Source organism: Beta vulgaris, chromosome 8 (genome assembly GCF_026745355.1).
Source record: "Beta vulgaris subsp. vulgaris cultivar EL10 chromosome 8, EL10.2, whole genome shotgun sequence".
Classification (NCBI taxonomy): domain Eukaryota; kingdom Viridiplantae; phylum Streptophyta; class Magnoliopsida; order Caryophyllales; family Amaranthaceae; genus Beta; species Beta vulgaris.
This window is the reverse complement of record NC_079209.1, coordinates 7,350,254-7,421,666: the sequence shown is the minus strand read 5'-3', so window position 1 is coordinate 7,421,666 and position 71,413 is coordinate 7,350,254. Positions and strand designations below refer to the sequence as shown.

The following is a 71,413-nucleotide window of genomic DNA, read 5'->3' as shown; positions in this document are numbered from 1 at the left end:
AAGCCTTCTTGTCTCTATCTTTGCTGCTGCAATACAAGAGAGTATAGCGTACACCATTGCTACAATGATTCCAATCCGTGGTATGTAACGACCACTTATAGAAAACATCATAAGAAAGACAGCAGTAAAGCTTCTCTTGAAGTGGTCATAGAACCACAAGAAGAGTATAAGAGGGGCTTTCGCCGAACCAACACGAGGGTCTAGGCTATTTGCTTGCTCAAGAAAGTAGGTAGCACCTAAGGATGATATAAAACCAGAGACAATGAAGGTCATCCATATAGGAATTGTGCGTATAAATATCTTAGTTTCTTCAATTTCAGTTACTTTGCAAAGCCTCCATCTCTTCATCTCCTGTTGCTCTAATGCTGGCTCTGCTTTGATAATTGCAGCCTTGTCTAGACACCTGAAATGTGTAACAATCAAAGTTCAAAAAGATTGTCCTGCTTTTAATTTGTAAACCATACTGAAATTAATGTGATTCTTTTTCCTCATTTTCCAATCATATCTTTTCAATTTTCATCTATGGTGAAGGCTCTGTTTGGTAGGGCATAAAACGTTTTCCTGGAAAACCGTTTTCCTTTATTTTCAGTTTTACATTGTTTGGTTGGCAAAGGAGTGTAAAACCATTTTCCCTTGGAGTAAAATTACACTCTCAATGATGGAAAACCAATTTCCCTTCAAAATGAAGGGAAAACTATTTTCCTTATCTCTCTTACACACTCCTCTCACTACCTCTTAACTTTCCCTTTCATATTTTTTCCATTTTCATTATTTTTCTTACATGGAACCAAACAACGAAAAACTAATTTTGAAATTGTGTTTTCTATTGTAAATTATTTTCCATGAAAACCATTTTACACTGAAAATGTTTTACGTCCTACCAAACGGAGCCGGAGTGTCAAATGTGAAGTATATATTATTTTCATTAGTTATAGTATTGTTATTGCCATGAAAAAATGTTTGCGGATATGCTTGAAATATATATATATATTTTTAACCTGAGGCTCTTTGTATGAGGCAATTCTTCTTGGTTAGGATCAAGCTTCTCATAGAGGTCATTGGTGTCATGTGGCTGCGGAACGAAGCTCTTGGAGGAAGCAGCAAAAAGAACACGAAAGATTGTAGTAAGGGGGCTCCCTTGTGGCCTCGTTACAGGGTTCTTTGAACATGATATCACACTCAAGATCAAGCAAACAAGGAAAGACACCAAACTAAGTATGGCGCAAATTCCAAATAGTGTAGCCCATGGCTTGACGAAGGCGGCTATTAAGAGCGCAGCAAGAGCCACTAAGTTGGAGCGACAGCCAACCTTCTTGCTAGTACCGGTCTGTTCTACTTGCTCCCGTGCCAAGGGCGCATAGCAAGCTGAGTGAGCAGCAATTCCCAGTGCAGTAAGGGCAAGGCCCGTGTAAAAGAGTTGTTGCTGCTTCTCGCCAATGCACTCAGGTCTGTATTGGGTGCAGTTTCCATTTGACTTGCCTAGCACGGGTGGTGTTGACATCCATATTAATCCAAGTCCCTACAATCATCAACAATCGATGTATATGATTGATTAGTTAGATGTAATCCTTGGCTGCGCCGTAAGAAGAAATAAACTACTTCATGTGTTTCGTTTTAAGGCTCCGTTTGGTAGGGCGTAAAACGTTTTCCTGGAAAACAGTTTTCCTCTATTTTCAGTTTTACATTGTTTGGTTGGCAAAAGAGTGTAAAACCATTTTCCTTTGGGGTAAAATTACTCTCCCAATGATGGAAAACCATTTTCCTTTCAAAATGAAGGGAAAACTATTTTCCTTATCTCCTCTCACTACCTCTTTACTTTCCCTTTCATTTTCCTTTCATTTCATCATTTTTCTTACATCGAACCAAACAACGGAAAACTAATTTTGGAATTGTGTTTTCCATTGTAAATTGTTTTCCATGAAAATCATTTTACACTGAAAATATTTTATGCCCTATCAAACGGAGCCTGAATGCAACAAAAGAATATTATTTGTGAGATATAAAATATTCTTTTGTTGTATTTAAAACGAACCGGATGATATGTATTCTCTTTTATTGGTGTAACATTTTGTCAATTGTCAAATGAATAGTCGTCAGGCTTTTAAACTTAGTATATTAATTCAAATTGAAACATCTCGTGTGTTTTTTCATGGGATGATCACAAAATATGAGGGAGAAACAAAATTATTCATGGCCTCATGGGCGGCTTGGTACATAAGTATTGTAGAAACAATAAGCTGAGTTGGATATGAGAATCACGACCAAGTTGACAAGTAGTTGAATTATTAAGTTGAACAACGTTATAAAGATAATTATTCATCAATTTTCATTTTTATTTTATGATTCAAATTCAGGTATGTGCCACCGTTTTATAAATAATGAACGGTGACCTAATTATTAAACTGAACAATGTTTGAACGAAATAGGTTCTATCTACATTTATATTATTTTTAATATTTTATGTTTTAATTGTATTAGTTGTATGATCCAAAATCAAGTATATGCCATTGTTATATAATTAATAAACGATTACCTAATTAAGTAGTTGAATTATTCGATTGAACACCATTTGAAAGAGAAAGTTTCTATCTACCTTTATTTAATTATTAAGTATTGTTCAATTTTATTGTATGATCCAAAATTAGGTATATGCCACTATTGCTACAACTAATAACTACCCCAACAATTATATTTGCCTGAATAATCCCATCATAGGAAGACATTATTAGTTACATGGAGTTTGTCGTCTACGAATAATCCCATCATAGGAACTAGGAAGACACCCATTTAACGCTTTACATGCAAAAGATAAGGACAAATTAGTCCACTCATAATGAATCTTTAGTCATAAAATTGTATCTTTGGTATAAATATAGTGGAATTTGATTGCAACTTTATTTGAGTAAAAAGGGTAGTGTAGTGTAGTTGTGGAAGAGTAGAAATAATGACTTACAATCATCGAGGAAAGACTGCTAAATAGGACGACCAAGAAGTTACCCAAATAAGCGTCAGCAAGATGCGCGAAGACAATAGGTAATATTTTGATTAACCCCATCCAAATATTGATAATTCCAGCGGCATGAACTAGTTCAAGCCCCCATACATCGGTTAAGTACACCATCATCAGCCATAGTATATAGCTTGCAAACATATTCACCCAACTCTGCATTTGTACTGCAGTATAGAAAGGAATCAATTAAAGTTAATGAACAAAGATGTTATGGAGGAGGAATTGAAAGTCTCACTAACATTCTTAGAATTTTCTTTAGTTACTAAATTATCCAATTAGGTGGTAAACAGCCAAGTCTAAGTACTACTACTTGGGTCTAAGGGTGTGCACGAACCGGTCCGAACTTCAGTCCGGTCCACATTTCAAATCTCAATGAATAAATATTGTTGGAGTTTATTAGAGGTTTTTTTTTAGAAACTCAAATCAAAAGAATGTGAAGAGTCTCTTCTCCAACATTGAAAAAAAAATAAAAGGGAGTGTAAAGGTTTATAACCATTACATACTCTTCTTCTACCCTTTGAGTTTTGTAGCAATGGGACTTTTAGTGGGTATGTGATAAGTGACATTACCATGCGTGCCCTGCCAGGGCCTTGGGCTTTGGGGAATAAACTCAACTTATCTTTTCACGTCACAATTATCAGATACATTAGATTCAATTATTACCAGGTTTTGTTCTTACATTATTACCGTTCAGTACTAGATTGGACAGTATAACCCTTGACACAAGACACCTGATTAGATGCAAAATTTAGATGCGGTAATACGTACCAGTTACCACCTCTCTAAAGAAATAAAAAATGCCGTCATAGCAACAACTCTAATAGAGTATATAAACCTATATTATGGATGGCTAACAAATGACCAAAGTTACATACTCAATTGTTTGATATACTCCATCGTTCTGATCTTGTGTAGTTGTTCCAAAGTGGTTTGAGCTGAAGATGATGAGCTAGCCCTGATCTGCCCTTCTCCGCCTACAAATATATAAACATGTAACTATTAATTACATTATCTAAAGAAAAGAAAAATCAATAAATTTGTATATTTTTTTGATATAATAAAAGTGTCTTTAATGAACTTTTAGAATGTTCCACACATTACATAGTATGAACAAATTTCTAGGAAGAAGATAAAATGATCACCTAGAAATTAGAATGGAAAAAAAAAAAGTAGGACGAAATTAAATACGGCAAACTAATTACCTGTATTAGTGGTTGGATTCTGTACACAAAATGTAGCAAAGGAGGATATTATATACTCCTTAATTTAGTTGGACATTATTTCTTCCAGTCTTTCAAAAATGAAATCTAATACGTTCATGTGCATAAAGACCAAAAAAAAAAAAAACATGCAATACTGAGCTGGCACTCCTATGCTGGCACTTAGAAGGTAGTATCTACTTGCACAAATGACGATACAAAACTATATTGACTATTCAGAAACATGTATATTAAGGTCATTTTATACAAAACTAATTGCAAGGGGGCATGTTTTTTATAGGAACTCAAGGCCACAGGGTAGGGGACATTGTTAAATGATACTGTTTTATGACCTGTTTGGCAAACGACAACATATGTAGGGCCATGACTATTGAACTTGTATCTAATAATGAGCCATAATCATTTGCTCCGATAAATTCAGCCTACCACAAGTTCTTAAAAGGTTGACAGGGTTCCATTCTAAAATTAATTGCTAATAGTATCGGAGGAGTAGCTCATCAAACTTATATGATCCTAGATAAATTTTCCAGTGAATAAAGTCATTAATATAGACTTTTTTGGAGAGCAAGAAGAGCTGGAGTACAACACTATATAGAATTTGCATTCAACATTACGCTAGATAAATTGAAAAGAAACAACCTTTAATTAAACTTATTTATTTATTATTTTCTCACTTTGCGGACAACCAATAAAATTGGGTCCTTATATATGGCGATCCTGTGCAGGGGTACCCCTGTTAATGGACGGAGACGAGATGATGTGTCCCCGTTTATGATAGAAATAGTTTGAAAGAAACTCTTAACGGATATGGAATTAAAACCATCTTGCCGTCCTAAGTCTAATTTTTTTTTTCACTTTTTCTAGTGCTTTATACATCATGTACTAGAATCGTGAGTCGTGACATAACCAAATTTATGGTTGTTATGATTAATAATGAACTCTTTTATATATGGATTAGTTCCTTCGGCTGATAATTTAGTTAATTCTGTCAAAATATCCCTATTTTTTTGATCTAAAGGATAGATTCTTTTTCTTTGTTTTTTCACAAAAACTGTGTAAGGTGGACTCTGATGTCTGTAACGGTAAGTAGGTCTTAATTGTAGATGCCCAGGAGTAACTTGCTGAAATGATGGCAGGTTTTTCTTGGCTCACTTATAATTTAACAATATTGAAGATTAACATATAAAGTTGCTGTGGTGTAGTGGTTATCACGTCAGTCTTACACACTGCAGGTCCCCAGTTCGATCCTGGGCAGCAACATTTTTTTTTGACATAATTTGAAGTTTGAACTCTTATTGCAATTCGCCAATTTCCCGTTTTGATATATTAACTCGTATCTGGGCCCGAGCGTTGTTTCGGGTTGGGATTGGTTTCCCAAAATTTATATGCATTTTTTCCATTTCCATTAAAATATATTAAGGAAAACGCAGTATTTAAAAGATACAAATAATATAATAATTTAGACACTTAAAGCATGATTAAAAGTTGGTTGAGATGATAATCGTGTCGTGTATAATATCAAAAGGTCATGGGCTTAAATTTTGTTACAAGCTACTTTTACTTTTGTTAATTGACATGACTTATGTACACATTGGACATTCTAATGTAGTAACAGAGTTGCCACATGGCGTGTATACATTGTCATACACGCCTTTTAATATATTTGTATAGATGCATTAATCAAATTCAAGGCAGACCACCCGGCGAGTTAGTCCATGAATTAATTTACCCTTGGATAGGGATGGGCAAGGGTCGGGTCCAGTCGGACCCCCTTTTTTTTTGCAGACCCAGACCCGGACCCTAAGGGTTTGAAAAAATTGGACCCTGAGGGTTTAAAGGTTATGGAGGGTCCAGGCCTAAATTCTTCATTTTGCCAAATTTTCAGCATTATTAATGTCAATAATCATCTGAAATTTGCATGAAATAAACAAAAAAAATCGCATGAAGTAAACAAAAAAATCCGCATGAAACAAACACAAGAATTCGCATGAAACAAACACAAACATATAAATTGAAAAAAGAAAGAAACAAACATAAACTTACAAAATAAAAAAAAAAAACCGAAACAAACACAATTCACAAACATATAAACTGAAAATAAACGAAACAAACTGAAAAAAAGAAACAAACACAACTTACAAAAGAGTCCAGAATGGGTGTTTTAGTTTAGGTTTTAGTCTTTTTGAAAATCAGTTTGTTTTTTTTTTTAAAAGTTAAAATGTATATATTAAATAAGTTTAGGGTCTAAGGGTCGGGTCTGGGTCCAAAATTTTAAGACCCGAACCCTAAACAAACCACTTGGATCCAGACCCGGACCTCGGACCCTTAAGGTCTTAAAAAGTTGGACCCAGACTCTTAAATTAGGATCGGGTCCAACAGAGTCTGGGTAGGGTCCTGGACTCATGCCCATCCCTACCCTTGGATGCGTATATAAGATCCAAATCTCTTTTTTTAGTAGTATGATGTTATGACTTTCTTTTTGGTGAATATAGTATCAATGCGTGATGAGCAGCAGGTGATCTGATAGCGTAGTGGTGTTGGTATTATCTTCGAACCAATATATTTTGGGACCGAATCTCACCCTTTGCAAGGAGGGATCCCCGATCCCCCCACACCTTGCAAGTGACTTCATCTTAGCTTAAAAAAAAATAATATAAAATGCGTGGTGTATATAACAATATTATGTCATATGCATCATCATATCCTATTAGATGGCTACCCTCAAATCTTGGCCCAAACCAAAAATATTAAGCAAAAATAGTATAAGAGATGTTTAGAAAAAGTTCATAAAAACAAGAAAAAGTTTAAAAAGAAGAAGAAATGTTCAGATAAACACGAAATATTAAGAAGGAAAATCAAGATTAAGAAAAGTTCAGATTATATAAGAAAAGTTCAAAGAAAATAAGAAAAAAATTTAAAAAATTCCGAAAAAATAGAAAATAGAGTTGAAAAGAATAGGATAAGATAACTTTAATAAAAAAAAAGGTGAACAGAACAAACTGTTAATGGTTAAACATTTATACAGTTAAATATCACAAAATAAAAGTGGAACCAATAATATAATTAAGGATACTAGTAATTTTTCTATTAGCATTGACTTGAATTTTACAAATATTGTTTCGTATTTTTCAGGCCCTCCAAGACAGGTGGTGAAGATCTGTCAATAGTCTTATAGATGATCTTTCAGTCCGAGAAAGGTGGTGAACACCACCGTAAAGTGTGTGAAGCTGAAGAATTGTTCAACGCTGGAATGAGGAGTTTGGAGATTAGAGAGTTAGGGTTTTTGGACGGCTAAGAAGTAGAAAAATATCCAGTCATCCTTTTCTACTACTGAGCTTTTGGGGGCCCTATATTCTTTTAGTGTTTCCGAAAATCCTTAGAGTAGGCGTTATGTCCCCTTGTCCCTATGAACCCAAAACCCTTATCTAAGCTCTCAAAGATCCGCTTTGGAAACAAGCAATGGATTTTGAACTTGCGGCTTTACACAAACTTGGCATATGGGATCTCGTACCCCATGACCCTTCTTGCAACCTTGTCAAATGCAAATGGATTTTCCGAATCAAATGTAACTCTAACGGTTCTATTGACAGGTACAAGGCCCGTTTAGTCGCTAAAGGCTTCCAACAACGAGTCAACATTGACTACACGAAAACTTTCAGCCTTGTAGTTCGTCCTGCCACCATTCGCACATTATTAACTCTCGCTCATATATTCTGGAACTTTTCTATTTTTTTGGAACTTGAATGCCCGCTCTTCTTCTAGTTAGGAGTAATGCATGGTGATGGTTTTTGTGTGTGAGGAGAAGATGATGGTGGTGATATATTGTGGTGTAGGATAAGATAAGTGTGGTGAAGGTTAAGAGTAATGTATGGTGATGGTTAAGCCTTGCATTATGATATCGAATCAAGCTGCACAACTAACTCTAACTTTGAAACTCAAAGACCACAGCTCCAAAACATTTATTACCTACATGAAAAACCATACAAGACGGGAGAAACGAGAAAAAGAAAATAAAGATAGTATATAAGGAAATAAGAAAAACAAGAGTAATTAAAAGGAAAAAATAGAAAATTAATTATGAAAACTAAATCAACCTATCTATAAAATTACTAACATAAAAGAAATAAATAAATTATGAAATTAAGAGCTAAAAACTAGTGAAAATCACTAAATAAATAAATAAAGCTAATATAAAAGGAAGAAATAAAGGTTAAATAGATAAAAATAAATGAAAAAAACTACGACAATAATCTAAAGATTATTCTTTGAAGTGACATAAATGTCACTTATGAGTTTTTTTTTTCTATTGTCATGGATCTTAGAAACATTGATGTGGCTTTAGAGGATGAAAATTTGGCTATTTGTTTGTTGTGCTCATTACCACCCTCATACAAGCATTTTAGGAAACTATTTTGTATTGTAGAGATAATTTGAGTATTGATGATGTTAGGGATGCTTTGACCCAAATAGATTTGATTGATAATCAATTGACATCTAATCATCAAACTCTAGTGATAGATTGTTTATTTGGGGTAGATCAAATTATATTACATCTACTAGTTATGATGGTAAGAATAGGGGTGTTCTAAGTCGAAGAAGCCTAATTCTAATATGCACGAGATTTGTAATAATTATAGTAATTTAAAGGGGCACATTATGTCCAAATGCTACAAGTTAAAGAACAAATAAGGGGTTGCAATGAAATGCTATTTGGTGTACCACTCTACTCATTTTTCCCGTAACTTTAAATCTTCTTAAGAGGTATAGTCGAAACTCCTTGTGATTATTCTAATTTGAAAGTATTTTGTTGCCCGGCCTACATTTATGTAAATGGGGGTAAACTTGAATCCAAAGCTAGAAAATGTGTATTTGTTGGCTATGGTTTGGATGTAGAGTTTGGTATGAAAAATCTAAGAGGGTAATAACTTTAGAGATGTTGTGTTTGATGAATCATGGATGATCACTCCGGAGAAGGAGCCTTCCATTTGTAATGATGTATGTTCATCTCATGACACCAAGGAGGAGGTGGGGCCTTAAAAGGCTCCGCATGATGATGTTCTCATTCAAGAGAGGCATGTTGAGAGTTCACCTCAAACTCAATGCAAAACACTTGCTAGTGAGGAGAAAATAAGGCAAATCAAGCCTCCTCAATATGCCCTCCCCGTGACAAATGAGGTAGATACTTTTGATGATTCTTGATCCTACAAGAAAGCAATGTCTCTACCTGATTCTAGCAATTAGTGGTTGATAGCAATGAAATAAGAGATGAAGTCATTGCTCAAGAACAATACTTGGGAGTTGGTTGTTGCACCTAAGAAGAAAAAGAAGATGTTGGGTGTACAAGAGAAATGAGGGTACACCAGATTCAGGAGGTCCCTCCTATTATACAAGAGTTATCGCGAGATGTTCTCACTCAAGCTGAAGATGTTGATTTTCATGAAGTTTTCTCACTAGTTGTTAAGCAATATCCATTAGAATTTTGCTTGCCTTGGTATCTATTGAAGATTTGGAGCTTCATCAACTTGATGTTAAGACCACTTTCATCCATGAGGACTTGGAGGAGAAAATCTACATGAAGCAATCAGAAGGTTTGAGGTTGAAGGCAAAGAAGAGCATTGGTGCCGTTTGGTGAAATCATTGTATTGGTTAAAGCAATCTCCAAGGCGATGATATATGCGATTTGATTCATTTATGTTGGCTCACGAACTCACAAGAATCTCATATTATAGTTGTGTCTACCACAAGACATAGTAAGTGGTTTCTTCATATATCTTTGCTTTATGTTGATGATATGTTGGTTGCTTGCAAGCATTTGAGGTCAACAATTTGAAGAAGTTGTTGAGTAGTGAATTTAATATGAAGAATCTTGGTGAAGCTAAAGAAGATACTCGGAATAGAGATTTGGAGGGATTTATCTAAGGGGGTATTGTACCTTAGCTAAAGGAGGTACTACATTGAGAAAATTCTTTAAAGGTTCTCAATAAACAGGACAAAACCTGTTTATATTCCTTTCGATTCTCAATTCATGCTCTCAAAGGAGCATTGTCTTCAATCTGTAGAAGAAAGGACCATAGATCACATTCTTTATACTAGTACCCGTTGGGAGTATGATGTATGCCATGGTATGTTCTAGGCGTCACATTGCTCAAGCGGTGAGCATGGCGAGCCGTTATATGTCAAAGTGCGGGAAAGGGCATTGGGAAGCTTTGAAATGGCTTCTTAGGTACTTAAAGGATACCTCACAACGTTTGCTTGAAGTTTGGCCATGATGCAAATGGTGTGATTGAGTATTGCGATTCGGATGATGGTGGAAACGTGGATGATTCGAGATCTACTTCGGGGTATATGTTTACCTTGGGAGGTACGACCGTGAGTGGACAATCTTTGCTACAAGATGTGGTAGCTCTTTTAACTATGAAAGTCGAATGTATGTCAATTATTGAGGCATTTTAGAGGTAAAGTGTCGTAAACATTTGGTTGGGGAGATTAGCTCGTGTTCTAAGGAGGTGTTCGTATTTCGTGATAGCCAAAGTGCCATTCCCTTGGCTAAGAGTCAAAGCATGTTCCATATAAGAACGAAGCATATTGATGTGAAGTACAACTTCATCCGGAATTGATAGAGTATAAAATTATTCCTAGGACTCCAACCATCAGTTTAACCTCTTGGTTGAGTTGTTCCTTTAATAGGAATGTCATTGATAAGGATCGTTGACATTGATGATGATTTGTACCGAGGAGATCCCCTCCGATATGTTGACAAATCCTTTGCCAACAACTGAGTTCACTTTGTGTGTGAACTTGGTCGGTCTCTGATATGTGTCGTTTACCGTGTAAAATTAAAAACATATTATTAGACCTCAATAATATTAACAATTAGAAAAGAGTAAGAAAGATTTGATCCCACAGAGAGACTACTAAATTCCTAAACTCAAAGTTTAACTAAGACAAATACTATTCACAAAAATAAACGAGATTATACAACTATTTACCTATTTACATAGATTTTGGGGTGGGGGGGGGGGGATTTGAGATTTTAATAATAACTTATAGAACTAAGTAAAAGTAGTAAAACAAATCTACTATCTACAAGTGATGACAAGCAAGTCCGAAAATTACCACTGCAATAGACTTACGCAACTAGCCATGATTTCCAATATAACTACTAAACTCAAGATTGGTATGATCGATTAGTTGTAGAGATTAAGATAGCAAAATATCCCTATCCTTCACATTAAAAATTAGTACTGAACTAGGCCGATACTAACTCTAAACTAGACTTTGCATCGTAAGTATGATCACAACCTACAATGGCTAAATCTAGAAGCATTTGGAGTAGGACTTCATTAATCATATTCAAATTAATCCCATATAAGCTTAACATAAATATTATCAAATTACACTCTGACCTTAATTCAGACCATTCGCAGAAATAAATTAAGAGTAGTACTACTAACAGTATACAATTTAAACTAGGCCAAATTATACACTTAGCAAACAATCGTAACCTAAACACAAAAAGATAGCAAATCATGCTTAAATGACAATAGTGAAAATGAAACTCAATGTAATTCAAAAATTAAACCAAACCTTGAATTCATATAGTTAATATAAAATCATACGACTAATACAAAAATCAACCGAACTAAAAAGTCATTGAATTGAGAATTCTAATAACAAAATTAAGAGACACAATATAAGGAAAATATCACTTAAGTTCACTGAGTATTTCCCGACATATCAAACCTTTGTGAAAAGCAATCTTCTCGCTCAATTGAAATTCCAATTCCGCTACTACGGTTTCACAAAACTCCCTTATAGTACTCTCCTTATTTTCTGACTATAATTGCACCCTAAATTGGAAAAAAGGGCTTCCAATTTATATACAAGTAACTCAAAAAACATAGTAGGAAAAGGGAAATACTTTCAAATTTCCATACCTGGTTAAACGATTTTCGCCCCTTGAGTTGTCATACTTTCCTAGTTGTGAAATCCCTAGCTTGATGACACAATTTGGTGCAGATTTTGTAGGATTTTTAGTGTGAAAGAGAAAAAAAGAAAATTGGGATATTTTGATTTTCTTCCATTCTTATGATACACATAAAAGAAGAAGGTGAACATAATCTCCCTGGTTGCTTGTGTTGATCGCATAGCAAGTTAGTTTAAGGAGATGAATTTGGATTATTTTGGTCGTTTGACTTCATGGCCCAACAAGAAGAAAACTTGTGGGATTTGTAGACTTAGTTGTAAGTGTTTTTTTTTTTTTTTTGGGTACATAATGAAAGTTAGGACACCCTCTCTCAAGGGAGACTCCTAACGAATCCAGAAGAACTAATTTATTTAACAAAGGTTCCGTAGAAACATCCACGTCTACCAAAGCAGCAGAACTATTGTGACCTTTTTTTGATAGAAGATCTGCTACCCGATTAGCTTCCCGAAAAATATGCTTGATGGTGTAGAATCTAAACTGTCGAAGCAAATTTCGAATGTCATCAATTAGGGTTTGGATAGTCCAGGGGCAATTGTAATGCCCTTGCAACACTCTTATAACTACTTGATTATCTCCTTCAATATATAAATCTTGAATATGCTGCTGAATGACAAGTATCATTCCCTTTCTTAATCCCCAGGCTTCAGCAACGAGAGATGAGGTTTGGCCAAATCGATAAACTTGAGCGGCCACAAGAAGACCAGCGGCGTTGTGAATGGCAACACCGGCAGCGGCTGATGAGTCAATGACTGAACCATCAAAGTTAAGCTTGAAGTATTTGGAAGGGGGAGTCTGCCAGCTAACTGCGATGGAAGTAGGGGACCTGCAAGGAGGAAGTGAAGAGATAGTAAAGTAGTCCATTCCAAATACAAATGCCAGGCTCTGTAATAAATACGATTTAAATTAAGCAGATTTTCCTCAAAGATATTGACGGAGACTCGTTAGGCATTGTTCAAGCTCTTGAGGAATTATATAACAGATTTTCGGTCGTAGATAATTTGATTTCCAATATTGACTGATTATAGGGCATGTGAAAAATAAATGGTCAAGGGTCTCATTATCAGCTTTACAAAGAGGGCAAAGAGCTTTATTAGTGATTTGACGGTCGGCTAAATTGAATTTTAACGGCAAACCATTTTGTAAACATTGCCATAAAAAAATTGTACTTTAGGGGCTATATTAATTTTCCATATCCAGTTAAAAGACCAAGGAATATTTTGAGGAGTAATTTCATAAGCGAGCTAGGTGGTTGTTTTAACAGAAAATTCTCCAGAGGTAGTAAGCCCTCAACAAGGCACATCTGCGTTGGGATAGCTAGGGATAGGAATCCCCGAAGTTAGGTGTATAATATGTGATGGAACTAATTCATTAAAGAGAGAAACATCCCATTGCCTAGATGGAAGAATGACATTACTGACAGTAAGTTCCAGATTAGCAATAGACATGATTTGAAGATTTAGCATTTCAATAATGCTTTGATTAGCACACCAGTTATCACTCCAAAAATAAACATTGTTCCAGTTCCAATTTTCCAACGTATTCCTTTCCTTAATAGCTCTAGAGATCGGAGAATGGACTTCTAAATATGAGAGTCTCTTGACTTAGCTTTGTACTCAAAGAAAGAAGTATTCTTAAGATATTTTTGGCGCATAAGATTTAGCCAGAGAGAGTGTTGGTCAGAAAGGATTTGCTATCCCATTTTAGCTAAGTATGCTTCATTTACATGGGCTGTTTTCCAAAAATTTAAACCACCATATTTTTTAGGACGATAAATTTTTGACCATATAATAAGGGATAGTCCTCAAGAGTTCGTTGAGGAGCACCAGAAGAACTTTCGGTTGATATTATCTATTGTAAGCATATTTTCTTGGGAAGCTGAGTCGTGTTGCCATAAGATAAGCTGGGGAAGATTCTAGTGACTCTGAATATGTACTGATTTTCCAGCTTTCGAGAGAAAATGATTATGCCAAGAATTAATTTTGTTGTCTACTTTTTGAATTAAGTGGTGGAAATCGCTAGGCAGTGGGCCCAAATACCTTCCCGAAAATTCCTTTGGGGTCATATTGAAAATACCAGCAATCGATCTTCGTCTAAAATTCGGGACTTGTTTGAAAACATGATCGATGATTTATGAAAATTCACTAACTGCCTTGAATTGAGGCAAAAAAGTCTAGAATATTTTTGAGGCAATGAGTAAAATCTAGGTTAGCTTTATAAAATAATAAGCCGTCGTCAGCAAAGAATATCCCTGGAATTATCTGAGCATGTAGAGCAAGTTTGATTCCAATTCCTGATTTTGAGTTTTGTGCTGCAAATCCAGTTGTCGACAGAGGACATCCATACATAAAATGAAAAGATAAGGGATAAAGGGTCACCCTGCGAAGTCCTCGAGAGGGTGAAAGACAGAAGTTGTGTCTTGATTGATGATGAGTGAGTAGGAAACAGTCGAGATGCATTGCATGATCTATTTGATCCATTGTTGGTGAAAACCACAACTTTTAAGAGCATGGGCTAGAAAATCCCATTCGATCGGGTCATATGTTTTTTCCATATCTAATTTCAGGGCAAACCATCCCTTTCTACTTTTTTATTTGTTAAAGATATTCAGGATTTCTTAAACAATAAGTACATTATCATGTATAAGCCTTCCAGGAGTAAAGGCATTTTGAAATGGGCTAATAAGTTTAACAAGAATTGGCCGAAGACGTTCTACCAAAACTTTTGAGATAATTTTATATAATGTGGTACATAAGCTGATAGGTCTGAATTGATTTGGCTTTTCAGGATTAGCTGTTTTCGGTATCAAAGTGATTAATTTATGATTAACACTACGCAAAAGGTGACCATGATTGAAAAATCATGTATGGCTTTGCAAATGTCAGGACCTACAATAACCCAATATTGTTGGAAGAATTTAGACCCATAACCATCTGATCCTGGGGATTTTGAGGGATCAATGCTAAAGATAGAATCTCTAATTTTTTTGTCCGAAATAGAAGCTATTAAATGTGAATTATCTGTATCGGAGACTACAAGGGAGATGCAAGGCGTGGTTACATGCCGCTGACACCGGTGGGCAAATTTAAATCGTTCTTGAAATTCTGATAAAAAAGCATATTGTATTTCAGTCGGGGAATCAACCTATTGATTCAAATGATTTTTAATACACAAAATGCGTTGACGTTTGAATTTAGCAGTAATCTTAGAATGAAAAAATGCAGAGTTGCGATCTCCTTCTGTCAACCATTGTTTTCGAGAATACTTCCCCCAAAACTTTTGGGTGAATGTTAAAAGCCGTTCTCGTTGATGAACTAATCATCCCAAGTGCCGCACAATATGAGGATTGCTAGGAAACTGGAGTAATTGTTGTTGGACATGTACTAATCTAGTATGATTGTGATTCAGTTTCTGTTGGACATGTCCAAAGTTTTTCCTTTCCCATAATTTCAATTCTTGTTTAATAAACTTAAGTTTTCGGGTTATATTATAAAAATACGAACGTGAATGTTGCTGGTACCAATATTTGTAAACAATTTGTCTTGTACTAGGATCATTAGTTAATGCATTCTGAAATCGAAATCTGGATGGCTTATATTGTCTTACTTGATTTGTAGTTAATATTATAGGTGCATGATTAGAGCAAGTGTAAGCATCATAATGGAGAAATGAATTTTCGATACTTTGATGCCCATTGGGGAGAGACTAAACAGCGATTAAGTATTTCATATATATATTGGTCGTTATGTTTTTTTCTCCAAGAGAAGACGTTTGAAGGGCTGCAAACATCTTGGGCCTGACAAGAGAAAATGAAGTCTGAAAGAATTTGGCAACGTGAATGGGTAGCACGAATCCCCCCTCTTTTGTCACTGAGTTGCAAGAGTTCATTAAAATCTCCAATAAGGCACCATGGAAGGTGAATTCTAGAGAAAAATTCAGTTATTTCTGTCCAAAATGGAGCTTAATCCATGTTTTGGGCAGGAGCATAGATACCAGTAAGCCAAAAAGCAAAAGACGAACATTTTTCTTGAACTATAAAGTGAGCCAAACGGGACGATGATGTTTGCGGTGCAATAGAATAAGTGTCATTTTTCCATAGTACCCATATTCCACCACTATGTCCACTCGGATCTATAATGAGTATATCATCAAAACCTAGGGTAGTAAGCATTTTCAGCCGATTTACTTTTGAGCTCATGGTTTCAAGTATGATTACAATATCAGGTTTGTATTTTCGAGTGAGAAAAAGAATCTCACTAAATGCATTTTATTTTTTAGCACCTTGAATATTCCAACTAATAATTTTCATGGTTGTCATATAGTTAACTTATTATTCGATTGTCGACAGAGGACGTACACCTGGGGTAGGCATCATAGAATTTTGGGAAAGGTCAAATACCAATCGTGTAAATTATTTGCAATGGTAATAGAGAGTTCCAATCCAAAACCATGAGAGATTGACAATGAAATTATGGTGCATTTGGAAGTCATATATTAGTCGTATAGTGTGATAATGTATGAGCCTTCCAAAAACTTTGCATTGCCTCCAACCATAGATTTCATAGTGATTGAGCATATAATGTTTCAGAGACACCAAGTGTCTAGGCAGGCATCGAATGATGCTGGGCAAGGCTATATGCCAGTCCCAAAAGTCGGGCACAATAGTAGCAAAGTGGCATTTACTCACAGATTTGTGGCAATTAATATGATTACAATCATACTTATATATTCGCAAAGAGGGAGCAATCTTTATACAATGGCATGACATGAAATGAAGTATACATCTCAGTAATTGCAAGACAATAGTTATCCAATCACTGGTCACATACTCATAGAGCGATAATCTAAGAGTATATATCATTGCAATAAGTGTTATATTGCTTAACCATGGAAATATATTTATCCTAGCGCACACCCAAATTGAAGTGTCTTGGCAAAAGTGATGATATGGCTCATAGAAAAATAAACCAAGCTCATGTACCATGTAAACATAGCCTTCAGTAATTTCACCGATCGAGATGTACATAGAACTGATAGTGTTGCATCGAAGGTGTATATAAACATTAGTATAAATAAAAGATCACAGAGCTTAATTGTGTCAATGTTTCCAGATAGAAGAATCAGACATGTTTTTTCATTACAGTAACCCACTCTAAGAATATACATTCCGACCAATGTAAAACATATTTATCGTGGGGTACATGACATACGATTATAACAACAGGTTTATAAGCCACTAATACTTGCGAGGTGAACCGATAAATGCAATTGTAAAGAATGCAACAGTACTTAGTATAGCAGGACTGAAATACAACTTACAACACTGTCAAATTAAATTCCATAAAAATACATGGCCAATGGATAAATTTGACAAAACCACCATAGGTGGCTGCTAGATTGAGGCGAATTCCATGAACCACGATCATATACACTGACATACATATTGAAACCAGACGACCCCCAAAAGGAATTGATCATAACAGAGAGCAATTGAAATTTAGGCCTGATTTCTTTGTAATTTAGAGAACTTGTTGCAAAATTATACTTAATCAAGATTAATGAATTTAGTAAAGGAGATAGAATACTTACCTGGATTGAAAACCAATCACGGCGTCGGTGGTGGGTAATTCGAAGGTGTCGGCCATGGCGTCTTTGCTGAGTAGGTGGCTGGAGAAGGTGAATCATCATCTTCTCCACTTGAGTTTTGCGAAAAACAGCGGCGCAGAGTGAGGTGGAAACGTTGGGAGCCATGGGTGATTGAGGACTTGAGAAAAGCAGAGGAGAGATGGACGGGTTGGGTGGTTTCGGTGGTCGAGGTTTTGTAAACCCCATCTTGAGAGCATCTCTCTCTTCCTATTCTCTCTCTAGAGCTTGCATCCTCTCAGTCTCACCCTTTTGCTTTATTTTTTTTATTTCACCTTTCCTTTATTTTCCTTGCTTGGATCTTGTGATGTAAGACTTTGTTAGTCTTTGTTGACTCCAAGGACCGAGATGATCTAATGTCCATAAAATAAGCTAATTAGAGCAGTTTATACCAAATTTTAGCCAGCTAATATTTCATATAATATTCTTAAAAGTAATATAAATACTTGAAGCATTGACCAATTAATGACATAAAAGACCAAAATAAGAGAATAAAAATATACTCAAATATTGACCTTTCAATCTCTCCTCTTGTTTGTTATAGGCCCCAATGGGGTAAAACCTTGGAGTTATTTGGTATTTTTTTGGTCATTTTGGAGGTGTTTGGAGAAATACAAGTCAAGGCGGAGAATTTATATGTTCTTTAGATTTGATGAGAAGAAGGAGATAGACGCAGCCAGCGTGCACTGCACGCATACCTGATTTGCCTTTGTCGTGTCTTGTGTGTATTTCAACGCCAGAGCAGGCGTGATGGTGACCTGGATAGGAAATCTGACCCGAGCGAGCGAGCCTTGGGCTTTGTGACTTTATAGAAGTTTGTGTGAGGCAAAATGTTTTAAGGTTTATGGCCTCGAGCGGGCATTCCGTCTGCTCGGTCGGGTAAATTGGCCCATATCGAGTTTCGTTTTGGGTTCCTTTGTAAACTTTAGGAAGTCATATAATATTACCCTAGGAATCATATTAGCCCACAAATATAGTTATATCTCTCTCTCCTTCTCTTTCTTATTCTATATTGTAATTCCTTCATTAGAAAGGCTAAGAAAGCTTCAAGGTCCTAGCGTTTGGTGGATGTTGGTAAAGATTGATTGAACCACATTAATCCTTGTGTCATCTCTTTTATTGTTTCTCTACTCATTTAATATTTTGAACTTTTTATTTATTGTTAAATTAATTAGGAAACTCTAGGTGTTCTTAATTAGCATTATCGCTAACACAAGGAAATGCCGCAATTATTTGAAAACTCCGCAAAAATGAAATTGTTGCAATTGAAGGATAATGGAGGAATTACATATGTATCAATTCTAAAATGTCATCAATAATCATCCTCTTTCATAAAGACAAGCATCCTTTCCTGCCACTGTGCAAATCTTGAATCCCTATAGCGATGAAAGCTTGCCACCAAAAGATAAATAGCAAGATTTACGGTAACCATTGAAGCTAACAACCAATAATAATTGTCTAAGCGGCTTAAATTCAATGTGCTATGAAACCAACTTGTCCCCGTTTTCAATTCGCTAATCATACCCACAAGGTAGACTATAGCAACACTTCCCATGATCCCAAGTCCAAAGAACCCCCTTGCGAAAAGATTGAAGTACTTAATCATAGATTGAGGGGCTTGATCATATGAAAAGGCAAAAGCACACAACTTATAAATGCCATCAAGGCCACCAAGCAACACGAATTGTGGCAAAAGCCAAAATATGGTCATAGGTACTCTTTCTTTTGGCTTGTCGATTAATCCATGACTTTGAACAATTCCTAGCCTTCTTGTCTCAACCATTGCAGCTGTGATACAAGATAGTGCACCAAAGACCATGGCGACAACCATCCCAATTCGAGGGAGAAAATGACCACTTACTATAAATGTACAAAAAAAGCTAGCAGTGAAGCTTCTTCTAAATTTGTCATAGAACCACAAGAAGAGTATAAGAGGGGCTTTTGCCTTTCCCACCCTAGGATCTAGTCGTTTGGCTTGCTCAAGAAAGTAGGTAGCACTTAGAGAGGATATAATACCATAAAAGATGAAGGTCATCCATAAGGGGATTGTGCGTATAAATATCTTGGTTTCCTCTACTTCAGTTACTTTGCAAAGCCTCCATCTTGTTTTCTCTTGTTGCTCCAACACTAGTTGTGTATTGATAATTGCAGCCTTGTCTAGACACCTTCAATGTTTAAAAACGCAATCAGAGATAAATATTTTATTGGAATCTTTAATTTGCTAAACTAATCTTTATCTATCGTTTAAGAAAATTTTGCAAATCATACCTCAAAGTCATGTGTGCATTATTATTTTAAGCAGTTTGTTTTTTTTTTTTTGTTGATGATTAACTTATAAGAGAAATCAAAAAATCATGAAAGAAGAGGAGAGCGTAGAGCAGCCAACCAAACCAATACTTACTACATTTTCTTAACACTCATTCACACACATACAATAGCAATGTATATAGCCTAACAAACTAACAACCTATAGCTAACTAATTAAAGGGAAAACATGATCAACCAATGATCATAAAGCCACTAACAAAACCACTAAATATCATATGTATAAGTCAAACGTAACTAAAGACAAACTAATATTCCTAAAATTATTTCAACTAATTTTTTTGAAACAATATTCTAACATACCCCTTGCTTCAAAATTTGGTCTTAATTTTTTTTTTTGGACAATTTTATGAAGTACATTAATTCATTTGTGATACACTTCTCATCACCTACACAATCTTGTTGATACACATTATCACCAACGTCATTCAATTTGGAGCACTTTTCTCGATAAACTCTATTTAATATAGTATTGCAAACACTACTCAATTGTCTGATTTACTTATGAAGATTGTCCTTCACCTCAAATGACTTGTCTTTCTCTTTTTATAATAACCAAAATTCATATTTTCATGGGCCAAAAAGGAACCCATCCAGTGACGGATCTTGACCAAAAATTTTAAAGGGACCGAGTAGGCAAATCAAAAGCTTAATTGTAAAATTTAAATGATGAATGAGAACACTAACAAAAGCACACCATCAATGTTTAAATATATTATTATCATTGGTTGCAAAAAACTTGTAGCTAAAGTAATTGTTCTAAATCCTTACCTTTCAATTTTAAGCAGCTTTATCTATTTATTTGACCGGTATCAAATCTTCAAGGTATTGAAAGAGTAGTTTACAAGTAAGTGGGTAGATTTCTTAGAAATTGAAGGAATAGTTCATTAGTATTATTAGTAACTAAATCGATTATCAAATTGTTTTCTTAAGGCACGACAAAAAGAAAAGTACATGTATTGTTTATGATTGTTAAGAATAATTTGAGTAAAAAAAGTTTTGATTAATTTAGCAATTTTTTTTTTAAAAAAAAACAAGAAGATACCAACAATGAATAAAAGATTTTGTAAAACTAGGAAAATTATAAGCCAAAGATATAAGAAAAATAAAAAAAGAAGAAATACTTATGACAAATAGAAAAGATTTCTCAAATATTAGAAAAATAATAAGCTAAAGATAAAGGGAAAAAGAAAAAGAAAAAGAAAAAATGAAAGGCATAAGCATGCCTTGACTCAGGATCGAACCTGAGACCAAACTTACTATGAGCAATAGTAAGTTGCTTCGCGCGCCACTGCATGTGCCAACCACACTCTTATGCAAAACTTTGCAATTCAACCCTTTTATTTTATCAAACTAAGAGAGGCCAGGCCCCTGCCCGCCCCTCTTATAATCTGCCAGTGAACCCATTCACACATAACAAAAAAAGAAAACCATTACTTGCCGTAGTTGATCACACACACGCACAATTTTTTTTTATAATTTTCTCTCCTAACTTTCTTTTTATCTCTTTCTCTCCTTCCTTCTTCTTTTTCTTCTTCATTTCTCTGTATTTTTTTTTTGACATCTAACCTGATGTTTTGATACCATGATTAACTTATAAGAGAAATTAAAACGTTTTGTTCACCAAATACCCCGACAAATCAAAAATTCATCACATACTCTCAATGCTTCAAAAATTCACCGTATACCCTTGAGTTTTCGAAAATGTGCACCAGATGCCCTTTTTCTAACTTCCGTTAACTCACCATTAGCTTTATTTACCATTTTACCGTTATTAACCCTAAATCCAAATTTTAATCTAACCCTAACTCTAATTTAATTCTAATTCTAATTCTAATTCTAATCCTAATCCTAATCCTAAACCCTACCCTTATCCACCCCTAACCCTAACACTCTACTAGCCCCCACCCTCACATTTAAATCATTTTGAAACAAAATTCCAACAAATAAATCATTTGATCCACTCAAAACACTAACTTTAAGTTAATAACTAAAAAGTCGGATGATTGGGTCAGGACGTTCAATACAAAAAATCGAGTATGTCATAATAGAAAGAGTGATAGTGTTGAACAAGTAGCTGATAAAGTTACTCACCCAAGGCTCTTTGTATGAGGCAATAGTTCTAAGCGAGGGTCAGGTTTCTCATAGAGCTCATTCATATCATGAGGTCGTGTACAAAAGCTCTTACACGTAGAAGCGAAAAGGACTCGAAAGATTGTAGTTAAGGGGCTCCCTTCCGGTCTTGGAGTAAGATTGTACCCTGAGATAACCCTTGAGATTAAGCAAAGAAAGAAAGAAATAACACAAAGTATTGATCAAATTCCAAATAGAGTAGCCCATGGCTTGACGAAGGTAGCCAATATGAGCGTGATAAGCGAAACCAAGTGGATGCGATACCCACCAACATAACAAACACAAACACAAACACAAACACAATCACAATTATTATCAGCGGCACTCTCCTCTACTTGCTCATGTGCGAAGGGGCCATAGCAAGCAGATTGAGAAGCCATACCCACCGAAGTAAGGGCAAGCCCGGCGTAAAGGAGTTGCTTTTGCTGCTTGCCAATGCATTCGGACTTGTATTGGGTGCAACTTCCAATTGACTTGCCTAGCACAGGTGGTGTTGACAACCATATCAGACCAATTCCCTAGAAAGATACAAATTTGATCAAGATGTTCCTTAATTAGTTGACCTCACTTATTTCACAAATAATAGTAAAAATATTCTCCGTTAGAAAACAGATCAAATAACTAAATCAATCATGGGCTGTCTCGTACAATTTTATATTAGAAAATGTTTGTTGAGTAAGATGAGAATGGCCAAGGAGTTGCATTATTTAAATAAACAAGACATTGAAATAGATATATTAGTTGTTCTTATTTTAGTATGAGATCTTTTAAGTTTTAACTACTAAAAGTTATTAGTCACGACCATTCTTTTCTATTAAGAGTCTATCATTCTAAAGTTTCAACTCGTTAAAAATAAGTTTTAATTAGCAATTTACTTTAGGAGAAATAAGTTAAATTTAGCGAAAATAAGTTCAATTCAGTAAATATAAGTAAAGTTCAATAAAAGTAAGCAAAGTTAAAAAAAAGTATAATTACAATTTAAGTAAGTTGGATAAAAATATTTTTTTTAACAAAAATAAGTCGAAGAGAACAAAATCTAAATATTAATTCTTAAGAAGATGAATTTTATTATAAGGTATTGTTAACAAGCTTTTTTTTTAAGTTCATCAGTTTATCCTCAACGGTTAGCTATCCCTTATTCAAGTCATAGTCCATAAAAATGGTCAATTCAAGCCTAACCACCTCGTCTTGTTCAAAAAGAATAATTCTGTTAATCCAATGTAATATTCTAGTTCTCCTCTTAAGAAAATGTTAGGAAATGATAATACGAGGATAAATTGAAATCGATGGATCAAATCAACAATAATTATAATAATTATTTTATCATTTACCGGTAAATGAGTAACACTTAAATTTGTAACTAACATTCATCCAACAACCCCGTGAATTGTCGGGTTAAAAATCTAGTCATGCATTAGAGGATGATAAGATAATAGGTAGAGTAAAAACTTGGAGAGTTTGTCTCGTAAGAGACCGCCTATTTTTCAATTAAAATTAGACAATGATAAGTCCAATATTAAAAAGAGAATTAGTCCAATATTAACTAGGTTAATTTCTTTCGATGATTAGTTTAATCTATTTAGTAACTTGGTTTAATTTTGTATTAAAATTATACAGTATCTTTTAATGATTTTTGAAGCTTGGAATGATAGCATGCAGTAACTTATGACACAGATAACTCATATAAGATCAAAATTAAAATTTCAAAAAACATCCATTTTATGAGATATTATTGCATGTATCAAAATCAATACTCCTAATTTTAATTGTGAGAGGTTCGAGCAAAGAACATGCATTGACCCAAAACCATATCAAATTCATGTAATTAATTTAGAAGGGGAAGATATGTTCACTCTTGAATCAATCATAAAGTAAATTATATGTTAGTTCTTTCACTACAAAGAAAAGTGTTTTCCATCTTTAGAAAGTTTAATTTTCCATCCTTAAGAAAAACTATCTTCCGTCCATCACAAACCAAATAAAGGGAGACTTAGTAAAAACAAAAACACTTCTCTAGAAATATATTTTCTTCCGAAACAAAACACTATCTTAATTATGGATATAATAAGGAATAGTTGCGCCTTAAGAGTTCAAATATGATCATAGAAGTACTTACTATCATGGAGGAAAGGCTGCTAAAGAGGACGACGATATTGTTACCAAGAAAAGCGTCAGCAAGATGAGCGAAGAATATGGGCAAAACTCTAACTGATCCGGTCCATATATTGATAATTGCAGCTGCATGAACTAATTCAAGCTCCCATACATCGGTTAAGTATACCATCATCAGCCACAATATATGATAGGCAAACATGTTGACCCCCTTCTGTAATTGTACTGCGTAATTAAAAGGTAAATTGAAGGAATTGATAACAAATTTATAAATCAACATAAGTTTTTATTACATATTATTAGTTGGATCCGTAATATAATGGCATGCATGATCATATAAAAGAACTATAAGCTAAGAGAGTGCATAAATAATCTATATTATGGATGATCATTAAGATATTATAGAGCTCAACATACTTAATAGGCTTGTATACGCCATTGCACATTTGCACTTCTGTAGTTTTTGAAGGATGGGATCTGATCAATCGGTCTACACCAGCTAAAACGTTTTGAAATTTCGCTTCAGCCAACAAGAAATATTTGAGATGAAGAAGATAATAAGTAGGGTAGAGCTGGCCGTATTACTTTTTTAAGTTTTTTTGATGAATTTTTGAACATGTAACTAATTAATATTCGTTAGCTTGAGGAAAGCAAAATGCTATATGTCTAATTTTCGGATAGGATAATGTGACTACTGTCTTATATATAATGGATCGTTGAAAAAACAGAGACAATAAGCTGATCATAGGTTAAGTAACCAATTGGGGTTGGCGTGAGTGGTTAAGGGTCTCTCGCTCCTTAACCAAGGTCTTGGGTTCGAGTTTTGGGTATGGAAAAAATTTCAGGTGGAGAAGATGTTACACTTTAAGGTACCCATGCAAACTCTTGTAAGAAATTAGTTGACTCGCTGAAGGCAGTGGGAAACTCCTCGTATTAGGAAAAAAAAAATAGAATAATTAATAAGTTGCATCTTTGACTTCGGGTCCAGGTTGTATTTGGTTAATGGTTGTACAATAACATGGTTTTATAACGACGGAGGTACGGTATTTGTATATATAAACGTTCAGTTTAATATTTCTCCAAGGAATAAAAAATTCAAATTCTTTACGGTTTATGAATGTATAGAGTTATTGGCATTAATTTAAAGAATATATAGAAAAATAACCACCTTATGGAACTACTCATAATATGACACCATTATTTAAAGAACGACATCTACCCAAGAAAATCCCATTTCTATTGACTATTTGCTTCTTTCATGTGATTCCATGTGCCTAAAAAAAATCGTAAGCAAGCTTACTATGATTCTACCTTCTGCTGATGTAAGATCAATTGGGTTTTGGATGTACCGGAGTTATTAAAGATATCTCCATGTTAGTTTTATCAATTAATTAATCTTACCCGTTCATCGTAAATCAATGGTCCATATTATTTCATCTCTTTTAATAATAGAAATAAAAAGGAGAAAGAGAAACTCCACTTTCTCTTCTTAGGCGCAAATAGTGTTGGGTATATGGTAGTATATGGAACTCATGGAGGTGTATTGGTGTGGAGATGAGGTTGCGTAGAAGGAAAACGTCATTTGGGACATAAGGCTGACTTTGAATGCACATATCTTTCAATCAATAAATGATTTTGAGGTGATTCAAAGTGAAGGTGATAGGTTGTCCCGAGAGCTTTCCAACGATAGGTCATATGTCCAATTCCGGTGAGAAACGAGAAAGTTATGACTGTTTTACGAAGAACTGACGACAGAAGATTCAGGTGCCATTACAAGAAAATAGGTTTTGGGCAACAAAAATATTCGTCGCCCAATGAGACAAGTTCGTTGCACAAAGGTTTGGGCAACGAGATTTTTGCGCGCCAATTTCGTCGTCTTAGGCTCGACGCCCATTGTATTTGGTGCGTCGAAAATTGTGATCGTTGCACAAACCACATCTTGGGCGTCGAATTACATTCGTTGCCCATAATGATCTTTTGTGCTACGAGCTAAATTGAAATGACAATGTGCGAATCCTATTTTGTTGCCCAAATTGGTATGGACTACGAATTATTGTTATCGTGTAATCTATAAGCTTTTTCCCTGTTCATATATATATTAGATGAACCTATTAAAAATAAAAGTATGAGAAGAAGTATTCGTGGAATAACAAATTGTATATAATAGGAGTACAACAAAATAATCTTCAAATTTTACATCCGATGTAACTTGAATAATTCAAAGTAAATCTAAAAAAAACTAATTAGCAGTACCGATAATCTATGATGAAGTTCACATAATCCAACCCTTATCATAGCTTTCCTCTGCTAATTTCGGAAAATAGTCACGACCCATTATTCCTGATAAAATAAAATAAACGTTATAATTAGATACCCATGTGATTAAAAGGGGGGGGATTAATGATCTTTTTACTCTTTCTCCCGAAAAAATATATATAGGTGCACCAATATAACAAGTATTAACTACAATGGCAACAATCTGGACGTAGAATCATCCAAAAGAAGTGCAGGTACAAAAGCATTCATAACCACCATATTTTAAAGGTCAAAACAACATGATAATAAAAAAAATCATCCAAAAGAAATCAAAGCAGATAGTTCACATATATTACCAGATCAAACACAAAATATGAGCAGCATATCTAATTGATAAAGATGAAAGTTTGCTAAAAGAAAAGTGTTTGCTTTTGTAATCTATTCAAAGTCACTAATATCCTGGAGCTTCATAACTACTACTTTATAGGTTTATTATTATACTTAGAACCAATCCGCAAAGGCCCATTTCGTAGTAAACTACAGGTCTATAAGAAGAACAAAGGTCAAGTCAAAAACTAATGTGTATATAAAGCCATATTAGGCACCTTGTTGCAAATGGGTAAACATGATATAAGAGCGTAAGGAATGCTCCAATAACACAGCTCATCAAGACTCACACGAAATGTTACAGTCAGCACAGAATTACATATAGATGTCATTCATTCACTAATCCCCACAGTCCTAATTTATGAAATTTCAAAATTGGTATCATGAAAGTATGGTTTAGCAGACAAGTAAACCTATAAAGTAGGCTGAATCTGCTCTATTCTTGCATAACCGATCCACACAAGTCATCAACCCTCAAACACTAGAAACCAGCATCAAATGAGAATACCTTAGCTAAAAGGGCACATGTGTTTGAGCATGATATTTTTGTGTAAAAACTAGTCTAGATATATTGCCTTTCATTAGCTTGAAACTAAATAAGAAGATGCTTTAAGCAATGAAAATTTTCAACATTAATAATACCAAGTATAATAATAGATAAGCTAAAAAACTTATACCTCATGTACTCAAACATTTTCACTGTTTTAGGTTGAAGAACTACCAGCAAAGCTCATGAGTAAAAGCAGTCCATCTAACTAATAATTTTACAAACATTTTCTAATGCATTAGAATCACTGTTTTATAAATCTGAATAGTGCAAGACTTTTTGCATAAATCAGAAGAGTTGCACCAACTAATAGGGCATGTGAATCACAAACCAAAACAAGGATTCTCTTTTCATCTGTAAGTCAAAAGCATGTAACCTTTTCTTTTTGTACAATACAACTTCTGACTTGAAGACATTAACAACTATTATTAATTTTGATAGAACTGTTTATCAGATACCAACAACTTTAACCATTTCTTTTAGTAAAAAAAAAACTTCCCATATTTGCTTGAACCTGTTACTTCAACATCAGAATTTAAATGAAAGTGAATTGCCATAACAAATTGCATTTACTGAGAGTATCTCTCGTGAAGATACAACTTATTGACTAAAGTCTTCTTGCATTAAAATTGAACACATGTTGAGCAGTAAGCAACTATTGACTAGTCTCTTCTAATGCTAGACATGCATGCCTAATTGCCTATTTCTCCCTCCACAACAAAACATGAACAAAGTCAATAAAAAATATTTTGTTCTTTATAATAGTGACCTGCTCAGTTAAATTATGAAGTTGATAAACAATTTTTAAGCTTCATGATACATTTAGGAAGTCAGTTTTTTAGTTTTTATGAAGAAGGTTGTCTTATATAGCTAGACATGATAGGAATTTCATATTAGGCATCTGTTATGTAAGTATGTTTTAACTGGGGTAACTATGGTAGGTTTACTAATAATTGGAGAAAACTACCCAATAAATCAATTAAATCAAGATCATATCCAATAATCAATGAAATAAATAACAGTAGTTGATGGATTAGGGATAATACAGGCAAATAATTACATTTTTCTATTTAAGAACTAAGAAGTTCGATAGACAAATCACCAATAGAAAAAAGAATTTACACTAGCAGGAACACATATGGACTTTCATAGCATTAACTCAAACCCTCTACTAGAAGGGGAAGTTCTAGTGATATTCTCAGGGTTATCTGTAAATTAATGTATCAGATACAACAATTTCAACAAATTGTCTAAATTTCTTTTCACTCGTGCAGCAAAGGACAAGTCATTTCACTACTTTTTCTCTAACATGTATCAATGTGATTCAATGGAACACGAGCATGACTTTGACAGCAGAAGTGTGCACCAGTAAACAAGCCTTATACTAGGTTATTAGAACAAATGGCTAGATCATGTAGGTGAAGCAGTTCGGGTAATCAATTGGAATGAGAGTAATACGTTATTTTATTTCTTTCTTTTTTCAGTGTGAGTGAGCTCTTATGGTTGCTCTCTGTCTTGGAGCATTATTGCATTTCTTTTTCGTACTCTTCCAGGTTCAACAAACTGATCTAAAACCTGTATAGATTGGACTTGCTGAAGTAATTTCTTTACCCACCCCCAAGAAAAATAGAAATATAGAATTGACATGGAGATTATTAAGAGGAGCTAAAGTTGCTTTACTGACAATCTAGCGAGATGAAAGAGAAATACACATAAGAGATGAACTTTTTACTTGCAAGTATGCAACTTCCCCCCTCCAATATAAGTAATCCACTTCTACTGTTATGTTAAGTTCTCTTTGCCTAAGAGTTTGAAGTTTGAACTTCTTAGAACTTTATCTAAACTTAATTTCTAGGGTAAAAGGGTTACATAGGAACTTCTGAATCTCAACAACGTTGACCAAGGAAGAGTACTTGCAGAGAGACTAACTCCATAGTCCCGACACAGGGGGAAATAGCTAAAGTATAAAAACAACTTGATTCTCACAATTTACTAGATGCTTAATTGCAAGCATGAAAGAATGACATCAAACAACTTGATAGAGTGAGCATAAAACACATTGGATCACATTAGAAGTTCTAATTCATATTCATTCAAAGATTAAACGTATAAGATTGCGGTAAAACCTAAAATTAAAGAGAAAATTCTCACAATTCGGAAATCATAATTTCAATTCAAAATCTCAACAATTAGAGAACAAAAACAGACCTAGAAATCGTTTTTTCCGGCTATCTTGTTCAGCTTTGTCTCTGATATGATGCAGCGCGGAGATAAACTCTTGATCTCACTATAATTAAGCCAAATTTCTGCAAACCCAAAAAAAATGGTAACAATACAATAAATCAACCAGCAAATTTGAAACAGAAAAATCTAAAGAATGCTGATGAAGAAGAGAGACCTAGAAATTTCGTACCAATAATGAGAAACAAATAATCTAAACAATTCAATAAAACATTGACAAATTCATACCAATAATTCAAGGTAAAGAAAAGTTAGGGCAGAGCATAAGATGTTAACAATTGACCATCAACCAAAATTTCGATCATAATTAAAGAATTTATCAAAGAAACATCACCTGCGATCGTCGATATGCTGAAAAACGTGAGTGAGGTGGTTGAGAATGTCGAGAAACCTGAGAAACGTGATATAGGTCCATCATCGCAGTTTGATATATGAAAAAATTAATTGGCCCTCATTATTGATCTCGTCACCTGATAGACATCCGATATCTCGTCGGAAATCACCAGTTCACCGGCAAAAACTAAAAATGATGCCATCGTTGAACCACCGTGAACCGAAGAGAGTGTGAGTTGAGAGTTATGAGCAGTTGAAGTCTTGAAGAGTTGAGGGTGTGAGGGAAGGAACGTGTTTTTGTGGGAAACTTTTGGAGCGACTTTTTTTTTTTGCTACTTCCTATTTGGTATGGGCAATAAATCTTTAATTTGAACTAGCCCATCCTTAAACAAGGGCAACGTAATATGTAATTTTGTCGCCTAATTAAAGTAATGGGCAATTCGTCGCCCAAATATGAATTTGGGCAACAACAAACATTTTTGTCGCACAATAGTGTTTACTAGGGCAACAAATTCAACTCGTCGCTCTTGTTGTCAACTATGGGCCACGACATTCAGTTTTGTTGTCCTTAAGTTTCAAATTCGTCGCCCAAAATCTATTTTCTTGTAGTGTGCGCCCGCACCTGAGGCCTAGTGCGCCCGCACCAAGGGCTGGTGCGCCCGCACCTATCGAGGATGCGTTTTTTTCCGGTTTTGCTTAGTGGGGGTATAAATAGGTACTTACAATTGGTATCTTATTTGATATTCTAATATTGTTTGCTATTATTCTACGATTGATAGTCAATAGAACTTACAATTGGTATCAAGAGCTAGGTTGGTTTATTGTTTAGATCTAGAATAATTAACAATGGAGGATTCAAAGATTAGAATTGAGAAGTTTGATGGGACAGATTTTGGATATGGAAGATGCAAATAGAAGACATCTTATATCAGAAAAATCTGTATCAACCTTTGTCTGAAAAGCCTGCTGAGATTGAGGAGGCTAAGTGGAAGGTACTGGATAGGCAGGCACTAGCGGTGGTGCGTTTGACATTGGCTCGGACTGTGGCGTTCAATGTCAAGGATATCAAAACAACGACAGGATTAATCAAAGCACTGTCAGATATGTATGAGAAGCCCTCTGCAATGAATAAGGTATATCTGATGCGTCGTTTGTTTGATTTAGAGATGAATAATGGTAGTTCTGCTGCTGAACATATTAATGAATTTAATTCATTAATAAGTCAGTTATCTTCGGTTAATATTGTCTTTGAGGATGAAGTGAAAGCCCTAATTTTGTTGTCCTCTTTACCTACTGCTTGGGAAACTGTTGTAACTGCTGTTAGCTAGTAATTCCTCTGGTAAAGAGAAATTGGTTTATGATGTTGTCCGGGATCTGATTTTGAGTGAGAGCATTCGAAGGAAGGAGAGTGAGGAATCATCTGGAGCATACAGTGCAGAAGGTAAAGGGAGGGGAAAAGGGAGGAACTTTCAGGGAAAATTGGAGTCAAAGGGGGGCCGGAGTAAGTCAAAAGGCAGGGCTAGTGTTACTTATTGGTGGTGTGGTAATGAAGGACATTTAAAGAGAGATTGTCCTAGGAAAGAGAATGGGAAAGGGAAGAAGAAGGTTCAAGAAAGTGATGATGAAGAAGATGCATCAACTAACTTGATTTCTGAGTACGATTATGATGCTTTGATGGTAAGCATGGATGATCAGGAAGAGTTGGTTGGGTGCTCGGGATCATGGGTCTTGGATTCGGGTTCTTCTCATCATTCATCACCATGCAATGAGTTGTTTCGGAATTTCAAACCCGAAAAACTTGAAAAGGTCTATCTTGCGGATGGAAATGTAGTGGAAGTCATGGAGAAAGGTGATGTGAGTGTGAAACTCACTCATGGTGGCTCGTTGGAGTTGAAGAATGTCAAGGTTATCCCAAGGCTGAAGAAAAGCTTGATATCGGTAGCCCAACTTGCTACATCGGGTTACAAGGTTGTGTTTGATGGTGGTTCTTGGAAAATTGTCAAGGGAGCAATGATCATAGCTCGTGGGACAAGGACTGGAACACTTTACACCATGGGGAGCACAGTGAAGGGGCCCGGGATTGGGATGAGAACTTCATGTAAAGTGTCGTTTGGTCGGAAAACTATCGATAGGGGGCTAAGGGATGAGAACCATGGTGAAGCGATATCCCGGTGGCAAATTGACCGGTAAGCGCACAAGGTGAAGGACGGCACACAAGCATGTTGTGCCGGAAATCCTAAGTGGAACAAAGGGTGTATTGTTCGAGTGGGAGCAATGTGAGTTTGTTTTGGAACAATGAGAAGCTTCTTTGGCTTAGGTGATAATTGGTTTTATTGATGTTTGATGAGACTTCAATGTGCTTCTTTGGTTGGAGAGAAAGTGGTTATCTTCCTTAGTTGTGTAGATGAAGGGATCTTCATTTGGTTGTGCTTGTCTCTAAGGTGATCCGACCTCCGGGGTAGGAGGGTGTGTAGGTTCATGGAGTGATGGTGCAATGATTTGGAGTTTAGTGATTAAGAATCAAAATCGGTGTAGACTTTGATGTCTTTTGTATTGGAGTTGGTGCAAACTTCAATTTCAGTTTCCTTGGTGTAGAGGAGATGTGATGTCATGGAATGCTTGCGGTATGACATGATTTGGACACGACTAGAGATTGCTTTTACAGTGGGAGTTGTGTGTAGGAGTTGAGATGAATGAGAGGATGATGAAGGTATGAAGTTTTCTTCACTTACACCTATCTCCAAGTTGGAGATTGTTGGGTATATGGTAGTATATGGAACTCATGGAGGTGTATGGGTGTGGAGATGAGGTTGCGTAGAAGGAAAACGTCATTTGGGACATAAGGCTGATTTTGAATGCACATATCTTTCAATCTATAAATGATTTTGAGGTGATTCGAAGTGAAGGTGATAGATTGTTCCGACAGCTTTCCAACGATAGGTCATATGTCCAATTATGGTGAGAAACGAGAAAGTTATGACTGTTTTATGAAGAACTGACGAAACTGACGGCAGAAGACTCAGGTGCGCCCGCACCTGAGGCCTGGTGCGCCCGCACCACAGGATGGTGCGCCCGCACCTATCGAGGATGCGTTTTTTTCCTGTTTTGCTTAGTGGGGGTATAAATAGGTGCCCTAATTGCGTCATTAATGTATTCTTCATCTTTAAAACACATATTTGAGAGAGAAAAAGCTTTAGAGAGAGTTCTTGAGTGCTTTTGTAATCTTTCTTGAATATTCATCGATTCCTAGTGCATATTCGTGGTTTTTCTCCCAGTTCTTGGGTTTCCACGTAAAAAACTCTAGTGTGTTTTTCCTGCTTTCTTATTTGATATTCTAATATTGTTTGCTATTATTCTACGATTGATAGTCAATAGCACTTACAAATAGGAACATGCATCCAAGTGCATATAGAAAATGATGCACCCTCTATTACTAAACTTAGTGTTAATATTTTAGATTCTATGATTTTTAAAAAAAGTTATTATTTATTTGCTTAAATTTTGCAACTTGTTATATCTTTTCAAAGATGTTGGTGGTGAGATTTTTTTTTTAAATTTGAATTAAAAGGTGTGTTCTTTTAGTGTAAGTTAAATGTTCATTTACTATATGTTCTTTTTATTACAACCTATGTTCTTTTTATAATTGAAGATTTATATGTTCTTTAATTTTAAACAATGTGTTCTTTTATATGAATAGTATGTTATTTCGGGTGCACGGTGAGCACTGTGCACCTTAGTGCATAATCCACACCTCACTTCTCAGATCACACACCAACAGATCCAGTTGTTGCACTGTTCCTTTTTCATAATATATAAGAAAAATATTTTATCATGTATATTCTTGTTAGGTTTGATTCGATATTTGCTTTCAAGATCCTAGAATAATAATTTGAACTACACAATCTAAGATATTAATCATCAAAATGATTCTTGTATATATATATGTCGTGAAAAAGGATGCGAATTGTAATGATATGAGAATCCTCCTTAGGAGGCTTAGTGAGTATCTTTACATTATATACCAAAGAGTCATACAACCCTACTTTCCATAACCTACTACTTCACATAAGTTTATAAGTCTAAATAGGGAGACTATATATTACAGAATATATGTACACTAATACACTCCCACAGTGGGAGCAGGAGGAGGACGAATGCTCAAACTGGATCTAAAGTCCATAAACAAGGGCTGAGGGAGACCCTTAGTGAAGATATCGGCAAACTTTGAGGATGAAGGCACATGAAGAACCCGAATAAGACCAAGGGCAACCTTATCATTAACAAAATGAATGTCCATCTCCACATGCTTAGTGCGCTGATGTTGTACAGGGTTATGAGACATATAAACAGCACTGATATTATCACAATATACCACAGTAGCTCGCTGCAGGGGACAATGGAGCTCAAGTAAGAGATTACGGAGCGAAGCCGTCTCAGTGACAACATTAGCCACCCCTCGATGCTCGGCCTCGGCACTAGAGCGAGACAAAGTTGCCTGAAGTTTCGACGACCAAGATATAAGATTATCACCCAAAAAGACACAGTAACCTGAAGTGGAACGACGAGTATCAGGACATCCACCCCAATCAGCATCAGTGTAGGAGACAAGGCATGTAGCCGGAGTCGAGGACAAGTGCATGCCATAGTCAAGAGTGCCCTTAAGATATCGAATGATACGCTTAGGAGCATGAAAATGAGAATCGCGCGGCGCATGCATAAACAAACACACCTGCTGAACAACATATGAAATATCGGGACGAGTGAATGTAAGATACTGAAGAGCACCAGTCAGCTGACGATAGAGAGTAGGATCATCAAGGGGCTTCCCACTATGAGCACTAAGCTTAGACTTAGTATCAACAGGAGTAGCAGCAGACTTACAAGAGGACATATCAGCACGAGCAAGAATCTCCATAGCATATTTCCGCTGGCAGAGAAACATGCTATCCTTGGTACGAGAAACAGAAATACCAAGGAAATAAGATAAAGGACCAAGATCCTTCATCGCAAACTCCGAACTGAGAAGACCAATAATACGAGTCCGAAGAGCCTCAGACGAGCAGGTAAGGATGATGTCATCAACATAAAGAAGAAGATAAGCAGTATCGGAACCCTGTCTGAAAATAAAGAGAGATGTATCACATTTGCTGTTCTGAAAACCCAAAGAGAGAATGTAAGTAGCAAATCGCTGATACCAAGCACGGGGGGCCTGCTTGAGACCATAAAGAGACTTCCGAAGAAGACACACATGTGTAGGCTTGTCAGGATTAACAAACCCGGGGGGCTGATGCACATAAACTGTCTCCTGAAGATCACCGTGAAGAAATGCATTCTTCACATCCAACCAATGAATAGACCAGTGGCGAGAAACAACCAAACTCAACACAGTACGGATAGTAGTAGGACGCACCACAGGACTAAATGTCTCACCATAATCCACCCCAACCTCCTGACTCTTACCATTAGCCACTAAACGGGCCTTATATCGTTCAAAAGTACCATCAGATTTCTCCTTGTGAGTAAAAACCCATAAGCAACAAACAATATTAGTATCCGCAGGACGCGGAACTAAATCCCAAGTATGAGTGTCAATCATAGCATTATATTCATCACACATGGCGTTATACCAGTTAGGATCAGCAATGGCACGAGAAGGAGAACGAGGAAGAGGAGAAATGTGAGAAGCCGAGGAAGTGACCAGGGCTAGGCTAGCATACTTAGAATTAGGCTTAAATATGCCGGATTGAGAACGAGTACGCATAGAGTGGGCTGGTGGAGGGGGCGGAATAGGAGAAGTGGGCTGCGGGGATGGTGGGTGTAATACCCCGTATTTTTAGTATTTATTTAAATAAATAAAGATGTATTTTATATTTATTTTCTAAAATAAATATTTTAAGCAAAGGATATTTTAGTATATTTATTGGTTTTAAATTATTTTGGCGGGAATATGGCGCCAAAATTGGATCTGTTAAACTTTTGGTTTAAAATCCTAGTCAAAATTATTCAAAAAACAAAAAAAAAAAAAAAAAAAAATTTTTTTAGGCCATTATTTTTTACGGGATTGTGAAGTAAATGGGGAGTTTTGTTTTCCAAATTTATGATGAAGGTTACAAATCTTGGTTTAATCTCCTAATTTATGGTGAAGGTTACAAACTCTTTAATTTTGAAAATTAAGTATTATCTATTCTACTCCTATAAATACCCCACACCTTTAGCCATCTTTTCCACACAAAAACTTTGAAGAATCTATAATTTCTTACTTCAAAGTTCTTCTTTCTCTTCCTATCTATTCTAGTTTTATATTTCTTATGCAAGTTTCAATTTTCTTTTGTTTAAGAAAAATATTTTCATATTTCTTACTCAAAAATATTATGCTCATGATAGATCATTCATGTTTAAATTCATGATTAAGTTCATGTGGTAGATTGCTTGTTGGTTGGCTATGAGAAAGCTCAAGTATAAGAATAAGTGAAGATACTAGTATTAGTTTGTGCAAGATCAAGGTACGTTATGTAGCTAGATCTTTTAAAATGTGGTTTATATGATAAAGTTGTTTATTGATTTTATTGGTTGGATTGGTTTAGAAATTTGGTTTAAAATGGTTACAATGTTTTATTATTCACTCTTGAAAGTGAAAAGAAGGAATGATATTATCAATCATTTTATATAGAAGTTTTGTTATCCTTTTTGGAAAATTAAATTATTTTTACAAGGAAAGATTGATTGATTTTTATGAACTTTGAATGTTCAAAAAGTTGTTTATGAGGAAAGGAGGTTTATTCATGACTTACAAGTCATATTATTATTATTTCCGCTTGATATGATTAATATCAAGAGATTCAAAGTCCACTTGTTGGCAATTATAGTTACCCCTTGATATAGCTCCGTGATGGGATGACTAGCTTGGAGGGTGTGCACACTTAGCAAAATAGAAGGGAGATAAGAAGAGGAATTGTTTTCAGGATTATTTTTAATCCAAGTTGTTTGGAAAGAGTTTATTCTTAAAAAGGTTATTCTTGAATTACTATTCAAGTGTTTGGAAAGAGTTTGTTCTTAAAAGGTTGTTCTTGAATTATTATTCAAGTGTTTGGCAAGAGTTTGTTCTTAAAATGTTATTCTTGAATTATTATTAAGTGTTTGAAAACAGTTTATTCTTAAAGAGTTATTCTTGAACTATTGGTGATGGAGTTTTCGAAATAAAAAATTGTTACGAACTAACAAATGTGTTACTTATCTAGTACATTTCGTACTCAGTTTTATACTGACGCGTATTTTCTTTTTCCTATTTGGCTTTGCCCTGTTTACCTTTTTGGTAAGCAGATTTGCAGGTGAATTTTGGATGTGCATGGAAGCATACTAGAAAGGGGATCTTCACCTAGATTAGAGTGTTTCATTTATTTTGAGTATTGAGACAATATTTACTTATTAATAAAGAAGTATTATTATTTTTGGTTAAAGTCTTCCGCTGCAAGTTATTTTGGTTAGTTAGTAGTTGGTTGCCGAAAGCGTGTTAGTCACGTGGCGGTAATACTCCTAAATTACTCAAATATTATTTATTAAATTATTTATTTAAAAGTGAGTAATTTGGGGGTGTTACAGTGGGCCCAGATCAGTGAGAGTGGGCGGCAGTGAGAATGGGCCTGTATCAGTAGCAGGGGGTTGCGGTGAGGTTGGGCCAGGAGATAAGGGGCCTGGAGAGTGAGAGGCTGCTGGCCAGCAGCACGCATAGCCAAAGGCGAGGAGGGTTGGGCTTGCGGACTGGGCCCAGTAGGAGGAGATGAAGTGTTTGGGCTTGGGGGGAGGGTAGAAAGATGTGTTTGGTGAAGAATAGGAGGCGGAAGATTGGACTCAACATCAGTAAACAAAAAATCATAGTCCAAAAGCTTGGGAGTATATTTAGTGGAATGAGGAAAGGTGAATTCATCAAAAATCACATGGTGCGAAATAATTACTTTATTCGTCGCAATGTTAAGACACCTATAACCACGATGAGAGAGAGGATAGCCTAGAAAAATGCATGGAGTAGAGCGGGGGCTCATTTTATGTGGAGAAGTAGAAGACAAGTTAGGATAACAAAGGCAACCGAAAGTACGAATGTGAGCATATGAGGGTGCCTTGTTAAAGAGAACATGCACAGGAGTGAGGTTATTAAGAACACTAGTGGGACGAATATTAAGTAAATATGTAGCCATATGCAAAGATTCAACCCAATAGGAAGGAGGGAGAGATGCATGGAAAAGAAGACAACGACAAATATTATTAATGGTCCTAATCATACGTTCGACTTTGCTATTTTGGGGAGACGTATTAGGACATGAATGTTGCCAAATCATGCCATGAGTGAGAGAGAAAGAAGTAAATAATAACGAAAACCAGTATGACTATTAAGAGGATATGTATATAAATCAGTGTGAATAATATCAAAAGGAGCATAAGTCTTAGTACATGAAACTGAAAAAGGAAGACGATGATGTTTCCCTAATTGACAACCATGACAAACAGAGAGACTTTTACTATTATTACAGTGAATGAAATGATTATTCTTAAGAAAACTAAGAACATGACCTCCAGGATGTCCCAATCTATTATGCCAAACTTCAGATGAAAGAGCAGCAAGAACAATTGGAGAGGAGGATGACAGAGACGAAGAAGATAATTCTGGATAAAGAGGGCCCACACTATTGCACCTGGTCAAGATTTTTCCCGTCTGTAGGTCCTTCACAGAAAAACCAAAAGGATCAAATTCAACAGAGACACAATTATTAGTAGTGAACTGACAAACAGAGATGAGATTTTTAATGATTTTGGGAGCATAGAGAATATTTTTGAGAGTAAGGGGAGGAGTGGAGTGAGGAAGAAAAGATGTGCCTGAACCTTTAACTGGTATTTTAGAACCATCACCAACCAATATGTGAGAATTGAAAATGCGCCAATTAACAACAGAAGGATTGATACCTGAATTGTTCATAAGATGTGATGTTGCTCCCGTATCCATGTACCAGTTGGAGTCCGGCGGTTGAAGAGAGAGGCTATTGAAAAATGTTGGAAGTTCTGTGTGCTGGAAGCTGCCAGGTGCGAGAAGGGCCTGCTGGGCCGTTTGGTGTGGGCGCGTAGTAAACCCTAAAAGGCCGGGCTGCTGCGTTGAATTGAGGGGCAAGGCAGGAGGTCTCCACATTTGTTGTGTGGGATAAGGACACGGTGGATAAAGTGCTGGTGGGGCTCAAGAATTAGCCCAAGGAGAATAAAACATGGGCTGGGCAGCATTACCTTGTGGATGATGATTAGGACCCCCTTGAGACTTCCCTTTATATTTACCCTTCTGCTTACCATTAGGGCGACCATACCCAGTCCGGTGGCCATGAGAGAGACCACTGGCCGACGGTTGAGACGGCGGGGAAGGATTACTGCCGGCCAAGAGAACCGTATCCGACGAAACCGAACCCGACTCAGGTTTTTCGCGACTAACACGATCAAGCTCAAGCATAGAACATGCTTTATCAAAAATCGGAAGAGGAGTGGATTGTTGAATAAGAGTTGACACCATAAGATAATCCGAGGTTAATTTTCCAACTAATTGAAGAACAAGACGCTCCTCGGATATAGGGTGATCTATAGCAGCCAACTGTGATGATAATGTTTCTAAAGCTTGACAATAATCACCAAGAGAAGAAAATTGAGAAAGACGAATCTAACCAAATTTGTTCTCAAGATGCACCACCCGAGTGCCTTTATTATCTTGAAAAATGTTACGAAGACGTTCCCATGCCGTCATCGCCGTGGATTTGTCATCCAAAACATTAAGGAGAAGATCGGTGGTGATCGTACCATATAACCATTGACACACAATGGCGTCCAACCGACCCCAGAGAGCATCATCGACATCTGTGGGCTTGGTTACCAAGGAGTCGATGTGATCCAAGACATTGTAAGCCTTGGCAGTGTTGGGGAATAACGTGGCCCATGGAGTGTATTGGCCTTTCTCAACGTCCAACACTAAAGGAATCAAAGCCTTGACGTTTGTAACGCTCAAAGCAGGGTGATAGGCATGGCTACCCGTCGGTGGAGGAGATGCGTCGGGTGCCATGAAGAGAGAGAAGAGATAGGGGAGACGTTGAGGATGAAGAAACACACGGCCAAGAAAGGGCCTGGTACCATGTAATGATATGAGAATCCTCCTTAGGAGGCTTAGTGAGCATCTTTACATTATATACCAAAGAGTCATACAACCCTACTTTCCATACCTACTACTTTACATAAGTACAAAATTCTAAATAGGGAGACTATATATTACAGAATATATGTACACTAATACGAATAAATAGATAGTGACACATCATCAAAAGTAACTCGTGCATGTTAAGAAAAACCATACTACTTCCATAACTCAATACATGCAACATTTTTTTTCCTTTGGATTGTCGCGCAATACATGCAACATTTCCTATGTGGTAAGTTTTCACTAGGGGAAAAAACGGAAGGGTTGTGCTGGAAGAACTGCGTTATCTTTAAAAAGCAGCCCTTCTTTCTTCTAGGGTTACAGTTTTAAATAAAACGCAGCCCTTCTTTCTTGTAGGGCTGCGGTTTTCAAGAAAACCGCAGTCCTTTACAAAAAGGGTTGCGCTTAAGTAAAAAACGCAGCCTTTCTTACAGTTAGAAGGGCTGCGTCTTTTAGACAAGCGCAACCCTTTTTTATGAAGGGCTGCGCTTATCCAAAAAACGCAGCCCTTCGTAACAGAAGGGCTGCGTTTTTTTGGACAAGCGCAACCCTTCCTTATCATTTTTTTTAATATGTTGAAAAGGAATTCGAATTATTAGATGCGGGTGGGCTTAAAAAGATAAGCACGCAACTAGCTAGTGTTGTATAAGTTCCCTCATTCTCTCTCCTCCCTCACAATACTCCGTCTCTCTCCTCACTCCTCACAATACTCCGTCTCTCTCCTCACTCCTCACTCCTCACTCCTCACAATACTCTGTCTCTCTCCTCACTCCTCACAATACTCCGTCTCTCTCCTCACCACCACAAACCCTACCTTCGTCGTTTGTCTCCTCACCACCACAAACCCGTCGTCGCCATTCGTCTCCTGACCACCACAAACCTGTTCGTCGCACAACTTCGCTCATCATCTTCTCTTTCTCTCTCCGACGAACCACATCTTCAACGATGTAGACCAGAGCATCATCGATCTTCGACGGCGACGATGAATTTATGGTAGATTTCAACAACATCGATGAAGTTATTTTTTCATTTTAATTTCTTATTTTTGTAATTAATCTTTAGATCTGGGTTTTTAACTTTTGTTTCGATTTTTTTTATTTTTTTCATTTTAATTTGTGGAATTAATTTGATGTTGTTTTATTTGTTGTTGATTCATGGATTAATTTCGTTAAATGTTAATTTTGTATTTGTTGAATTAATGTCGTAAATGTTGATGTTAATTTCGTGTTATGGAATTAATTTCGTGTTTTTGTAAAGGAATTAATTTAGAATTTCGACGAACCACATCTCCTATGTAGTTTTTATCATTTTTAAATTTTTTTTGTAATTTATTTGTTACTCGTGATATTTAATGTTTTTAGTTGAGCTGTGACTTTTTTTTTATATATTTGAGGTTTTTTGTTTTATTTTCTTTTGTGGAACTAATTTGATGTTCTTGTTAATTTAAAATTTCGTTTTATTGAAGTATTCATTTGATCATTTCATCTATATAATGTTGTGGTCACAAGTAATTTCGTTTGTAAATTTCAGCTATTCTTGGTATATTTAGGAGTAAAATAAATGCAAAAAAAAAAGATTTTAATTATTTTTTTTAGGTCAAAAGGACTGTGGTTTTGGGCCTAAAAACGCAACCCTTCCATATTGAAAAGGCTGCGTTTTTAGGCCAAAACCGTAGCCCTTTATTGTGAAGGGCTACGGTTTAAAAACGCTGCCCTTCACTTTTAATGAAAGGCTGCTATAGAAAGGGTTGCTGGCCAAAAACGCAGCCCTTAGGGCTGTTTTAACCGCAGCCCTTCCGTTTTTTTCCACTAGTGTTTGAAGCATTAGATGGTTTATGTATCTTTAATTATGATACCCAACAAAGCTAATCACATGAGCAATAAGCAAAAAAAAGAACATATGTTCTCCCCCTCCCTGGTTCTTGTACCAAAAGGAAATGTTAGTTGCATGTATTGAGGAATGGAGATAGTATATTGCAATACTCCCGTATGAGAGTTGGATAGTCCTAAATAGGTAAGATGATTATGTGATTATGAATTTTTTTGGTAGAAATAGGTTAGATTAACTAATAGAGTTTTTTTGACAGGGATTAACTAATATAGTTTAAAGCTATTACATGTCGAATAGTTCCTCTCTAGAAATGAGGGGGACGGATAACACTAAAATTACGGTTTACAACATTCTGCATAATCAAGTTTAAACATTCGTGGAGTGGGCTACTGTTTATGCCAAAAATCGCACAAGGGATGATCATTGGTTGGGATGTCGATAACTAGACTAGAACAAGAAAAATATAGGACGGAATCTACATGACGAAAATAAAGAAATAGAAGATAAGAAATGGTGACGCGAAAAATCCCAATGAAGATGGGTAAAAACCGCGGGTGGACATGGGACCACTAATTGACTATGATTCGGGCGTTAAAGCCATTGCTATTACAAGTACATTGTATGCACATGTATATGTAGCTATTGCAAATACAAAAGCATTAACATAAAGAAATATATAGAAAGCATATACAAAGCATTGGTTGTAGCTTGGCTATACAATATGAATGGGACGAGTAAAATTCTTCCTATGGGAATTGCCTTTGTATGGCCTCGGCGGCATATTGTCGGTAGTAGTATGTGGTGCTTTGGAACTTCATCTAAGGAGATAGGTTTAGTGTATAAAGATAGTGTGTTTTATAATTCATATGTGGAGTGATTTCAGTAGCAATAGCTTTTTTCAGAAGTATTGTATGGAAGCAGTGACCCTTTATTCCTTGTACTGCTCTCCTTTTATAGAACTTCCAGTAAGTCTTGCACTACTAAGAGCCTCCCCTAAAAAATAGGAAACGGTTACACCTCGACGACTTGGCCTTCCAATGAATGTGGATTGATTTATGATGTAGTTACTTTCACAATACTTCTCTATATTGCTAGACACGTTCAACTCAATTTGAGGAGGCACTAGCAACATAGGGGTTGTTACAACAACCTTGACTTGGTCTGCTGTCCATCGCATCATCAAGCTAGTTTAGTGAAGTTGGGTGTCGCTTGTTAGCATCGGTTGTCGGTCATCGACATTATATAAAACACGACCATAATAATAGCCCCCAATTTTCTAGTTAAAAGTTTCCGAAGACTAGGAAAATAATCCATGGCTCTGGAAATACATCCATTAAACTGCTGATGACATGACCAATAAAGAGTCTCGGAATGAAGACATAGAGCAAAGTCCAAACGTATGTCATTTGACATATCGTAGGGGAAATCTAGCGGCATGGCCACTTAAGATGTCGTAGAAAGAATTTTGGCGACATGGCCACTTAAGACGATGTTCTAGAAAGCATTATGTCGACATGGCCACTTGAAGCATCATCGAGGGAGATCTGGCGAAATGGCCATCTGGAGTGGCATGGGATGAAGTTCGACGATAAAGTCGCCAAAAGTGTGGTGGAACAAAGACTGGCGATAAAGCTGCTCAGGATGTTAAAGCACGTTTAGTGTGTTTGAACATATGCATGCACTAAATCATGATGTAATAACTTAAGTCAACAAATGAAATAATCATAGACGAGTCTGTGGATAGATACACAATGTCAAACTCAAAGGTGTTACCAGATGCTTTAGTGAATTTGAATGTAAATACCTTTGCATGTTGGTATGTCATCACAGCAAACTTATGTCATCTAATGTCACTTAGCCAATGCATTATCCATTGTTACAAAAATTCATTTACATTGGAACACAAATGTCATGACATATAAAATTTTATCATTGAAATACATAGTACGTGTCTAAATATGTCATGTATGTCTATGTGTGTCGTTTATGTGTAAAAACTACGTGTGGTGTGAACATACGTACACTTTTACCTCGTAATGCTTAAACATAATAAATGAAGCGAACGTTAGCGTGTCTGCCGATTATTGGCGTTAAACTGTATGCGCTTAATAGATGCAGGTGAGAAATGAAAATGAGTACCTTTGTTATGTTGTCATAGCTAGTAGATCATGTGAATTAATGTCATGTGATGCTATTGACTCGACGCGTGTTCCATGCTTTGGAAACTCGTGTAACCCACGTTTGTAACATCATGGTTGGTCCCTATGTCATTCTGGTGCATAACGATTATTATGGCATCCTCCAGTGGCAGGAGTTGTATTGTGTATAGATAAATGTCACGTCGTCTTCCGACTAGCGTCGTGTCGTCTGGAGGAAGGCGCCGTGTCGTCTTTTGACGGGCATCGTGTCGTTTGGAGACAAGCGTCAGGTCGTCATCGTGTCACCGGTTACTAATTCTGCGAAAGAAGGGATACAACAACGAATGTTCTTGGGATAACCAAGTTAGTAGTGCTTGTAAGGACCAATATAAACATGTGTAATAGATAATAAAGACAATAAAGGATTCAAATGTTAGCAACAAGTAGTTCTTATTGGCTCAATGATACGAGCAAGAATTGCATAATTAGATTAGAATTTGTTTAACTGTCGTCATGAGTTTTGGCAACGTTAGTGACTGGTCATGGTACACCAAAGATTTATTTTCGTTGTAGCGCTTCAGCTGTTGACTATATGTCGTCGTCCCCTTAGACATGTAATATTTGAGATTCTATGTCATTTACCATCATCTAATATATGATCTCGCTTGCCTTAAACATATTCATTGTCTACTGCTCTTGACGCTGACGACGAACGCTGGTCTTGGTGATGAATGTCTTATATAGTGTCGAACAACTTCTCAAGAATCAGAATTTTGTCAATGTCATTGCTACATGGGTGATCTGCAAAACTAGTTGTAAACACAACGTCTCTTTGGTGGTGTAAGTAAAAAGTACTTTCAGAAGCATGATAGAAATATATTATTATAAACAAGGAATAGTGAAAACCGTCGAAACAATATGTAAAAGATGATGAGAATCATAAAGGTATAAGTGACAGTGACAAACAATTACAAAGTATAAAGTGAAGTGAATAAAATCAACAATGAAGAAGGAACAAAAGTACTATAAGATTGAGTGACTTTAGGATTGAGTGCTCGATAATGATGTTTAGACAGCCACATGGATCGTCATAGTGATAAGTGTGGGTGTCAGGTCCATTAATTCGTCAATTGATTCTTGTCATCATTGTCGTGACCGTAGCGTCGTTGTCATTGAACTTGGCGTCATTGTGTCAAACGATTTTCAATCTACATTTTGATGTTAGCTTTGCATGTCTTATTGTTTATAAACATATAAACGTGTCAAGCAATCCTGATGAAAGGATCAATTGACGTTAATTCAAGCAAATAATAGTAACCTCTTTGTCACTTCGCGACAGAGAAGAGATTGTCATTGAGTTAACAAATAAAACAAGAGTAAATGCTAGCGTAATTACGTTATAGTCAAGTGTGACGGATAAATTTATGCACTAAGTTTCCATCCCATTCATCTGAACCATAGCATAGAAGCCAAAGTTTTGTAGCAATACCAATGTGGCATCGACAATGATCACAATTTGCAACGACTTACTTGACGACGTTAATGGAATAATATGCTTTAATGTCAGAGTTTGTCATGTTGGTGCCAACCCCCAATATATTCTCCATCTGCTCCTTTTTAGATGTCTTTCATGTCATGATGACATTGGCAGTTTCTAGCACCTTTATCTACTTGGGACCTTAGACTTCTTTGAGTGAAATTGTGTAATCGTAGTGGATGTTAAGCCCCATGACGCTTAAGTCTTTGACTAACGTTGTACATGTGCTTAAATTCTATAAGCATACTTGTCAATCGCTTTCGAAGTTATGATAAAAATATCATAAGTTACAATCTAAAAGTCACAACAATTAAATCATACTATCATGTCCCCCTGTGGCAACTTTAGGACAAAATATAGGTCTACATATACCGAACTTAGATTTGGACTGAAGTTAGCCACAAAATAAGATGACGCTTGTGACTTTAGGGTCATTTTTTGGAAGTAACTGGGAGTGTAGAACCTTGATGCTATGATATATATGCATCATTCGTCCTGAAAAACTTGTTTTATCTCAAAACAAACTGATTATTGCAATTAGTCATGACCGAAAGACGGAGGATATTAAAATGACACCATGTAGTCTACCAAAGCTAATATAAGTAATTTTAAAGAGAAATACCTTATTGTCATGCTGAGTTAAAAACTTACTTGTGTGTTGCATGGTTGACGACTGTTACTAAAGAGACACTGGCTTTAAGATGACGCCATGTAATGATGAACTACAGTAAGCAAGGTGACATTAATTTTTGCATATGCCGTGATCATGTTGTTTAATCGTGGCACCAATTAGTATTATAATTCAAAGAGATATTAACTGAATATTTACACTCAAATGAATTTAATTCTTTTGCATTGCTACATTAATATAAGGATAACAAGTAGTTAAAACCATTAAAATGACCATACTCAACCATGATAACTTGAGGGCAGTGAGAGGACAATTTAAGGTGATTTATTCGAATTTCTGACTGGAATTGTGGAAAACTAATACATAGATACAGATTTGAAGGATTAGGGACTTTATCAGATGTCTGGGTAGAATTTTCTCCACTATAAGATCGTCTAGAAGATTTAGGAGGTGGGTTTTTGATTTCACCCTCTTCTCCACCATTTTTGCGAAGAACCAAAACCCAAATTTGGAAATTGATGACAGGGCTAAGCTTCCTCGAAATTCTGCCAGACTGAGAGATTTGTAAAAAAAACAAAGGTAATTATATTAATATTATAGATTCTAAAATGGCAACAAATTAGAAATTTTTTTGATACCTGATATGAGAATAATCCAAACAAATTGAGGAATCTAATTTGTTTGTTCACACACCGGGTTAGTCTTCAAATTGTTCTCGCGAGCCCTAAACCCTTGCACGCCCTCGCCAACGAACCCTAAACCCTTGCAAACAACTGACATGTGCAAACACTCGCCGACGAAGAAGGATGAGAGGAGAGTGATTATGTGGTGAGAGGGGAGAGACGATGCGGTCTGAAGAGGAGAGATTGGTTAATAGCAATTAGAGAGGAGAGAGAAATAGGGTTCAGCGAAGGTGCTCAAGGGAGTAACGCGGGTTATTTCATTTTGGGTTGTTCAAGGGCAGCGGTTAATCCAAAAATCGCAACCCTTAATTTAAGGGTTGCGGTTTTTGAATTAACCACAATCCTTTTACCATTAAAAGGCTGTGATTTTGGGCTTACCAAATCCCTTCACTCTTAAGGGATGGGTTTAATTTGCAATAAACTACATCCCTTGCACCGCATTCCTTGCGTTTTTTTGTACTAGTGAAGTTACACATCTTCACTACTTTCCTTCACTTTCGCAACTATTCAAAAACTCAATTTGAGCGTGAAGCGAAAGCATTTCAATGTGACAATGGTCTTGAGTGTGATAACACCCCTATCAATCATTATTGTGTCAATCATGGTCTCATCTTTCGCTTATGATGCGCTTACTCCTCTTCAAAAAACGCAAAAGCCTAGAGTTGCTTCACACCACCAATAACTTCATTCGTAGACTACTTATTCATTCCCATCTTCCACCTTGTTTTTTGAATCATGCCCTTAATATGCCCGATGATCTACGTATGCAACATCCTCCCCACTCGGACCCTTCACAACCTCACACCTATGTAGCTTCTCTTTCACAAAATTCCTTTTTATGATCATATTCATGTTTTTAGGTGCTCATTAACCTTTCCGCCACTAGGAAACACAAATTAGCTCCCCGCTACATTCCTTATCTCTTCTTGGGTTTCCCTAATATCCATCGAGGGTATAAATGATATGATCTTTTCTGTCACAGAATTATCATTGCTCGTCAAATTATCTTTATGGAAAATAAATTTTTTTTCTTTGATTTGGGCCAATTCCAAGAAGCTGACTATACTTTACTACAACATTTAGATCTATCTTCTATGCTTCCTTATATTCTGGCCCAATCTTACCTAGGGGAGTCACCATCTCCCCTTCTTCCCCTAACACGGCCCACCCAAATAGAGTTATCTACTTCATCTAATTCCCAGCTTTGCACCAGGTCCCATCTCCTTTGGATCGGTCATCTCCCCTTCTCCTACTCATGCACAACTCCTTTGAACCGAACCCAATAAACTCCCCATTCATCATCTCCCACCTGCATCTCCCTCTTATCCCAAACCAGTAAGCCCGTCAAGCTTATTGAAACCCCCATCGACCTCCACAAGCATGACTACTTGAGCCGGTCATGGGATTTTTCAAGCCTAGACGAATTTTCAATCTCTATACGTAAACCCCCACTACATTACAAGCTTCCCACTTCTTAAAAATCACAAGCTTGCCCTGCTGGGTCCTAATTGGAATACGACTTTGACTGATGAATATAATGGTCGATTGCTCAGAATACTTGGGATCTTGTTCCTCGCCCTCCTACAGGGTTGACTATTGTTCATTGCATGTGGTTGTTTCAACATAAATACAGGGAAAATGGTTCTCTTGAACGTCAAAAGGCTCATTTGGTTGTTAATGGTAAATCTCAACAAGTAGGGATTAACTGTGATGAAACTTCCAGTGCAGTTATCAAATCAATAACTATTCATATTGTTCTCAGTATTGATATGGTTAAAAATTAGCCTATTCATCAGTTGGATGTCAAAAATGCATGCCTTCCTTCATGGGGATCTCGAGAAAACTGTGTACATGCACTAACCACCTGGCTTTGTGACCCGCAATACCCTTGATTATATTTGTTTATTGCAAAAATTTCTTGATGGGCTCCAGCAGACACCGCTAGCTTTGTACTAACAGTTTGCCTCTTATCTTCGTCAGATTGAGTTTGTTTGTTCTCAGAGTGACAATTCCATCTTCATTCATCATCTTCATGGTCGGGATATTGCTTATCTATTAGTGTATGTTCATAACATTGTCCAGACTGCGTCATCTGATTATCTGAATTCCTCCCTGATTTATCGGCATATGTTCGAGCTTTCCATGACTGATTTGGGCAATATTAGCTACTTATGGGCATTTCTATCTCTCTCACCCCTCATAGTATATTTGTATGTTAGAAAAGTTCACCAAAGAGATCATACACCATGCCATGATGAGTAATTGCAAATTAAACCCATTGCTACACTAGTTGACTCCAAAAGCAAGTTAAGTACTGATGATGGGGACCCAGTTCATGATCTCTCCTTATATCGCAGCCTTGTCGCAGCTCTTCAATACTCCTTCTGTTCCAAAACTCTATTACACTTTATTTTTTTTATCTGTCCTAGAATACTATTTATACTTCTATTTTGGGATATAACCCACTGTTATTTTAATCATTCTACCTTTTAACTATTGGCCCACACCCTCTCCTCCAAATAAAATAATACTACACTTATTACCTACCAACTCTAACCATGGCCCACATTCTCTCTCCTTAAAATAAAATAATACTACTTTTACTAACTACTAACTCCTATCACATATACTTTTTAATAAAATAATAATTGATAACCAAACAACAACTTATCATCTAAAACTATGTGCCTTGATAAATAGCAAGTGTATTCTGAGATGGAGGGAGTACCTCACTTTTGCTAGATTTTACATTGCCTGTCGTTCAGTAGTGTTGTCTCTTCATGCATGCCCTTGGGAATTAACCATACTTTAATTCTTTCAAATGGATCATCAAGTATACAAAGCACACCACTGACCACGGCCTGCATCTCTATCCTTTTCCATCGAGTCAATTGATCTATACAGACGCTGATTGGGGTGATTGTCCCGATACTCGTAGGTCTACGTCTAGGTAATGTGTTTTCTTAGGTGACAATCTCATCTCTTGATCCTCCAAACGACAAGCACTCTCTCCCGCTCCAGTGTAGAGGCAGAATATCGCAGCGTTGCAAATGTTGTTGTTGATACATGTTGGCTTCGTAATTTTCTGCCGAAGCTTCATTTTCCCCTACATAAGACTAGTCTTGTATATTGTGATAATATATCTGCTATATACCTCTTCAGCAACCCCGTTCAACACCAACATACTAAATACATTGAGCTAGACATTCATTTTGTATGGGAAAACACTAGTGGAATAAAACGCAAGGGTTGCAGTCAAAACAGCCCTAAAGGCTGCGTTTTTGGCACGAAGCCTTTTTTTTTCAATCTTTCACTCCTAAATATATCAAGAAAAGCTGAGAACATCACAAATTCCACAAACTAAATATACAGATTTTATAAATTCTAAAAAAAACAAAATCGTTAAAATTTTCTAACCAACATGTTTCAAATGATTATTTCAGATCCAATAGAAAGAGTTCCACTCTACTGTTCAAACACCAATACAAATTTTCCAATTTATGACAACAATACATCAACATGTTTTGACGGCTGACAGGGTTCATTCTTGTCTTCTCCTCCCTCCTTTCGAACCACCACTGAAGGTCTTTGGGGGAAACCACCACTGGAGGTATTCGCGGCGAACCATTTCTTGTCCTCTCCTCCCTCAATTTGACGGCGTTGTTCCTAGAAACTATCGAGAAAATTGATTTTTAAAATTTTCTCATTTTTCGCTAGATCGAGAAAAGAAATTGATGAAAAAAAATGAGAAAAACTGCGATTTATGTTAAATTAGAGTTTAATTTATCTCCGAAAATCTTGTGGTTAGGCATTATGTTACCGCAAACATAAGCAAAGTGTGACTTATGTTAGGATACGAAGAGACGAGGACAAACGAGGAAGGAAGGGTTGTGGTGGTTCGAAAACGAGGGAGGAGGGGTTGTGGTGGTTTGAAACAAGAGAGGAAAGGACTGGGCTATGGTGGAAAGACGAGGGACGACGGAAGCAGTACTGGGCCGCAAATGGGGTAAAGAACGAGTAGAGGAGAGAGAGGGGAGAGAGAATAATGAGAAAAGGAGATTGTGAGAGAGGAGAAAGAAATAATGAGGAAACCCTAGCCGCTTAAAATTTCTTATAGGGTGCGCACGATCGAACTCATTTCAAATAAAATTAAAAAAAAACCCCATAAAAGGCTGTAGTTTTCGATTAACCGCATCCCTTTATTACTTATAGGGTTGTGGTTTCACTAAAAGGGCTACGATTTTTGTATAGACCGCAGCCCTTCGTATACAAAGGGCTGCGGTAGTGGACTAACCGCAACCCTTCACTATTAAGCGTTACGTTTTTCAAAAAATGCAGTCCTTGAACCGCAAACCTTGCTTTTTTTTTTTCCACTAGTGAAAGGTTGCTCTTGGTCAGGTTCGAGTTCCTCGCGTTCCCTCTTCTTATCAGTACGCATGTATCTTCACCAAAGGCCTCCCATGACAACTCTTTTTAGATTTCAGATCGAGTTTGCGCATCCGCCCTACTCGCGCTCCAACTGTGGGGGTGCATGTGATAGAATAGGAAATATTCTAGTTAATCTGTATAATATTATCTTTGTATCTATGTAAAGTCATAATTCTCTTAGCAGTAGGTTGTATATTTATATATATTGAATGAATGAGAATAATATCCTGGCAAGGGAGAATTATACATTTCTATAGTTAGATTTGTCTTAATGTGTATTTTATCAATATAAATTTTTTATAATTTTTACAAATACAAATCTAGAGATATTAGTCTCAAAGTTTAGCATTAGACGTGTTGGGCCCACATTTCACACCTTGGCGCTACATTGCAAACAATTCAAAGTGGAGAGAGAATTAAAGTTGGGCCGCCAAAATAAGGTGGACCAGTACAAATACATCATTGGGGCAGTTAAGCAGTTGAGATACAAGGGGGATTGTGGGTGACGTGGCACTAAGATGGTGGAAGCAGCTCACAAAATCTGTAGAAAAGATTCTCGCATATATATGTAATCTTGTGTAAACCTAGGAGGCTGGCTGCTGATATTTTTATTATCTCTCTCTAGTTCCTTCTTTAATATTCACTCTCTCACTCACTACCATAATTCCTCTTGTAACGAGAAAACAAATTTCATTACTTTGCTTGATCTTTGTACGGCATCAACGTCATATTAGTGGATTGGTGATCATGAGCATCACCCGCGATTTTTCCCTTTTGGGTTTTCCGCGTCAACAATTTCTTGCTTCTTTTACTGCTTTATTTAATTTGCGTTATTTATCTCTTTCATAATGTTGGTTATTATTCGTATATTGATCTAGTTGTTGGCACCTTAACCTTTTACGTATTTAATACAAAATCGGCATAAACAAGACGCGTGAAAAATGTGACTATAACAATTATTTGTAAATGGAAATTAAAGGGTATATAATATTATAAGTTACAAGCCGAATAATACCGACGAAATATTATTATCAATTTGCAATAAGGAACATATATAACACCAAGGTGAAACCATTTGGAATGAGTAGACAAAAGATAGCTGCAGGTATATCAAGAGAGTATTTAATCATTACTAGGAGTAGGATGTAAGAATATTTCATGCTAATTCTTAGTTCTTAGTCTGGAAATTGGAATCGGCATGCATGACACCGCGCTGGCTCATGAATGATATATATACTTCCATATAATATTTGTCAAACTGAAATTATATAATGCACTTTGCCCATATCAAGAAAATGGATATTGTAGTTACGTACATAAGGAACAAAGGAAATGGTATACGTATATATTTTTTGATTAAGAAGGAAATTGTATTAGTTACATACAGCAAGTTGCAAGTCAACTCACATAAAATTTCCTCAAAAAGTAAAAGTCAACTCACATTGAATCTACCTAAAATGTCCTTGGTGATGAAGTAGCAACTGGATTTGTATATATCCTCTCCCTGCTCCTCTTTCTTCATCAATCCCCTAGTAGAACTCTTTTCTTTCATCAATATATTACAATTTACAAGTACAGATATTGAGGTCTCTTGATCATATTGTAGTTAAGTATGTAATTTCTATGGTTTTTATATTCTACTATTTGCTAATAATGTTTGTTGATTTTTGTAATTTCTCTCTATTCATGTTCGTTCCTAGAGATATTGATCATATGCACAATTTATTTTTAGCAGGAAGAGAAATTCACTGATCAAATCAGCAAGGTGATCACCTTTCGGACCGAGACAACGAAATTCCAGACGACTAAGACTCCATATCAAGATGTTGGGTAATTCATATGATTCTATGCTATTGTCAAAATTAGAGGCTAATTATATAATGAGGTATTTAGGTGTACCGAAGATTATGTACTCTCAGATGATATGACAACAATTTACATACATTTTTCTTAGGGTTAATGTTGTAATGCGAATATGCGATATAAATTTATACTGAATTTCTTCTCCTAAAGATCTTACTTTTCCAATTTTCTCTGTTTCTACAATTGGCAGCTATACTGAAGTGGACGCATATATTCGGGAACTATGTATTATGGATGATGATGGTATACTTAACCGATGTATGGGAGCTTGAATTTGTACATGCGGCTACAATAATGAGTATCTGGTTAGGGTTAGTGAAAGTACTGCCTCTTGCCTTTCTTCATCTAGCTGACGCTTTCTTCGGTAACTTTTGGATTCTCTTCATTGGCGCGCTCTCTAATACGGTTGTAAGTGATGACAATATCTTTGTTGTGTTATAAGAACTTTTAAGTTGTGACGTATTCTTTTCACTTGAATTTCAATTCTGCCAAATTAAACTAAAATGAAATAAGTAAAAATAAGTTGACGAGAACAAGGGGTTGCTCACATTAATGAAGTTCAATCGTATGTTTATTAAAGACATAGAAATTAATAGAAACAGCTTTCAAAATTATGAATTTGACTTAGTACGGGTAAGATAGTATACATCTAAATCTTTTCAAAAATGAAATTTTGTGACGAGCTAGCCAGTAGCGTAGATGTATATGATTATTGTTGTCTTTATCGTCATTACAAAATCTACTAATTGCTCAAATATATCTAGATTTTTTTGTGATAACTTTTACAATATCTAGCTGAATCAATGTATTGGGTCGTTAATTATTATGCAAGGGATTTGTGCTTCTATGGTTGTCAACCCCACCTGTGTTGGCCAACTCAACTGGCAACTGCGCAGCATACAAACCTGAATGTATTGGAGGCCAACAAAAACAACTCTTTTATGCTGGGCTCGCACTAACCGCAATTGGGAACGCAGCTCAAACTGCCTCTTACACCTTGTTCTTGGACGAGCAAGGCGGCGATGATGCTGAAGGAGGCTGTAATTGTGAGCCTTGTTACTGTCAATGTTGCGGCTTTAAATGTCGTAATAGCTTGATTGGCCTTGTTGCACTCCTAACAGTCTCGTTTGTCAAGTCTTGGGCTGTGCTCTTTGGAATTGGTGCTATTATCGGAGTTATTTCTCTGCTTGTTTTTTTGATTAAGATATCTCATTACAACCGTGTTTCACCTCAAGGAAGTGCCCTTACTACTGTCTTTCGGGTACTATTTGCTGCTTCTTCCAAGTTGTTTCATAGCCAGCCACAAAATGTGAATGAGCTTTATGAGAATAATAATCTCAATGCGTTATTGCCTCACACTCAAGATCTGAGGTAAACTTTTTCATACTCTATTATCTACTAATACTTCATGGCTTAATAATTTACAAATCTCATCTTACATTATCATATTTCGTGGTGGAGTAGTGGACCATCATTTTTTTTAAAAAAGATCTCAGCTACTACGGCTTTTAATTTACACAGTTTGACTTTTACGCTTGTCAACATAGAATTTTGACTTTTTATATCTTTAATTACCAACAATTAAAAATTATAAAAACTTGATATTTGGTATAAGTTACAAACGATAGTCAAAATACAACGTGAGTAAAATATTTAATTAGAAACGGAGATAGTATAGGCTTAAGAAGGGTTATAATAAGCTAAATCAAGCTTGAGTTTAATTTTCAATGTATCAGCTTGACTGAGCTTGATCTATATCAAGTCCTAAATGAGTATTTAATTGAGCATTGATCAATTGGATCCTAAATGGCTCGGGTAATTTGATTAGTTTTGAAACTTAACAATGAATAGTAAGATCTTGCTTGATATTACTCAGACGACTCTGCGAACATGTTTTGTTATCGGTTTTTGTAAAATTAATGTAGGTACTAAAACTATGAAAGGTAATTTTGTTATCAAGTTAAATGCGAGCGACTATTATTTTTACTTTCTAGTAGGAGTATAATAATATATCACATAAAAACTTCTATAGAACCGGTTCACGCTAACTAATGCTCATTTATGTGATTTATGAAAAAAAGTTACTATATAAAATAATATAAAAGATGAGTAGATATAGATTGTAAAGTTTGACTTTCAGAAAAAAAAAAAAAATTCTATGTCATAAAGTGAAGATTTAATCATGATAAAGTAATGTAAAACAGAGTGAATATATTTTTTTAAAAAGGATATAGTAGATAGTAACCGTATAGTGTAACTTACGATTTTAAAATGTTACTATATCGATAATAAGGTCACTAGGGTAAATAAGTGAGTTTGGTGCACAATGATATTATTATGGACGAGGTGCACGCAAGACTAACTCTTAATATAGTTTTTAAACTCCTGAAACCAAAACTGAAAACTAACCATGATATCAGACATATTTGGCAAAACTAGCGGTTCTAGTAGCTATTAATGGTTGCAGTGGCATCATCGAGGAAGCCCTACTTTTTCTAATTCCCAATTTTGCTAAAATCTTACAACGATAACACGCGATATGCATTATCAATTATTGCAGGTTTCTTGACAAGGCTGCTATTGTATTACCAAACCCACCATTGCAACAACAAGAAAGACAAAGATGGAAGCTTTGTAGAGTGACTGAAGTGGAAGAAACCAAAACCTATATACGCGCCATTCCCATATGGATGGCCTTCATTCTTTGTGGAATTGTATCTTCCTTAGGTCCTACTTACTTTCTTGAGCAAACAAATCGCATGAATCCCAAAGTTGGAAAAACCAAAATCCCTGTTGTACTATTTTTATGGCTATACGCCCAATTCAGGAATATTTTCACCGTTCTTTTTGGTGGGATTTTCACCGCAACAAGCATATTCATTATATCATCTACTCGTCATCTTGCTCGAGTAGGGTTCGCAATCGCGATGGTGTTCGCTATACTAAGCTGCATTGCAGCAGCAAAGGTCGAGACACGAAGGCTTAGAGTTGTAACCATGAATAGATTTTGGGTTTTACCACAATTCGCGTTACTTGGTGGCCTTGATGGAATTTACTTATTAGCATGTTCTAATTTCGCACTTGATCAAGCAGCTTTCTCTATGATGAAGTATTTCCCTTTCTCCGCAAGTGCATTTTCTGGAATTGGATTCATTGGCAGTGCTCTTTGTGCTTACATTGTAGGAAGTGTAAGTGAGAAGGCTAGTGGGATAAATTGGTTTCAAAGTACAATTAACACAAGTCGATTAGATAATTATTATTGGTTTTTAGCTTCTTTGATTAGTGTCAATCTCGTTGTATATATAGTTTTGATAATCTTTTATCGCTTTAAGGAATCAAGAATTGATGCCTTGCAATGGCAGGTAAACCTTACATTAGATGATAGCATATTTTGATGGCACGGCCGTGTTAAGGGTTTTTATTATAATGGATTGAATTAAAATTACTTTGTAAACCATCGGCACTTCTTTCTTATTGTGAATTATATTACCATTTTGTATGTTATTTATTTATCTTTTATTTGTTTTTTTTACTTTTTTCTTGTTGTGAGGGTTTGGATTGTAATGGGTTTTGGCCTGGGGCAACTTATTGGTAGCACAACGAAATCATATCTTATACCATGTATGTAATAAATATCTACAACAATCATTGTATATTAAATGTGTACAACTAAATCATTATGAAATTATTGTCCTAAAACAATTATTGTGAATTAAAAATTTTGAGAGGTAATTTATTTTTCACAAATCTCAAATTAAAACTTGCGGGATGATGAGAAGAGCGCATTGACAAAAGCTCTCCTTGAAGGAAATAAAGTATGTATTTTTGGCTTCAAAATTCCACTATCCTTTCTCTATACGATATGCAACCTAGGGTTTTCACCACTCGAGTGGAGTTCGAACTTCACTGCCTTTCTTCAATTATAATACAAGGGAATATCACAACATTTACTTGGAGAAGTCCCTTCTTATTATTGACGATAAAGTATCACAATTCAAGTAAGAGTTTGTTCTCCTCAACTTATTAAAATAAGTTTCAACAAGTATAAGCTGAGTTAACAAAAAAAAAAAAAGAAAAGATGAAAGTAGCAACAAAGCTAAAGCAAAATGAATATATATGTTGGAGTTTTCTAATTAACCTATGCAACAAGGCATAGATTATTAATATCAAGATTTTATTAAAACAATAATACAACAAGATTTTATTTGGGGATAATAATAAAGGATAAATACTAAATATGGTGGGAGTCATCTAAGATTTTTTTATTTGATTGGATTTTGAAATGGAAACTTTTTATATAATAATATCTTATATAGAAATTTTGATACTCTTAACCTATGCATCAATTAAATACAAGTATCATATCACATATATGCTAAAACCTCTCGTATGTCAACCTAACATGATTAGCGAGCTAGACTTTAAAATTGAGAAGAAATGATAAGGGGTCCCACTCCCAAAGCTCTTGTGGAGACTAGTGGCTATAAACACCAACAAAAGATGTATCCTTCACAGAGAGAGGCATTTTTAAGACTACTATCGAGGTGAGTACCTAATATGTCCCAATCAATATTCGCGCTAAGGGGTAAATTGAAAGTGTTAAAACATGTCTTCACAAATGTCAAATCTGGTATCAATATACTTCGTCAACTCAATGATATGTGATGCACATGGATGTGAAGCAAGTTTAAGTTATAAAGTCAAAGTATAACTCAAATTCATTATGAAATTCGGCGGTATAATTTGTTAGTTTAATTTTAATTTTAGTCGGTGCGTTTCTAATGGCTTGCAACTTGAAGAGGTGCAAATTTGTAGTTAGATTGCTAGAATTGGTAAGAAGCAATATGATATTGTATGGATTATCTATTAAAGTTCAAGCACATCTTATCAGCTGATATAATTGGAAGTAGGTTGGAAGTCTTCTACTTCTCATTTTCTTTTTCTTATATATGAGAAAATAGTTTTTGGCAAGTATCTTCCTAAAGAAAAGCATAGCGTGAGTTAAAATTGATACATATTTATTTTGGTTGTGAAACGGTGGCGGACCCAAGAGGTGTCCGTCAGTTATGGGGGTTATCCGGGAGTGGTGATCTGCAAAAGAAAGAATGTGAGCTACCCTCAGGGTGGTTGTAAGGAAACTTCCTCCGACGCTCAAGCCAACTAATGTCCTGTAAGGATTATAGAGAGAAAAAGCTTAGAGAGAGGGAGATAAGTTATTTTTAGTATGAGAGAGAATTAACCTGCAGAAATAGTAATGTTTCGCTATTTATAGGCGTACTATTCACCTGATAGGATAGGTAATCCTTTGACACGTGTATGACTGTAGTGAATCAGTCAGAGGGAAGATTCCCTTTGTTTTGTTCTCTTCGGTGGCCGCAACGGCAGTCCTGGTCTCAAGTAGAGGAGGCATTGACTTACCTCTTATGAGTTCGCGTCCTGGTTCTACACTGCCGGCCATGATGTATGTCCGTCAGCAGACTTGGGTAGTACCCATACAACTACCCCCCCCCCCCCCCCCCCGCATCGTTGGCGATCGTCTTGCCTTGGCCGCTTTCAAAGGATAAGAGGAGTTTGTCGGGCACTTAGATGAGAGGTACGACGACGGATGGGTGGCCGCAAAGAGGTGCGTCTGCCATTCCCATCCATCATTTGACTGGGAGCAAATGGAGACCTCCTTTGCTGAGGGTGTCCATCTGCGTCCTCTCGCGGATGAGCCTTACATCTGCTCTGAGGAGGTCATTGCCGACATTCTGCCTGTTGTTGAAGATGAAGAAGCGCCTCCCTCTTGAAGACTTTGGCGGTCATCTTCAGGCTCCTCCATAGCTTCGAATAGTTTGTAATAATTTTTGATAGTTTTTGTAATACTCAGCTTATGATGGCATGTAAACATTTAACTGCAACTTTTGCTACTGAATTCATAAGTGCCTTTTTTTGAATGGCTGCCCACGTTTTTGCTTGTACTTGGCCGCCATGCCAGTAATTTATGATTCATCTTCTTTTTGTTTGCAATTTTACACTGTTAGCAATTATTGCCGCTTTGGATTATTTACCGCCTGCAAGTTTATTATCCAAGGCCTGTCATATGGCTGCGAACTGCATTGGCCTGTTATGTGGCTGTTAGTTTCTCTGGCCTGTTATATGGTCGTTAACTTCTTGGGCATGTTATATGGCCGTTGCCGTTCCGAGCCTGTTACATGGCCGTCAGCGTTTAAAGCCTGTTATATCGCTATTTTCACTAAGCATGTTATATGGCAGTAATTGTGCTTTCGAGCCTATCACATGTCCTTGTTTGTTTTAGGCCTGTTATATGGCCGTTATTAAATTTTGAGCCTGTCATTTGGCTAAGGCTTGTTATATGGCTGTCATTAAACAAGTAAATACAAAGGGAAACATATATATTTTTACGGAACTCTAGCAATAGTTTATATTATTCATGTAACCAAAAGAGGCTCTCGGTCGATTACATTCTATCAGTTAAACATAATACTTTTTCAAGACACTAGCATTCCAACAATTTCTAAGCTCTTTTCCGTCCATGCACTTGAGAATGAAAGAGCCGGGAGCAAGCTTCTTAGCGATGACGTACGGACCTTCCCAATTGGCGTTTAATTTCCCTTCAGCATGTGCTTTACTAGTGGCCACTGTTCGTCGCAGGACTAGGTCGCCTTCTCCTAACGACCTTTCCAGGACTTTCGTATTATAAGCCTTGCTGATTCTATATTCTTGTGTAGTGCCGCCTTCAGCTCTGCCTTCAGCCTTATCTCGGGCAGGAAATCCAAGTTCTACCTTAGTGCTTGATCATTCTTTTCCAAGATTTGATGCTTAATTCGATAGGACGATAACCCTACTTCCACCGGTAGTACTGCTTATGCGCCGAAAGCCAACTTAAAGGGACTTTCCCCGGTTGCCTCTTTCTTTGTTGTTCAGTTTACCCATAGGACTGCCGACACCATCTCGACCCATCAGCCCTTGAACTCATCTAACTTCTTCTTGAGAGCATTCAAGATTTGCTTGTTGGCGGCCTCATCTTGGCCGTTACTTTGTGGATGACATACAACTGAATAGGCAAACTTGATTCGGAAGTCCGTGAGGAAGGTTTTCATTGCCGGCAAACAAACTGTACACCATGATTAAATAGAATTGCTGCAGGGATACCGAATCTGGTCATGATGTTATGCCAGATGAACTTCCATACCTTGCTTTTATCTTTGCTATCGGTTCTACTTTTATCCATTTTTTGAAATAATCAATTCCAACAATAAGGAAGCGCCTGCCTCCCGGCCCGTTGCCATAGTGAATGGCCCTAGGATATTCATTCCCCATTGGGCGAATGGTATCGGACATAAGATAGGATGGAAATTCTTTGTCGATCTATTGACGATCACCGGAGCAAACTTCGGACACTTGTCGATCACATGGCATTGCTTGCGGCTTCTTCCATGGCAGACTTCCATTGAAGTTAACATGATGCCTGAATTCATTTAAGCTGGTCTTCGCTCCGCTCATGCTTCCTCCATGAACTGGACCGCCACTAATGACGTGGATTTCGCTGATCCGCGACTGGACATTCTGGTTTACAGGCTTGACGAGATCTCCTTATCTAGTCTAAGCCTTGTATTGGCTGAAATAACCTCTTCTTACCAGATCCTCCAGATTATCCTTAAGATGTTGGTAATCTTCAGTCAGATGTCCGTGATCCCCATGGAAATCACACCACTTGCTTTTGTTGCGGTTTTTGTGGAACATCTGCTTCGGAAGCTGCCATTTATCACTATCCTTATTCATCAGATATATCTGGCTTCTGGAGGTGGTGCGTTGGTTATACGCGTCGAATCTTTCTTTGCGTTCGCCCTTATCACGACCACCTCCCTCGCGGTCACCTCTGTCTCGATCATACCTCTCGCGGTCATTTTTTTCACGATCATTTCCCCTTTTTACAACATTTGATTCCAGCCTTCTATCATCCCGGCCGCGGTCACTCTCACGACCTTTCTCTTTTCTCTGCTTGTCTTCTTTTTTCTTTTCTGGCTCGCGTTTGCTCACAGCCCTATCAAATTCTTCTCCCCTTATAAAGTCATTGGCCTTGCCAAGGACTGGTCCGAGGGACGTGTAAGTCTTTCGGCCCAGGTAGCTCCGGAAGGGTGACCCTTCTTTGAGTCCCATCATGAAGGCCGACATGGCCACATCCTTCTGCAATCTCGGAATTGAGACCGCTTCAACATTGAAACGACCAATAAAATCCCGCAAGCTTTCATTCTCGCCCTGCTTAACAGATAATAACTCTCCAGTCGTGCGCTCGCGGTGTCTGTTACTCACAAAGTGTGTACTAAAAGTAGATGACAGCTGGGAGAAACTAGAAATGCTACCTGGCTTCAAACTCTTGAACCATGTCTAGGCTATCCCGGTCAATGTGGATGGAAAGACCTTACACCAGATGGCGTCCACATGCGTGTACAAGAACATGTTACCTTCATAAGGCGCAACGTGATCGTCAGGATCAGATGTTCCATCATACTTGGAGGATGGCATCTTGATTTTGGGCATCGGATGGTTCAGTATTTCTGAAGTGAAGAGAGAGAGTTTTGGTTTGATGAGAAGGTGACCTCATGTCGAATAGTTACTAGCACTATTGGTGCTGTACTCACGACAGGAGTAACCTTGAGTCTCCTCTTCAGAATAATAAAGTTCCTCAGTCTCTAGTATTGGCTCCTCATAACCTGACTAATCAATCCGCTTCTCTAGCTCTCGTCCCTCTTGATTCAGGGAGTGCATCTTCCGGAGCGGAGTGCCGTCAGCGTTCCTACCGGCCATGGCCAGCGGTCGCTTACGGGTTCCGCCTGCTTGCTGAGTAGGTGGGTTACTTTGTTGAGGATTGCTCGTTAACATCTGAATGAAAGATGCTACGGTTTGAAGTTGCTTAGGGGAAAATTGACTTAGTTGAGCCAAGTTGAATGGTATGTTATTATTCGGGGTTTGCTCCTCATTCCCTGGTGTCCAATAGTTGAACTACGGATTCCCTATCTTCCCAGTAATGGCAGGCTGAGAGGATGTCTATCCGACATCGAACTCCTGTGGACCGTGACTAGTGTTGTTGTTTGCATCACCCATGGATGTTACTCGAAAGGATAGGAGGCCCCTCCTTCTAGCGCCAAATTATTTCGGTTGTGAAACGGTGGCAGGCCCAAGAGGTGTCTGTCAGTTATGGTGGTTATCCGGGACTGGTGATCTGCAAAATAACAAACGTGAGCTACCCTCGGGGTGGTTGTGAGGAAACCCCCTCCGACGCTCAAGTCAGCTAATGTCCAGTAAGGATTATAGAGAGAGAAAGCTTAGAGAGAGGGAGATAAGCTATTTTTAGTATGAGAGAAAATGTACCTGTAGAAATAGTATTGTTTCACTATTTATAGGCATATGATTCACCTGACAGGATATAGGTAATCCTTTGACACGTGTATGGCTGTAGTGAATCTGTCAGAGGGAAGATTCCCTTTGTTTTGTCCTCTTCGGTGGCCGCGACGGCAGTCCCGGTCTCAAGTAGAGGAGGCATTGACTTACCTTTTATGAGTTCGCGTCCTGGTTCTACACTGCCGGCCATGATGTATGTCCGTCAGCAGACTTGGGTAGTACCCAAATAATATTGTATTGATTTATTTTTTCTAGCTTTTTGAACCTCAAACAAATGTTCTTTTCTTGAAATACTTAACTAAACTGTTTATCAAATAATTCATTAATTTTTTTTTTTAATAAGATAAGGAGAAACCTTGACAAATTGGGGGAATAAAGGGGACCTCAACTTGTTAAGGGTGAGAATCGATGTCGGGACCTCTTGAAACCGGGAGGGAAGCTCTCACCACTAGGCTATCCCCCACTCTCGAACAACTCATAAACTAGTAACGTCTCAATTTCAATTATTTATCATTTTCAGTTGCTGGGTTTTTAGTTCAGCTAATATACGGGTTTGACTTCTTCTTGAGCTAGTGGTATCTAAAATAGCTTTTAAAATCCTGAAAACTGCCCAGTTGATCAATAGAAGAATATATTTGACTTGAGAAGGCATGCAACTTGTAAATTTCATGTCAGCTCACACATGGCTATCAACTATCAAGCAAGCTAGAGCATGTAGGGCTGGTCAAAAAAACTTACTCCTTATTTTTTAAGTTAAATAAATAATTGATTATAATATAAACCACAAAATAGAAGAATCTCCATATAGTAGTTGCAATGCAATTAAATTCTCTACGTTACTACCCACCCCCACCCCCTCCTGCAATTTCCCAAGTTAATTCTCTATTTCGGTCACAACTTAATTAGTCTTGTTCTTCAAAATACCTTGCGATGGATATTGTAAGTGGTACGGCAAAGAAAGGCAGAGGATTGATTCGCCTACAAGGTAATCTAATCATATCTTAATTAGGTACTAATTTTGTTCAATTCGGTTCTTATTCTAATCTGTCAGTAATGGGCAGTGTCTTTCTTGTAGTGTATCACAATTCTGAAATAAGCGAAACGATTTTCTCAAAAAGCTCTCACATAAATGAGAGAAGTATTTCACTTATTTCAGTTTAGAGGAAGTACAAACACTAAATAAACTTATGTCTATTTCTTAATTATTTCAAACGATAATGTTATAAAAGATAAGCATATACGGGGTTATTTATAAAAATATATTGTTGAAATTGTTAATTAGTGGGTTATTTTCAATGCCTATATGAATTTATTGACAAGCAAAATTAGAATGTCATATTATCATTTGAGCATATGATACATATCAAATTCAATTTGGTTTTATAAATAATAATTATTTGCAGGACTACAGTGGACACATTGGTTCGCCAGAATTGTGATGCTGTGGGTGATGATGGTATACTTGTCTGATGTTTGGAAGCTCGATCTCAAACATGCGGCTGCAATTATTAACGTATGGAGGGGTTCAGCTAAAGTATTGGCTCTTGTTCTTGTCTATGTTGCGGATGCTTTTCTAGGTCACTTTTGCATCCTCTTCCTCTCCTGTCTTTCGAACGCACTTGTAAGTGACTATTTAGATGTAGGATTTTTTAGAGGAGAAAAAAGAAAAATTGAGAGAAAAATTAAAAAGACTATATTTTTCATACATAAGTAATTAAACAAAACAACTTTTAAATAGGCATATAAAACACTACTAATAACATGCCCACTACTTAACCCACTATTTTTATCCCACAAAATAGACCATTACATAGATCACTGCTTGTTAGCCTACTAACTAACTATTAGCAACTAGTCCTAATTATTAAAAAACTATTTGACTAGTATTGGAGAACAATCCAACACATCCCCTTGCTCCAAAATTTCTGAGAGTCAATATTAAACATTGTATCACAATCTTGCTTGTTCGTAATTCTTCCCGCATGATGGACCTTTAAATTTTTTTCTTAATATTCATGAACACTTCTCTATATTAAATTGGAAGCACTTCTCTTCCTAATGTAATGTACTTCTCATTACCATTTTCAAATTTGTTGATTCACTTCTCATCAAACCTTCAATGAATGAATGGAGCACTTCTCTCCATAAACTATCGTCGATGTAGTCTTGCAAATTTGACCACTTCCACTACTAAAATTCCGGAAACCGTGTCTGCATTGACTACGGACTTCCACCACTATCAGATTGTCAATCTGATTTTTTTGTGAAGGTTGCCCCATCACCCTAACCAAAAACAATTTCACAGGCTAAAGGGAACCCATCCACACATCTAAGTAAAACCATTACTTGCCATAGTTAAACACATAAAACACTTTTTTTTAAAAATATATTTTTTTAACACTCTTTCTTTCCCCTTTTTTTCTTCTTCTTCTTTTTCTTCATCATTTCTATTTTTTTTGTTGGATCTAACGGTCTAACCTGATGCTCTTGATACCATATAGGATTTTTTAGAGGATAAAAAAGAGAAATTAAAAAGACTACATTTTTATATTTTTCATACATAAATAACTAAACAAAACAACCTTTAAATAGGCATACAAAACACTATTAATAACATGCTCACTACTTAACCCACTACTTTTATCCCACATAATAGACCATTATATAGATCATTACTTGTTAGCCCACTAACTAATTATTAGCAACTAGTCCTAATTATTAAAAAAGTATTTCACTAGTATTGGAGCATAATCCAATGGTTTAGTTTTACCTTTAATGCATTAAGACTCATAAGTCATAACAAGTTGTGATGAAAAAAAAAAATTATTGTAGACCGAGGTGTACTGTGAGCATAAACACATTGTACACTCAATGATATCTTTTTGCTCATCATTATCTGAAATCATCCAAATGAGCAAAATATACTAAAAATGTGAGTTTCAAATGAGCAACAATTAGTCTTGGATGTACCATATATGATGAGTAAACTCGGTTGTGATGTTAACGAATCCAATAGTATATGCATACTAATATGGTCATATCTTTATATTATTAACCAAATTTATATAAATAATTGGAGACACAATGCAATACATGCACGTCAACATGAAACGGAGTCGCTCCATTAATTAAATATAAGTCATAATATGTGGCAACTTTGAGTACTTATACCAAAGATAAGAGGCCGAAAGTGGAATTTGTTGATATGTTATTGCTTCTCGTAAAAATTTTATTTTTCACGGTATAGTAATGATTTATGATTGTATCTTCCTTGATAGCAAAAGGATAGAATTGAGATAACCATATTATAGAAGATCTTTTTGCAGAATCAAAACACATCAAATCCAAGTACTAAATTATCAGGACCATATAACAACTAATTCTGAGCTTAAATAATATAAACCACCTATCATATGTTGATATGCCCCACATATATAACCAATATGGTAATTAATTTTATAGGGACTGGGGTTATTTTGGATGTCGACTCCACCAGTTCTAGCCAAGTCATATGGTAATTGCGCTGAATACAAGCCTGAATGTATTGAAGGCCGCCAAAAACAACTCTTTTATGTGGCGTTAGTCTTTACAGCAATAGGAATAGCGGGTCACGTAGCTTCTTTCGACTTCTTTACTGAAAAGCAAATAAAGAGTATCTTGGCAAATGTGTATGGTATGCTCAATAATATTACCCAAGAAGATGTCGACGAAGATCAGCATCAGGATAACCGAAATCTATCTCCTAACTCTACGAATTTCGGCATCTCATCACCCTCCTTTCCGCGGCTCTTCCTTTGTATTTTTTGTAAATGTTGCGGAAGCTTTCTCTTCCACTTCTTCAGTATCACCATTGTTGTCGTCGGAATCCTAGTTGTGGTGTTTGTTAAGCCATGGGGTGTTCGATTTGGAGTTTCTGCCATATTTGCGATTTTTTCATTTCTTGTTTTCTTAAGCGCCGTTTGCTCTTACAAGTATGTTGGACCTCGAGGGAGCCCCTTTACTACAGTATTTCGGGTCCTTTTTGCTGCTTCCGCCAATATGTTTTATAAGCAGCCGTTGGACGTGGGTGAACTATATGAAAATTCTTCCCTTGGCGAAACTACTTTGTTGCCTCACACCAATGGTCTAAGGTACGTCGTCTATTTCTTAGTCTTTGTTATTTTGTTTTCCTCTTTATTGTACCTGTGTGCTTATATCCTTGGATACCAATTGCAATTGAGAGGACACACTCCCAAAGTTTATAAAGTTATCAAACTTTCTTTGTCAATGATGTGGGCAGTTCTCATGTTACAAGTGAATAAGAATACTTAATTCGTTATTTAGTTACAACTGTTCCTATTTTGAATTTTTTCAAATAGTTGCAACATACTTTTTTTTATATGAGTTCTCTCTTTCTCTTTTTTTTCCAGATTGGCACATTTTTCATTCCTCTTTATCTCACTCTTATCATATGGATCTCCTAAAATACCAAGCGTCTCCCTTATTACTGCAACAATAAAACTGTAAATTTGGGAACTTACTACCCTTTTTCATATGTTAATGCGCCAATATGGTTAAATAATTCGAGGTTCAATCCACTCCTATTGTATACAACTAAATGCCCAAGAATCTTATGCTCGCTAATTCTATATGTAATACCATTGTAACATTTTAGTAGGTTTACAAGGGCCAGGCCTACCTATGAATTCGCAAAGTGTTTTCAGCCATATATAAGTTTGTGAGAGCTATTTCCAATAATTCAAATGGGCATTATAGGAAAAGCAATTCTTCAAATTTATAAGTTCTTTATTACTATTTCTCTTCTTTTATTTTTTTGGTTAAGTGGATGCATTAAGTAAAAAGAAAGAGTTTACAAGCTAAGTACCAAAGTTTAGGGGCCTCTAGGCCCTAATATTAGAAACTACTCACAATTGGTCAAAAGAAATATTTAGGCTCGTTAGTTTTAGGTTCTTCCAAGGACGTAGAAATTTGAAGAAAATCATGATGTTTTGGATCCTCTTTTGTTACCGCCTTGGCAAGTGCATTAGCCCCGCTGACTTGATCCTTCTCCATCTTTTGAACCCGCAGCACCCATCCTTCCTTCAGGGCCTCCATGGATATGCTTGTAATGTTAGCATATCTATCACGAATTCCGGTGACCCCCATAACATTATCCCCAGCAATAGCGGAGTGAGATAAGATGATACAGTCAGGCCACTTCCTCTCATTTTCCCCGTCCAAGGCTAGTTTGATGGCAGCGAGTTCTGCAAAATTTGAGTCATTGGCTACAACTTCGATCCATATACCTGATTTGGTTCTGCAAGTTGCCCCCATACCTGTTGAGAGGGAGGAAAAGCAAAAAGAGACATCCACAACTATAGTAAAATAATGGTCCTAGAATGGTTCAAAGGTGTTTGTTTGTGGTCCTCTGGTGAGGCTAGGTCTAGAGCAAGATAATTCAACTGCAAGAAAAAAGGATTGTTTTAAAAAGTGTTCCAGTTTAAGGTCCTTACAATTAAAGACCCATTGGTTCCATGTAATCCAGATTCTCCAACACATAAAGGAGAACCCCGTTGCCCATGGTATGTTGTGGTGGTTTGTCATTCGATCCTCGGATGATATATTGATCAAGAGCTAGTCATTAAAGGGTGTATTATAGAAGTTTGGTTGGGGGGGGGGGGATTTAGCTTGTTCCAAATCTCCTTAGCTATAGGACAATCTCTCATAATATGTTTTCTAATTTTTTTCAACCGTCTGACAGAATGAGCAGTTTGGGTTATCTAGAAAGTCTCTCTTGTGGAGGGAGGCTCTAGTGGGTAGGCTATCCCAGAGGCAGATCCATAGAAAGTTCTGGATCTTAGGGAGACAGATAGTGTCCCATAACTTCTTCCAATTAAGGTGAGGGGTATTTGGGTTGATTTTCTTCTGCCATTCTTGTTTGTAAATTTTTTTAGAGTCAAAATAGTTTCCTTTGGCCATCAAACATACATGGTGTCCTTCTGGTCAGGTAGGAGGGGATTTCTAAAATCCAAAAGACTATATCAGTGGGCAGGGGGAGGGATAAGTCCTATAGATTCCAGGTTAGGTCATTGATAGTACTGGCCACCATGCCACAATCCTCTTGAGATGTCATGGATCCTTGAACAAGATTTCTCAAAGGACCAAAGGGAGTCCAAATGTCATGTCAGAAGGAGATCTGTTACCCCCTCCACCGAAAGTATTTAGAGAAGATTTCCCACTGTCTCCCCATATCTTGTCATACATGGGATCTCCTGCTAAAAGTCTTAATTAATTGGGGCAATTTCTTCTTGTACAATATTTTTGGTAAATTACTTTTGCAGCTAGGTTGTCATAGGAGTTCTTTTTCCAACCCAATTTTGTAAGGGAGATCTTATTTGTAATGTTATTCTGTCTTGGGCCCAAACCCCCTAGCTCTCTAGTCCACTTATCTTATCCCAAGAGATGGTAGCTACCTTAGTTTCACCCTCTTTAACGCCCCAAAATAACTTGCGGCAAGTAGAGTTAATGGCTTTAGAGATAGAGACAAGGAGGCTAATACAATTCGTAGTGTAGTGAGAGGAAGCCTAAGTATAAGCCTAGGTCCATGCTTGGCTAAATTTGGAGCCTAGTGGAGATAAGATCCCTTATCTTATGGTCAGTGTTCTTGAAAAAATACACCGAACTTTTTGGGGATTCATTTGAAGGTCAGGCATGCTATGGAACATATCTAAAGAATGAACCATATCATTAGCTGTTCTGACGTTTGCTTCTCCAAAGAACATTATATCATCCTCAAATAGCAAAGTGGGACACAAAGAGTTTAGACTTCCCAAATGTAAAAGGGGTCTAAGATAAGTCCTGACAAGTCTCATTGATAATGGATGCGAGGTACTCTATTAGAGGATGAAGATGTAAGGAGATAGAGGGCCCCCTTGTCTAATTCCTCTAGATAAGCGAAAGGAGTCTGGATGGGTTTGTCATTGACTAACACAATAGAGGAAATAGAGGTTATGCAGTTCACTATATCTCTTCTTTGTAACAAATTTTTTCTATGTCAAATGATAATAATGAGTCAGGATTATGAATGAAGTCATGGCCTTATGGATACAGATGAGTCAACTCTATTATTCAAGATGATGGTTGTTAGTGTAACATCGCATTTAATTTCTTAACTAACATGTTTCATGTTTCTATATAGGTGTCTCGACAAGGCTGCTATTATACTACCAGAACCAAGTCTTAATCAACAAGAAGGAAGTAGATGGAGGCTTTGTAGGGTGACCGAAATTGAAGCAACTAAGATATTTATACGAATTGTTCCTTTGTGGATGACCTTCATACTTTGCGGACTTATATCTTCCTTAGGTGATACATACTTCATGGAGCAAGCAGAGAATATGAAGACTGAATTAGACCCTTCTTTAGTCTTTTTGTTCTTCAATGTGCTCGCAAACATACTTTTCTCTAAGCTCTTTGAAATGATTGCCGATGAAATCGTTGGCACCTCAAGCTCTCGTAAACGATGGGTGCCTCCTGTCGGAATTGCAGTGGCAATGGTATGTTCTACATTATGTTGCATCACAGCCGCAATGGTAGAGAGAAAAAGGCTGGAAATCGTGAAACTTCACAATCTACTCGACAAGCCAGACGAAAAAACACCTATGAGTATATTTTGGCTTTTGCCACAATTTTCTTTGCTTGGTGCCTTAGATGGAATTCTTGAAGCGAGTGCAATTGATATTCTTTCGGATCAATTTCCGGCACCTATGAGTCGTTATTCTGTACATTTTGCGTTGGGAGCATCCGGAATCGGTTACATGGTGAGTCCAATCACAGTTTATTTAGTTGGAAGGATTAGCCAAAAAGTTACCGGGGAAAATTGGTTCCAAACTTCATTTAACAAAAGTCGCTTAGACAACTATTTCTGGGTCTTAGCTTCACTAAGTGCTGCAAATCTTCTTGTCTATGTCGTGGTGGTAAGCTTTTATCGCTTTAGAGAATCGAAAAAAAACGTTTTCGACAAGCCACCAGCAGTGTTACTGCGCCATAATGATCCATTGGGTTCCTTTTTCGCAATTTAGATTAAACACAAACAAATATGTACAAATTATTATACTTATTAAGATTTTGAAGAAACTTTGTCTACCCAGTGAGTAAATCGACCCACTAGAGATGACATTATTAATTAGTGGAATACAACTCAATTGTATATTTTTAGTGGTTACTGGGCTTTTTTATAGGTAATATAAGGTAATATATATGTTAATGGTAGCAATTAGAATATTAATTCGATGTTGAAGACCAAGAAAAAGCAATTTGAAACTTACATTAAAATTTTCTTTTAAAGCGTTGATTTTCATATGATAGAGCACCACATCTTATATTCTTGGTCTAATTATAATAGTCTACTTTTGTTTTAGGAAAAATTGACACTAGCATATTTTGTTTTTAAACTATAAATAAGCAACTAGATTAATTAATTAACTGAATAGTAGTGCTAGGAGTTCAAGAT

At 36.5% G+C, this 71,413-nt stretch overlaps 6 protein-coding genes, 1 long non-coding RNA gene and 1 other non-coding gene across 8 annotated transcripts in view; 3 read left to right on the top strand and 5 right to left on the bottom strand.

The window, feature by feature from the left end:
• The window catches only part of LOC109135723 (protein NRT1/ PTR FAMILY 5.5), a 1,708-nt gene extending 207 nt beyond the window's left edge, over window positions 1-1,501 (bottom strand). Inside the window, exons 1-2 of the mRNA XM_019251262.2 lie at window positions 999-1,501; window positions 1-403 (exon numbers count right to left, since the gene is read on the bottom strand). The exon at window positions 1-403 is cut by the window's left edge and continues 207 nt beyond it. Of these exons, the coding sequence (XP_019106807.2) occupies window positions 1-403; window positions 999-1,501 (906 nt within the window). The remainder of the gene's footprint in view (window positions 404-998) is intronic.
• A 3,916-nt stretch (window positions 1,502-5,417) lies between these two features.
• On the top strand, window positions 5,418-5,490 carry TRNAV-UAC (transfer RNA valine (anticodon UAC)). Its single transcript has one exon. It is a non-coding gene; the product is annotated as a tRNA-Val (tRNA).
• Window positions 5,491-19,169: 13,679 nt separating this feature from the next.
• Window positions 19,170-24,599, bottom strand: LOC104900920 (protein NRT1/ PTR FAMILY 5.5). The gene is made up of 4 exons (XM_048635661.1): window positions 24,432-24,599; window positions 22,584-22,833; window positions 22,277-22,442; window positions 19,170-20,022 (listed from the first exon to the last, which is right to left on the bottom strand). The coding sequence occupies exons 1-4, from the start codon at window positions 24,597-24,599 to the stop codon at window positions 19,170-19,172; spliced, it is 1,437 nt and encodes a 478-aa protein (XP_048491618.1).
• Window positions 24,600-26,565: 1,966 nt separating this feature from the next.
• LOC104900898 (uncharacterized) lies at window positions 26,566-30,533 on the bottom strand. The gene is made up of 3 exons (XR_791120.4): window positions 30,193-30,533; window positions 29,826-29,923; window positions 26,566-26,767 (listed from the first exon to the last, which is right to left on the bottom strand). It is a non-coding gene; the product is annotated as an uncharacterized LOC104900898 (long non-coding RNA).
• Window positions 30,534-39,411: 8,878 nt separating this feature from the next.
• Window positions 39,412-41,417, bottom strand: LOC104900919 (uncharacterized). Its single transcript, XM_010688449.1, has 3 exons — window positions 41,288-41,417; window positions 39,910-40,184; window positions 39,412-39,813 (listed from the first exon to the last, which is right to left on the bottom strand). The coding sequence occupies exons 1-3, from the start codon at window positions 41,415-41,417 to the stop codon at window positions 39,412-39,414; spliced, it is 807 nt and encodes a 268-aa protein (XP_010686751.1).
• An 11,765-nt stretch (window positions 41,418-53,182) lies between these two features.
• LOC104900918 (protein NRT1/ PTR FAMILY 5.5-like) lies at window positions 53,183-57,594 on the top strand. Its single transcript, XM_010688448.3, has 5 exons — window positions 53,183-53,264; window positions 53,390-53,484; window positions 53,708-53,925; window positions 54,350-54,888; window positions 56,078-57,594. The coding sequence occupies exons 2-5, from the start codon at window positions 53,478-53,480 to the stop codon at window positions 56,910-56,912; spliced, it is 1,599 nt and encodes a 532-aa protein (XP_010686750.3). The 5' UTR covers window positions 53,183-53,264; window positions 53,390-53,477; the 3' UTR covers window positions 56,913-57,594.
• Window positions 57,595-61,122: 3,528 nt separating this feature from the next.
• On the bottom strand, window positions 61,123-62,046 carry LOC104900917 (uncharacterized). Its single transcript, XM_010688447.1, has 3 exons — window positions 61,986-62,046; window positions 61,884-61,941; window positions 61,123-61,822 (listed from the first exon to the last, which is right to left on the bottom strand). The coding sequence occupies exons 1-3, from the start codon at window positions 62,044-62,046 to the stop codon at window positions 61,123-61,125; spliced, it is 819 nt and encodes a 272-aa protein (XP_010686749.1).
• A 1,120-nt stretch (window positions 62,047-63,166) lies between these two features.
• LOC104900916 (protein NRT1/ PTR FAMILY 5.5-like) lies at window positions 63,167-71,194 on the top strand. Its single transcript, XM_019251260.3, has 4 exons — window positions 63,167-63,907; window positions 64,326-64,543; window positions 66,385-67,052; window positions 70,100-71,194. Exons 1-4 carry the CDS (start codon window positions 63,853-63,855, stop codon window positions 70,980-70,982), a joined length of 1,824 nt encoding a protein of 607 aa, XP_019106805.2. The 5' UTR covers window positions 63,167-63,852; the 3' UTR covers window positions 70,983-71,194.
• The last annotated feature ends 219 nt before the right edge of the window (window positions 71,195-71,413 follow it).

Excerpts from the sequence above, each read along its gene's own strand:
- LOC104900920 (XM_048635661.1), bottom strand. The coding sequence starts at position 24,599 with ATGGTATACTTAACCGATGTATGGGAGCTTGAATTAGTTCATGCAGCT. Across the intron at positions 22,834-24,431 it reads GCAGCCTTTCCTCCATGATA|GGAATTGGTCTGATATGGTT; the intron begins GTAAGTACTTCT and ends GTATCTTTCTAG. Across the intron at positions 20,023-22,276 it reads CCTCATACAAAGAGCCTTGG|GTGTCTAGACAAGGCTGCAA; the intron begins GTGAGTAACTTT and ends TAAACATTGAAG.
- LOC104900919 (XM_010688449.1), bottom strand. The coding sequence starts at position 41,417 with ATGTTGTTGAAATCTACCATAAATTCATCGTCGCCGTCGAAGATCGAT. Across the intron at positions 40,185-41,287 it reads CGAAGTTGTGCGACGAACAG|TGTTGGACGTTGAGAAAGGC; the intron begins GTTTGTGGTGGT and ends TGATTCCTTTAG. Across the intron at positions 39,814-39,909 it reads AAGATAATAAAGGCACTCGG|TTGGCTGCTATAGATCACCC; the intron begins GTGGTGCATCTT and ends TTATCATCACAG.
- LOC104900918 (XM_010688448.3), top strand. Across the intron at positions 53,926-54,349 it reads GCGCGCTCTCTAATACGGTT|GGATTTGTGCTTCTATGGTT; the intron begins GTAAGTGATGAC and ends TTATTATGCAAG. Across the intron at positions 54,889-56,077 it reads CCTCACACTCAAGATCTGAG|GTTTCTTGACAAGGCTGCTA; the intron begins GTAAACTTTTTC and ends CAATTATTGCAG.
- LOC104900917 (XM_010688447.1), bottom strand. The coding sequence starts at position 62,046 with ATGCCATCCTCCAAGTATGATGGAACATCTGATCCTGACGATCACGTT. Across the intron at positions 61,942-61,985 it reads TCACGTTGCGCCTTATGAAG|GTCTTTCCATCCACATTGAC; the intron begins GTAACATGTTCT and ends ATCTGGTGTAAG. Across the intron at positions 61,823-61,883 it reads GTTCAAGAGTTTGAAGCCAG|ACACCGCGAGCGCACGACTG; the intron begins GTAGCATTTCTA and ends TGTGAGTAACAG.
- LOC104900916 (XM_019251260.3), top strand. The coding sequence starts at position 63,853 with ATGGATATTGTAAGTGGTACGGCAAAGAAAGGCAGAGGATTGATTCGC. Across the intron at positions 63,908-64,325 it reads AGGATTGATTCGCCTACAAG|GACTACAGTGGACACATTGG; the intron begins GTAATCTAATCA and ends AATTATTTGCAG. Across the intron at positions 64,544-66,384 it reads CCTGTCTTTCGAACGCACTT|GGACTGGGGTTATTTTGGAT; the intron begins GTAAGTGACTAT and ends TTAATTTTATAG.